General features: G+C 42.7%; 1 protein-coding gene across 3 annotated transcripts; it reads left to right on the top strand.

Moving 5' to 3' along the window:
- The first annotated feature begins 13,234 nt into the window (after positions 1 to 13,234).
- Positions 13,235 to 50,457, top strand: TIMD4 (T-cell immunoglobulin and mucin domain containing 4). Of its 3 annotated transcripts, none has more exons than XM_014543152.1 (8): positions 13,235 to 13,308; positions 17,853 to 18,194; positions 20,794 to 21,081; positions 22,666 to 22,728; positions 45,523 to 45,569; positions 46,763 to 46,856; positions 48,292 to 48,331; positions 49,528 to 50,457. In XM_014543152.1, the coding sequence occupies exons 1-8, from the start codon at positions 13,251 to 13,253 to the stop codon at positions 49,610 to 49,612; spliced, it is 1,017 nt and encodes a 338-aa protein (XP_014398638.1). In that variant the 5' UTR covers positions 13,235 to 13,250; the 3' UTR covers positions 49,613 to 50,457. The 3 variants fall into 3 exon arrangements, with proteins under 3 accessions (XP_014398638.1, XP_014398637.1, XP_014398639.1); XM_014543151.1 differs by having other exon boundaries at positions 45,487 to 45,569; XM_014543153.1 differs by lacking the exon at positions 45,523 to 45,569 and adding an exon at positions 43,695 to 43,741.
- The last annotated feature ends 21,632 nt before the right edge of the window (positions 50,458 to 72,089 follow it).

The following is a 72,089-nucleotide window of genomic DNA, read 5'->3' as shown; positions in this document are numbered from 1 at the left end:
TGAGGGGCTTCAGGGCTCTCGTGTTAGGAGCCCAGAAACAGGAGAGGGGGCGGGGGAGGGTAAGAGGGATGGGAAGACAAGACAAATTAGAAACAACATGTAATGCCCTATAGTTTAACAAGTAGGGTTAGCTGCTCCTTTCTTTCTTTCTTTTTTTTTTTACTGTTTTACTTATCGGTTTATTATCAATCCGCCCCCACCCCCAATGTCCATTTTCCCCACTAGACTTCAAGCTTCCCGAAAGCAGCACTTTGTTTTGCTCACTGTTCAGTGTGTGCCTGGCACAAAGTGAGCACTCACACATCTGTGAAGGAATGAATGAAATGCCAGCTCCAATCTCCAAATTACAGTGGCCGCACTGGAGAAAATTTTCTTCAGGAGATGGAGTCTACCAGCATATCAATTAAGGACAGTGAATTCCAGGCCAGTGCAGTTTGACAGCCATCATTTTAATGAGAACTTCTTCACCTGTGCTGGACTCCCTCCCTCGGAAGATTCCCTTCCTGTGGAGAGTCAGTATTTTGTACACCCAAAACCACACCTAAACTCCAGCTCCTTTTCAACCCAGAGATCCAGGGAGCCCTTAGCACCAATGCTCTACCCTGAGACTGAGATACAGGGGGCAGTGACCCTAGGCACAGTCCAGACTGTCACGTGGGTACCCTCCCCCGCACCCATGGTAAGTGGCACTGGAGACCAGCCAGGCACAGCTGTGAAAGGAGAACCTGACTTCTGGCACCTTGCCTTTCCCCTTTGGGTTTCTTCTCCTTATGTGGGCACCCCACCTTTCCCACTTCTTATTTCCAAAGGACTTCCTCCTCCCAGAACCCTCACCATCATCCCCTCATTGGTGCGCACTGTATGTTTATTCGTTCTGCAGAGAAGTTCCCTCTGAGGCAAGGCGGGGTGGTGACCAGGTGGAAGTGTCTGGCTCAACCACTAACTGGTATGCATCCTCAAGCAAGTAATGAACACCTCTTAGACTCAGTTTCTCCAGAGGGTCAGAATGTGAACTTGAAGCTTTTCCAAATATTTAGCATCCAGTGTCTGTTTTGCTAGGTTTCCCATGGCAAGATCTGGGGCTGAAGCTGAGGAAGTTTTTTCTCCTGTCTACTTTCCAACTAAGTATTTAGCAGAGAACAGTATTAAAATAATTTAGAGGATATATATTTTCTCCTGAACTGTTATGTAAACTTTAACGCAGCTAAAAGAAATGAAAGAAACAGATAACAATTACACCTCCTTCTCTTTGCAATTTTCTCTTGCATTTAGCAAAGGGAAATTGCCATTAGTTGCATGTACACCAAGGTTGCTTCTTTGTGCTTTGTTTAGTGTTCAATGAAGTGCACTTAAGGAAAAATCCTTACATTCTATAGAGCTTTACATTTTACAATATGTTTTGTATACTTGGTTAGATGTGTTTTTTTAATTAAGTTCTGCTGTGTGCCTTTAAAAACAGTTCTATTGAGTTATAATGTACACAAAATAAAATTCACCCATTTCAAGTGTTTCTCATATTGGCAAACACGTATAATTATGTAACCAACATCATGTTTGATCAAAGATAGACATGTCCATCACTCCAGCTCACTCCTTTTTGCAGGTAATCCTCTCCCCCTCACTTCCAGCCTCAACCACTGGTCTTCTCTCTGTCAGTGTGGTTTTGCTTCTTTTTAGAATTTCATATACATGGAATACTATAGTGCATGACCTTTCGTGTCTAGATTTTTTACCTAGTGTAACATTTTAGAGATTTCATTGATGTTGTTGCATGTGTTGGTAGTTTATTCTTTTTTTTATTGCTGACTAGCATATTGTTGTGTGAACATTCCAGTTTTTGGCTCCTGCCCATAAGGCTGTGGACATTTATGTACAAGCCTGTGTGTGGACATGCTTTCATTTCTCTTGGGTAAAATACATTTGAGTGGAATTGCTGGGCCTCATGACAAGTGTATGTTTAACTTAATTGCTAATTGTTTATGGGAAGATGTTTTGACTGAACACAAAAACTCCATGGAAGCCTTAGTTGGTTTTGGTGCAGTGGATAAAGCATCAGCCCATGGACTGAAGTGTCCTGTTTCAGTTCCAGTCAAGGGCATGTACCTTGGTTGCAGGCTCCATCCCAGGCGTATGGGACGCAACCAATAGATTTGTCTCCCTCACATCAATGTGATGTTTCTCTCTGTGTGCCTCTTCCCCTCCCTTCTAATCTTTCTCAAAAATAATCAATGGAAAAATATCCTTGGGTGAGGATTGACAACAACAAACTGCATGGCAGAAAAAGGCAGCTCTTCCTGCTGTAGAGATAAAGAAGCTGAGGCAGGAGGGAAGTTTGGTGACTTTTTGGACTATTCTACCATTAGATTTGGACATGCTAGCTGAGGACATACATCTCTAGTGCTCACTTGCTTTTTGGTATATGGTTTCTTTCTGTTTAAACGTTTGCTTCATCTCAAGAATGTAAGTTCATTTGTACACAAAATTAAAGATTATAGATCTATAAAGGACCCTAAAATCACCTGTTTCCTCTGCTCAGAGGAGACCATGGCTAACATTTTTAATATTGCAGGCTTGCCTGCTCATGTGTGTGTTTCTTCTTACAAAACAGATTGCGATTGTGCATAATCTCTTGTGTCCTGATTGTCACACTCAATCATGAAACTCGTTTTCCTCACTTCTGTCCTGAGGATCCTTTCACATCGATAAATATACAACTACAACATCCTTTTAAATGGTTGCTGAATCTTTATGTGAATGACTCTGTATGAATCTTCATTAGTATCAATAGCTTGTATCTATTTTTAAGAATTTATTTATATCCCCACCTATTTCTTAACCATATTTTTGAATTTTTAAAAAAATATATTTTATTGATTTTTTACAAAGAGGAAGGGAGAGAGATAGAGAGTATAGAGAGTCAGAAACATCGATGAGAGAGAAACATCAATCAGCTGCCTGCACATCTCCCACTGGGGATGTGCCCGCAACCCAGGTACATGCCCTGGACCAGAATCGAACCTGGGACCCTTCAGTCCGCAGGCCGACGCTCCATCCACTGAGCCAAACCGGTTTCGGCTATTTTTGAATTTTGAGGTGATCATTTAATTTGAAGATATGAGGTTTTTCAAAAGCATTAGTTTGATTTCTTTTCAAGTCACCCTAGAGATGTTGGTGAGAGGATTGCACCTGCTGTGTAAATGGAGGAATGGAACTCATCAAGTGAAGAAATATGTCTGTTGTACAAGACACTCAGGTGGTGGGCTTTGTACTTTGTCTCAAAATATTTTTTTATTTGAATATGGTAGGAAAAAAAACACCCCTCCCACCTCATAAAAGAGGAAGTTTGAGTAAAAATCTGGCAGCAAAAGGTCTGAAAGAACAAGTTTCCTTTAACAATGCAAGTCCAGGAGTTTCACTTCTCTGTCTTCCTCTTCTCTTCCCAAACTAGAAAACTCTAAAACCTATGGACCCTGTTGAAAAGAGCTTCCATTAGAGTGGGTGCGGGTAGAGCTGATAGCAGGGAAAGCGCCATTCACTGACCAGCCAAAATGACAGTGATAAAAATAATCCAGTTCTCCAAAATGTCCATTCTCAAATTGTGCAGTTATACGGGCTAAACTCATTCCCCTTGAGTTCCCATAAAACACACACACACACACACACACACACACACACACACACACACACACACGAAAAAACAACTGATCTCAAAGTCCCTAAGAGAAAACAATAGAATAGGAAAGTCAATAGTGAAGATTCATTCACACTTAAAATCCTTTTTCCCACACCCACTCTTGGAAAAAGAATATGTTCAGAGACTCCAGGCAGAAGGCAGTTTAGATATCATTTAGTACAGTTTCCTCATTTTGTAGGTGGAGAATATCATGTTCAGGTTTCATTCTTATCTTCATTTTCTTTTTGCTTTAAGAGTTTAGTTTTGCAATTCTTGGCTTTTGTAACTCTTCTTTAAAAGGGTTATCTCTTTAGTAACTCCTTTATATACATGACAAACCTGGGTTTCTTAACAGAAAAGTATTTTCTTTCTTCAAGGGATAAAGTTTAATGCTCAGGACTCTTTCAATCTTAGAAATAAACTGTTCAACTTCCCCTACTTAATCAACTACACTTTTCTCTATCTTTAACCTGTTTCTCTTCTTCCTGCTAAAGAGTAAGATATAGCCTTGTTCTGCAAAGGCAAACTTTCTGTGTTTCTATTTTCCTTCTTCTGTTTTGTAAAAAAAAATTGAAAAGTAATTTATATTAATTGAATACAAAATAGAGAGTAGCTAAGATGTCAATAGCAATCTCTATCTCAGCAACAATTGTCTAGAAAATATAAAATAAGGTATAAATCAAATTAGCAATAAAAAGCATAAAGTATGTAGCAATTAACCTAATAAAGGATGTACAAAACCTTTATACAAATTTTTTAAACTCTGTTAAAGAACACAAGAAAACCTTATGTACCAAGTTTATGGATGGAATGACTTAATATATGTAAAGATATCAACTCTTGCCCTGACTGTTGTGGCTCAGTTAGTTGGAGAATCATCTTGTATACCAAAAGTTTGCTGGTGTGATTCTCTGTCAGGGTACATACCCAGGTTTTGGGTTCGATCCCCGGTGGGGGCCCGTGCAGGAGGCAATCTCTCTCTCTCTCCCTCTCTCTCTCCCTCTCTCCTCCCTCCCTCCCTCCCTCCCTGTGTCTCTTTCTCTTCCCATCTCTAAAACCAGTAAAAACATATCACAATAAACAGCACAGAATACACACATTCACATGTCTTTATTATATCTGTCCAATATTATATATATAGCATATGATAGAGATGGCATTGCCAATCAATGAAGAAAGGATGGATTTTATTTTAGCAGAAAGTAGTGAGAAAACTAGCTTACTATATAGGAAAAAATTAAGTAGGATGTCTATCTCATATCATATAAAATAGCAAGTTCCAGAGAGATTAAAGACCAAAACTAAAACCAAAAAGTTAATATATATGTAATGATATATACTAGTGGCCTGGTGCACAAAATTCATGCACAGGGGGAGGGCGGGTTGTCCTTCAGCCCAGCCTGTACCCTCTCCAATCTGGGACCTCTGCCAGTTTGTCCGACTGTCCACAGGGATCGGGCCTAAACCAGCAGTCAGACATCTCTCTCACAATCTGGGACTGCTGGCTCCTAACTGCTCACCTGCCTGCCTGCCTGATTACCCCTAACCACTCAGCATGCTGGCCTGCTCACCCCCAACTGTCCCTCTCCTCCCCACCGCCTGCCTGCCTGCCCACCAGGCCTGGGCTCTGTGATCAATGGCAGAGCAGAGGCAGGCATTTGCTGGCCTGCTCACCCCCAACAGCTCTCCCTGCCGGCCTGATCACCCACAACTGCCCTCCCCTCTTGGCCCCTAACTGCCTCTACCTCTGCTCTGCCACCATGGCTTTGTCCAGAAGAACATCTGGAAGGTCTCCTGGAAGGTGTCCCAGTCTAATTAGCATATTACCCTTTTATTAGTATAGATAGAGGCCTGGTGCATGGGTGGGGGCCGACTGGTTTGCCCTGAAGGATGTTGTGGATCAGGGTGGGGGTCCCCTTGGGGAGCGGGGCGGCCTGGGTGAGGGGCCTGTGGTGGTTTGCAAGCTGGCCACACCCCAATTGGGGTGGGGGTTTACACTGGGGACGGTGCCAGCCTGGGCGAGGGGCTGGGGCAGTTTGCAGGCCAGCCACACTCCCATGGGATGAGAGTCCCTGCTGGGGGGGCATGGCCAGCCTGGGTGAGGGGCCGATGGCTGTTTGCAGGCTGGCCACACCCCCTCAGCGGGGACCCTCACCCCATGGGGGCATGGCCAGACTGGGTAAGGGACTGAGGGCCATTTTCAGGCTGGCCATGCCCCCCAACTGGGACCCTCATTCCGACGGTGGCATGGCCAGCCTGGGTGAGGGGCTGAGGGCCATTTGCAAGCCCCTCCCTCAGTGGCTGGCCTGGGTGACCCAAGCCTCCCTTCCACTCATGCCAGCTCCGTGGCTGCCTCCCACAGGCCCCTCCTTTGGTGGCCAGCCCAGGCAGGCGGCCTGCTCTGGCTGGCTCCGTGGCCTCTGCCATCTTTTTCCCACTAATTTGCATATTCCCTCCTGATCGGCTGTGGGGCATCATGGAGGTATGGTCAATTTACATATTTGTCTATTATTAGTATAGATATAAAAGCCTAAGCGACCAGCTGACCGGCTGACCAGCCGGTAGCTATAATGTGCAATGACCACTGGGGGCAGATGATCAATGCAGGAGCTGTCAAGCTGTGGTGACTTGGCAGCTGCAGTTCTCGGGTGATGCACCTGGAACCAGAGAGGAGGGAGCCTGATTCCAGGGTGCGTCACCAGAGAACTGCCCTCTCGCAATCTGGGACCCCTCGGGGGATGTCATAGAGCTGGTTTTGGCCCTGTCCCTGGAGGCCAGGCCGAGGGACCCCATTGGTGCATGTATGCGTGCACCGGGCCTCTAGAACTATGCTAGGTGCTGGTGCTACAAGAAGATTTTAGTGTAGTCCCTGTATTCCAGGAGATACTCTGGTTAGAAAGTAGATACAAAAATAGATAATCTTAATTTGATGTTCTAATTATAGAGATCAGGTGTGTGCTACTGGAACTCAAGTGGGAACTTTGGATTCAGGCTGAGTGTTGAAGGCTGAACCAGTTAAAAAACGTTAAGGACCTTGGGCGGGGTGCACAGCAGGTTAGAAGAGGTCAATGGGGGGAAAAGTGAACATATATAATACTTTCAACAATAAAGATTAAAAAGTAAATAAGAGTTAAGGAATTCTAGACCAGTGGATCCCAAACCTACCTGCACATTTGAGCCTAAAATACTAATGCCTTGGCCCCACCCATGACCAATAAAATCACAATGTCACGGGTAGAACCTGGCCATGTTTTTTAGAAATTTCTCTTCTGATTAAGGTGCTAACAGATCTGAGAACCACAGATCTAGACTGACAGAGAAAGAAGAGCAAGGCTACAGGGATGTAGAATGGTGGGCCAGGTGGCTAGTAAGTGTCAGAGCTTCCAATCCTCACTTCAGAGAATGTTCTTAACCACTTCTCATTGCTGTTTCCACTTGACTGACGTGGTATGAGGATACATTCCATTATGATGCAGTTAAACAATTTAGTGGTTTAAAACCATAAAATTTTCTTTTTGCTTGTTTCCATTGAGGGTCAATAAGGAAGGGGTTCCTGCTTGATGTCATTCTCACTCAGGGACCAGGGCTTATGGAGGTTTCACTATTTGGAGCCAGTTGCTCTGTCAGGAGAAGGGAAAATAAGGAATTGCACTCCAATTCTTTTATTTATTTATTATATTTATTGAGGTAACATTGGTCAACATGAACATATAGGTTTCGGTGTGGGTTTCTATGTTATAAGATCTATATATTACACCATGTACACCAATTCTTATAGACTTCCACTTGCTAATGCCAATGATATTTCTGCCCACATGTTATGGCCAAATCAGGTAATGTGGCCATATCTAACATCATGGGTGTGGAACATGCTACTCCAGCATATCTCTGGAAGATAACTGGAATATTTGTAAAAATAACTGTCATTAGATGTATTAAATCAAATTAAATTCAGTGGCCAAAGGCAGCCAGTTATATTTATCTGAGTTTCCATAATATAATGTGACCTGGAAATAGTAATTTCACTATATTTGGGCCAAATACAATATCCCTTAGGGTTGCTGAATGCTGTACTTTTTCCTTCTTACATCTAATTTACTCACTTTCAATTTCTTAATCCAAATCCTGACCTTCCCAGAAGAATGAGTGGCATTTTCAAGATTTCAGCACTTTCCATTCTTCAAATAGAAACTCATCTTTAGAGGGTAAACTCAACGTAACAATGACTTCTTGAGCCAATCAGAACATGTATCCACCCCGGCTTCATTTCTCCTTTTCTATTTGGGGAGGCCCCCTTGTAAGGATGATTTCAAAGTCCAATTGACTCATGCCAGCTTCCCCCTATCTTTGTTGCTATCGCTTATAAACCAAAACATCATTTTCCCAATTCTTAATGATTTCAAAGAACTTACCCGTAAGTAGTCTCATTCAACCCCCAAATCAACTTCATGGTGCAGGGATTATTCAATCTTATTTAACAGATGAGGAAAATGAGGTTCAGAGAGGTCAGACAAGATCTCACAGAAATTACTGAAATACTTGCATCTCCTACAGCCACTTTAGTCTTCTTTCTACTTTGTATCAGTTTCTCCCTTTAAGGAGTCAAGATATTCATTCATTCATTCATTCATTCATTCCACAAGAACTTGTTATCTATTGGAAGTTTGGCATTGGGCCAGCCACAGGAGGTGTAAGCACAGTTCTGGAGGAATGCCCTGATAAAGAAGATGCTGTCCATTGTTCCACCAACAGCCTTTCCATCTCCTAATAGAACTCTAACATTTTTCCAGGGAACCATCATATTTCATCCCTTGCTCTCAGAAACACTAGGCCTCTTACCCTACGCTCAAGGAATGGTTCTGATTTGTCTAAACCAAGTCATAGACATCTCATAGGATGGATCTGAGAGTTGGTTAGTGAACTCATTCTGGATAATAAGTTATAAGGTTAAGGCGGCTTAACAGCAGTTCTCAACCTGTGGGTCGCGACCCCTTTGGCGGCCAAACGACCCTTTCACAGGGGTCGCCTAAGACCATCCTGCATATCAGGTATTTACATTATGATTCATAACAGTAGCAACATTACAGTTATGAAGTAGCAACGAAAATAATTTTATGGTTGGGTCACAACATGAGGAACTGTATTTAAAGGGCCAGAAGGTTGAGAACCACTGGCTTAGAAGGCCTTTCTTTCCCAAATAAAAGTCAAGGAATAATGATGTAAAAGCCCCCATGACTTTCCGTTCCTCTGCCCAAAGATGAATTTGATGTCCAGAAGCACTTTAGCCCTCCTGTGACCATGTTGTGACAAATCAACATGAAGGAACAGCAAGAGAAGAGTCTGGGTCCTTAGTGATATTTTGGAATCACTGGGTTGCCTATACCGAGACTTCTTGTTATGAGAGAAAAAACAAACCCCTTATATGTTTAGGCTTCTGTGAATTGGATTTTCTGTTACTCACAGTTGAATGGATTCCTAAGTGATTCAACTGACTATTTTAGTGACAGACTCATAAACAAATTAAAGTTAGATTTTGAGTTAAGTTTTGTTTAACATCTTCCAAGCCCTCTTTCCTTGTACGTATAGGCAAAGGTAATATTTCCTTTACAGGTTTGTTATTGGGATTATATGTAAAAATCACTTACCATAGTGCTTAGCAAATAGCCACAGTGTAGTGTATGTTAATTCCTTTCCATTTTCCTAACAACTAGGGCTGTATGGAGGTGGAATGGATTACTTGGAAGAAAGCATGAAAGCAGAAGCTTGGCCACATATATAAAGCTTTGGATGGATGGATAAATTAGTCATCCTTTACTCACCTTTCTTTTTCAAGTTTCATGACTCTTCATGTCTGATTGAACCAGCTTTTCCAAGTAAATCAGTCTATTTCTTTGCCTTTTATAAATTCCCACAAGAGAATAGATTTATTTTTTAATATATTTTTATTGATTTCAAAGAGGAAGGAAGAGGGAGAGAGGGAGGGGAGAGGAGAGGAGAGGAAGAGAGAGAGAGAGAGAGAGAGAGGGAGAGAGAGAGAAACACCAATGATGAGAGAGAAGAATTGATTGGCTGCCTCCTGCACACCCCACACTGGGGATGGAGCCCGCAACCCGGGCATGTGGTCTGACCGGGAATTGAACTGTGACCTCCTGGTTCATAGGTTGACATTCAACCACTGAGCCACACCAGCCAAGCAAGAGAATAGATTTAAATGAACGATTATACTTAAAGCATATGCCCACCTTACTCAAATGCCGACTGAATCCACATAGATTGAGGAAGGGTTGGTTCCAGAAAGGATGGAATGTTGACAGACATGAAATATATCAACTAAAACAGGTCATTCTGTCTTTTCTGCTACTCTATCTAACACTACCTAAATAACAACTACTTGAATAATAACTAACATTCGTTGGGTATTACTATTTGTCTGGTACTCGGCTAAATGCTTTCTATGGGCCCCCTCATTTAGTACTCACAGCAATTCAAGATATAGTTACTATCATCTTAATTTTATAGAGGGGTAATTGAACACAGATAGGGGAAGTAAATTGCTCATAGCCACACAGCTGGTATGTGGTCAAGATGGAACCCAGGCATCTCATTTTCCATCCCATCTATAATAATAAAAGCATAATATGCTAATTAGACTAGACAGCTGAATGACCTTTAGGACAACCTTCCGGATTAAGCCAGGGCTTCGAGGTCCGAGCCCTTTGCACGAATTTTGTGCATAGGGCCTCTAGTAGGAAATTAAAAAAAAAAATGAGGAGGCTTATGCATGGATCATAGAATGAGAGGGAGCTTGCTGAATAGATGCCCATGGCTAACAAAAGCTGGAGAGACTGCCCTTCTACCCCCACAACAAAAACATAAAAACTCATAAAATAGTTCCCTTCCTTGATTAAAGCCATTTTCTGACCTCAAAAGAATACACAGTCAAAGCTTGCCCAACTGGAGGAGATTTAGAGGTTTTAGATTTAGTTAGTTCTGGACACCATTTGAATGAAAACAGTCCCAGATGTGAATTTTTTTCTTTTATAGATTTACTCTTAGGCTCAATAATAATCCACAAAAGTTGGGTTCCTATTTGCCCTTGGACAGTGCTCATATGCCTTATCAGGACCTTCATGATCTGACCCCAGCCTGTGTTCCTGTCCCCTCACTTGGCATTTCCACTTCTTCCCTCCTGATTTGAGGTCCAGCCACAGTGAAATTCGTGCAGTCATAATTCTTGGATCTCTGCAAGGTCTCCTTGTTGATCTACACATAGCCCTGTTTTATTTTATTTGACACATAGCCCTGTTTTATTTTATTTACGTTTTCGTTTACCTTTTTTGGGCAAGAAAACACTTTAAATTTTAAATTTACTTTTAAATACTATAACAAACACCTATAAAGGTGAAATTCTTCCTTCAGTTTACAATGCCTCACTGTTATCACTGTTATCAGAACTTCTATGTGCTCTGTCTGAAATTCTTCCCAGCCCATCCCCACCTTCTCCAATGTCCTTTAGGTCTATATTTAAAAAGTGTCCCTGACTGTTCTTCTATCTTCAAGACTAGGAAGGGATCTTTCCCCAGCACTCCCATAGTGTCCTTTCCCTGTCACATCTAATCAAGTGCTGTATTGTCTGTTAACTCACTTTTCTCCCACCAGGAGGCACTAGCCTGGGAGCTTATTTTAGGACAAGAATGGCTGATCTTATATTGCAGTCTCAGTGCTTAGAGCGGTGTCACATAGCGTGAACTCAATATATAGTTCAGGGGTTAGCGAACTTTTTCTATTAAAACCATACAGTATCTTTTGCATTTACACAACTCTGCCATTGTAGTGTGAAAGCAGCCATAGACAATATGTAAATACCTACCATGGCTGTGTTGCAATAAAACTGTATTTACAAAGATAGATTTGATCCATGGGCCATAGTTGTGCTATAATTGATGAAGAAACGAACAAATAAAAATGAATAAGCAGGATTACATTTAACCCCATTTACCAGAAAGGAAGTACTGGTTACTGCAAAGAACTCTTTATCAGAAAACCTGAATTCAATTTTCTTCCTATTATGTAATATCTTTTATCTCTGGCCTTCTATGGCCTTATCTTTAAAATGGAGCCTGATAATACCTCCTCTGCTTAAAGATTTAAAACTGTCAGGTTCTTAAGGTTAGGATGCCTATTTGTCTTTATTTCTAGAGTCTAGCAGAAATCCCATAGGCCTAGAGCAGAGATTTTTAATCATTTCCATCTCATGGCACACATTAACTAATTACTAAAATTCTGAGGCACACCAAAAAATATATTTATTGCTGATCTGACAAAAAATAGATATAATTTTGATTCACTCACACCAGATGGCTGTTGTTGTGTTGGCTGTTGTCATTTTTCCATTTGGCAATCTAAGGGAAAAGGGGTCCATGCCCCTGACTAAACAGTCAGGTATTGCATTTTAAAAAATTCTTGTGACATACTGTGTGCCGAGGCACACCCGTTGAAAATCATTGCCATAGAGCATAATAGGTAGACAAATAATTGAAAGCTCAGGGTGAAGCTGGTGTTTAATGAAACAGGTAGTTGGAGCAGTCAATAGTTGTAAACTCTTAGAAAGGGGAAAATTTTAGTCATCAGCTAAATTGCTGCTATGTAGAAGTCCTTCTAGGTTTAAGAAATTGGGGTATTTTAATTCCAAATGACAGAAAACCCAACACAAATTGGCTTAAGCCCCATAGAGAATTTATTGGTACATTGGTGTGCCTTGTTTCAGGGGCTCAAACCAGGTCAAAGACCCCCAGGCTTCTCTATTTCTCCACTTGTCTTCCGGCTTCACCTACTGGTGGTGGGATGGCTAACATTGGATTCACCCTCATTTCTTCACAGCTCAAAGATCATTGGAAAATAGGGAGGGTCCCTGTCTCTCAAAAGTCCTAATAACAAGCCAAGATTATGTACCCTTGGCTTTGGGTCACTTGTCCATCTTTGAGCCAAATACCATGGCCATGAATGAAATGACATAACTTGAGATGTACTGACTGAGAGCGAGGGAGGCCTGGCTGTACAATGGCAAACCTCCCCTATGCAAAAGAAGAAGGTGGCAAAGACATGAAATACCTAGAACTGTCGTGATCCCTCTCTCAAGAACGCTATGATTTAATGCAGTCATGCAAATTGAGGATGTTTGTGAAGTCCATGCAGCCTGTCCACGGACCCTACCTTAGGAAGAGAAGAAAACCGAGCCTAGTGTCTTTCTCCAGTGTGTGACCCTTCTAGATACAAACATTGTTATTGATAGTTGCATTTCTAAGATAAAAGAATATGTACTACACGTTTGCCCACGCCCTTTTTTTGCACACCACCCCCCCCACCCCCCAGTGTCCAGGAGAAAAGTATTCAGTGCATGTCTTCAGGCATCCCAGATCCAGGAAGGCCATTCAGGATGATGGAAAGGGAAGGTTTTGAGCCCAAAAAAGAGAAATGAAAACAAAAAGGTTCCGCCCTGTCAGCATTAACTGGAGTATAAGAAATGAAGTTTGGGCTGACAGACAGACAGGCTCCTGGGGTCGGCCCGACAGTCAAAATGTCCAGAGGGCCTGTCATCCTCTGGCTGCTGAGGGAGCTGTGGTGGCTTTATCTGAGTAAGTGTCTGACCTGCCATGCAGGAGGGGGGCTCCGCACCCTGAAATGGGGCTCCTTGGCTGGTGGGCTTCAGGGAGCCGAAGCCTACCTCATTCCCTCCCCCACCCAGGGTTTCTTGTTTGGGTGGTCTCTCCTCTTGCTGTCATACAAAGTTGTATCCTGAGACTGCTTTGGGGGTTTCAGGGTGGGGTCATTTGTGTTCATATCAGAAATGGCAATTTAAGAAGAAACACCGAAATAAGGGGTCAGATGAAATGGGGAAAAGAAATGTCCTCTGCAGATGTTATCAGTGCCGTCAGATGGAGGGCAATTTGCTCTGGAAAGGGCTCTTCTTGTAATTCTTCTTTTTCTCTTTATTGTCAGTTTTAGTTTGCCTTTTGGATTACTTTGCCGGGGAGGAGGTTTCAAGGAGCGGTTTCTTCTTGCACATTGTTCCCAGGTTTTGGACGATACAGAGGTCCGCCCTGGGCTGAGACCTGTGCATCCTGGTGGCAGAGGGCAGATGCTCGTGCTGAGCCCGAGTCCTGTCCGCTCGCTGACAGTTGGCACTGGGAACACATTTAACAAGCCCTGGCTCTCCCCTGTGTGAAATGAGGGACCTGGATCAGACCAGTGTTCACCATCTGTGATTCTAGAACTAGGCAGTATCTAATGTCTCTTGCAGTTTTAAAAGTTTGGTAGTTGTTTGCGAATGAATCTTTCAAGGACAGCAAAGGTGTTTCCTTTACCTGTCCAGCCTGTGCCATGCAGTTCTCTCTGCCTCTCTTCTGCAAGCCCATGGGTCCTCAGGTCTCCTCCAAAGGTGGGCTTTTCCTGAGCGCTCAGGACTGATTCAGGAATTTCTTTTTTTTTTTTTTAATATATTTTATTGATTTTTTTACAGAGAGGAAGGGAGAGGGATAGAGAGTTAGAAACATCAATGAGAGAGAAACACCGATCAGCTGCCTCCTGCACACCTCTTACTGGGGATGTGCCCGCAACCAAGGTACAAGCCCTTGACCGGAATCGAACCTGGGACCTTTCAGTCCACAGGCCAATGCTTTATCCACTGAGCCAAACCGGTCAGGGCTGATTCAGGGATTTCTGCTATGAGTTCCTGTCCTCCCTGGAGTTCCGCTGCCTCTCGCCCCCCTCCCCCTCCCCACTCCCATCCCACATCAGAGAACAGGTCACTGAGCTGCTTATCTCCCCAGATACACTGTGGCAGTTAATGGAATAAAAGCAGCCCCTGTCTGCCTTTTTTTTTTTTTTTTTAATCAATGTTTTCAATGGTCTTTATCTTGTTCTGGGAACTTGAGGTGTTCTGGGAACTTGATTTTGTTATGCTGAAAGTTGCTGGGGTCTAAGTCCACATAGCCAGCTGAGCTGTTGGTTGAGCTAGGGTGGGTTTCTTTAACCCTGTTTAAAGGAGACAGTAGCTGGTAAACTTTCTCTTTTTTTCATTTGGGTCTTTTCTAAAATGACCAAATTAGAAGAGAATGACTGTTCAGAATCACCGAGAATCCATCAAAGCTGCACATGCCCTTCAAAGATGGGGAATCAGAAACTCCAGGCTGCAGATGGTGAAACTGAGACCCGGGTGGGGGAAGGGCCTTCTTGAGGTCACCAGCTGGAGGAGACACCACTGGCACCAGAACCCAGGTTGTCCCCACACCATCCTGGGTAGCTCCTGAAAAACGGAATTGATTTGACACCAACAATTCCTCTGCTCCAGGATACTTTTGTAACTGGAAAAAAAAACACCAGGGTTTTTGGGTCCTATTTCTAAATTCTCCTGTGTTTGGTTACTTCATTAATTCCATGTGGCATTGATATTTCGTCTCATGAGAACCTTAGAAACGCTTTCTGAGGGGAGTCATTATCCCCTTTATTTTACGATGACAATGAGGTTAGGCTTACTGTGGCTTTCCTCCAAGAACACAAAGGCCCATGAGGTTTACAATGTACGCCTAATGGGTGTTTTTCTGCCACAGCAAAATGCCTAATTGCCTGCTTCCTTTTTTTCAAAACCATCAATTTTGAATCAGATGAGTAATACAGAAACACCCTTGGTGAAAAAAATAAAGCTATAAATCCCTTTTGAGGACCACCCCCAGGCCCCATCCCTTTCCAATCGTCATGGAGAGGACCAACACAATGAGTTGGGGGTATATCCCACCAGAAACTTTTCTATGCATTTAGCTTCATATATCTATACCCCCACCCCCACATGCACATACACAGTGTGAACTGTTTTATTTATTTATTTTATTAATGGTTTTTACATTGTATGTGTTATATTAAAATTTTCCCTTTTCATACTTTCGTAAGACCCAGTTTTCATGCCAATTGGTATAAGTCTATCTAATTCTAATAATCTTCTATGCATGATTCCATGGAATGAATGTGCCAGTTTTGCCAGGCACATAGACACGTTCATTCCATTCACATGTAGGTGAAGGCGGCAATAAACATTTGCTATTAGGTTTTCTTGTGCATGTGTGTTTTTCTAGGGTAAATAAAACACAAAATTGGTTTAGAATGCACATGCGCATGTTGAGTATTAATAGAAACTGCCAAATTGGCCCACACTATGGCTATACCAATTCTTACCCTATTTCTGTGTAGTTGACTCCGGTAAGCTATCTTTTCCTAGATCCCTGTTGGCCCAAAATTGCTTTTATCAGCACTCTAAATTTTGGCCAAATAGGTGAACTTTACTAGCCGCTCATATCGCCTCATCTATGAATTGCCTGTTATGTCCTTTTTTAGTTTTTCTGTTGGGTCTTAAGAAGTAGGATGCTTCCTGTGACGCTGTAATACTTGGGAAAGTAAACTGATGACTCGCCAGTAGAGATAATTCTTGCATCTATTTTAAAATTAATTCTCCCAATATAAATAGGAACAAGCCTATGTTTCAGAAGTTATTTGTTTTAGGCGCACGTGTTCTGTGTTGCTATGTGTTATGACACAGGGTGATGACAATGAATTGCTTATCTTTTTTCCTGGGTTGATGGTGGGCAGAGTGAACTTCTACAGCATTTATGGTCTGTGAAACATTTTCACTGCAGCAAAGCGAAGAGGCTGTGAGTGCAGGGAAGGCTCTGGCTGCTCTGTATTTGGAATGACCTTCATCATGGGAGTCCACTGTGGAAAGCCCAGGCAGCACGCCCTTTGGCTTCCTCTCTGGGCGCCTTTTAGGGTTGATGCTCACCTCCCCCTAGAGATGGATATCTAGACGTTCCTGACACCAGGTCAGGGCCCGTGGGCCATGTCTTATACAACTTAGCCAAATGGGTCAACACAGCTAGTGAATGGGGTCTCATGGGCCAAGGGGGTTCCTGGAGGAAAACAGGAAGCAGGAACCTGGTGCCTGGGATGTAGTCTGATGGTCTGGAGCTTCAGCCTGCCTCGCTCTCACTTCAGTAGGTTTTCTGTTGTTTAGAACAAGTACTGATGCTCAATTAAATCAGTGGGCTGGCAGCAGTGAGAATGTTTCCCAGATTCTCAGAAATGGATGTGATCTTCAAAGAGCTTGTCCTGTGGTCCTCACACACTGGGGGAGTGGCCAATGACATCAGGAGAGTTTGATGATGTCCATTTCCAGGGGCTTTGGCCTCAGAGATTCTGACTCAGGGTTGGTCAATAAAATATCTGTTTTTAACAATCTCCCCGGGTCATGCTGATGAGCAGCCAAAGTTGGGAAAAGTGGACACTTCATCTTAGAACTAGAGTGGGGTACAAGTAGGTTTACAATTGTTCACATGGAAAATAATACAATAATTAATAAATAATAATACAAGAATAAATTCTGTGTTTCACATACTCACAACTGTAAACCTACTTATACACCACACAGTAGTGATACCTCCCATATTACCCCCTGGCATTTTTGTACGCCACAGCTCCCATTCTAATTCCTGTGGTCTGCTTCACTCAGTTCTAACATTTAAAAAACCCTCAAACTCCACCTAACTTCATATTGTCTAACAACAAATAAATGGTCCAGAGCAATTCCTTTTCATTTCCTGTGCTGAAAGGAGAGAGCAATGGTATATAGTCTGGCAGCCCATCTTCCTGCCATAGCCCTCTCAGTGTTGGAGGACAGAGGGAGACCCATTTGAGATATTCAAGTCAATAGAACATAATCACTGTTCATTGGGATACAGTGGGCAAAGTGCTATGTTTAGACCTGTTTGTCTGAGTTCGGGGAATTGAGTTAAAGGGTCAGGATTTTTCAGTGGAGAGTCTATTGGTTTATCTTACAGTACTCAAGGTCAGAGTGGAAGGGAGGGGGGAGGAGAGAGAGAGAGAAACATCAGCAAAAGGTCTTGCTGTGGAAATTAGTTTAGACACTCAGGTGGGTCAGCTGTCTCCACTTGGGGGATGGAAGGATGTGGAGTTAGGAGCTCAGCTCTGGTGAAGCACACATCAGAATTTAGACTAAAGAAACACATACACTACCACCCTGTGCATCTTCCTGGAAGCATCTGTTTGCACAACCATGATCATGTCTGAGATATGTCAGTACCACACGACCTGGTTTTCTCATCCCTCCTCACAGCACCAGCTGCAGCGCAGACTATCGTGACAGGATACGTGGGCCAGTCGGTGACTTTGCCCTGCATGTATGCATCGTGGTCTCAGGGCAGCCACAGCATGTGCTGGGGCAAAGGCTCGTGTCCCAAATCCAAATGCAACGATGAACTTCTCCACACTGATGGGACAAGGGTGCTCTCCCGGAAGTCGGCAAAATACCAGCTTCTGGGGAGTGTCTGGAGAGGCGACGTCTCCTTGACCATCTTCAACACCAACGAAGGTGACAGCGCTGTGTACTGCTGCCGCATAGAGGTGCCTGGCTGGTTCAATGATGTCAAGAAGAACATTGTCCTGAGGCTAACGAGAGGTGAGCACAGGAAGGGGCTGGTGCCTGTGGAAGGAGAGATTTGGTGGCTAATGGGTGATGGGTTCAGTGGGGGCAGGGAGAGAAGCCTTAGCTCCTTAAGCCACGAGTGGACGGATTACATCTCAGAAGTGTTCCTCTGACTAAGAGGAGCCACGATGTGCGGCAAATGCCCAGGGTTGGGGTTGGGTGGCCAAGAAGGCCACAGAAATGATTGGAGGGTGGTGGGTTGGGAAGGAAACTTCAGGGTCAATCTGAAGAAGACAGCTGCTTTTTACCTTTGGGATTGTTGCCCACTGTTTACAGATCTCTCAGTTTTTATGTGAGATATACTGATTTTTGCATGTTGGCAAAGATTTCAACATTTAGAAAAATACATACTGTGTGAGCTAAATAAAGTGTGTCTGTGGTCAGCTTCAGCCCATCAGCCAGTAGGTTGCAGCTTCTGGCAGCAAAAAAGGGCATGTGATGCGGGGACTCTCAGGGCCATTTTCAGGCATGTTTTTCCTTCTGTTACTATCTTGCTTTTGGTGAAATTTGGAATAAGGTGGAACTCCTAAAGCTTTGAGCTGCAAGGGAGGCAAACAATTGATGTGGTTCTCTCACATTGAGGTTTCTCTCTCTCTCCTCCTTGCCCCTCCCTTCCACTCTCTAAAAATCAATGGAAAAAATATCCTCCAGTGAGGATTAATAAAAACAAACAAACAAACAAACAAACAAAAGATTTGAGCTGCATGGAGGGCAGCCTATGGCTAAATGATGCTAACAATAACGACCTTTTCTGCTTGTTTGGAATGGAGCCTTGTAAAGTAAGCCCTGTGTTCAGCTTTCATCAATGATGGAGGAATCTGGGGCTCCATTCCTAACTGGAAGGGCATCTTCGAAGGCAGGGTCTGGATATTAATATGCTTAACAAGCTCCTTCGGTGACTCTAATGTACTTTATTTTATTGCTTTTTAATATTTATTTAATTTATTAGGGTGACATTGGTTAATAAATTATATAGGATTCAAGTATACAATTGTATAATGCATCATCTGTATATTGTATTGTGTGTCCACTATCCCAAGTCAAGTCTCCTTCCATCACCATTTATCCCTTCTGCACTCTCTTCCACCTCCCCCACCCCCTTTCCCTCCGGTAATCCCCATACTGGTGTCTGTCTCTCAGTTTTTTTGTTTTGTTTGTTTGCTTAACCCTGTCACCTTTTTCACTCAGTCCTCCAACCCCCTGACAGCTGTCAGCTTGTTCTCTGTATCTATGAGTCTGTTTCTATTTTGTTTGTTAGTTTATTCTAATACACTTTAAAATTTGAGAACAACTGATGTGGATGCTTCTAATTGGAGAATTTTCGTATACATTAGCATATTTTTTCTCTCAAAATAACTATTCTGATCTATTGAATTAAATGATGCCAATCCGAGTCTACTCTTTTCAATGTTGGTATAACCAGCTATTATTTTATAAAATACTTGTTTGACTTCCAAACTCTGTGGGGTCATTTCTATGTTCTCTTGAAACTAATGATGTCTTTCAGTCCATTAGAGTTCATGGAAATTTGGCATATTTGGTAAGGTGGTATCTGGAGAATAATTGTGGCTAATGAACCCAAATTCAAACGTTTAGCGGGTGAGTGGTGCTGGCACAAACCAATCTTTAATATCCAAAAGAGACTGCACCTCACCATACTTTGGACTCAGTGTTTTTAGATTTTAATTTTATTTTATTGTGAAAAGAACACCTAATGTGAGTTAACTATAGGCACAATGTTGTGCAGATCTCCAGAGTTTATTCATTTTGCTTGACTGAAATTTTATATTTAGCTCACTTTTAATCAGTCATTCATTTACTCATGGATATTTGTGGAACACCTACTATGTGCTTGACACCATAATAGGTATTAGATTTGTACCAGAGAACCAGATTTTCCCTCATGGAGCTTACCAGCTAGTTGGAGAAGAAGACATTAAATAATAATCATCAAATAATATACAATTATGAAATGTAATAAATGCTATGAAGGTAAAGTATGAGAGTGCAAAAAAATTGTTGTTACATAACACAGATGACCTCTCTGCAGAAGTGTCAATCTAGCTGAGAAAGAAGGCTAAGGAGTCAGCCTCATAAAGAGAGAGACTAGGAAGCAGCAGGTATAAAGTTCTTCCAGCCAGAAGGTTACTAATATGTTCAAAGAACCGAAGAAAGGCCAATGGGCTGGGGAAAAATGGAGAGTGAAGTAGAGACATGAGATTGGAAGGAAAGACAGGGCCAGATCCGATGGAGCCTTGCGGCCAAGATTGTGAGCTAGGCTTTTTAGCTTACAGGCAAGGAGGACCCAGTAAAAAGTTTTAAGCAGGGGACTGACATAATTAGATTTATCATTTTAAAAGATTACTCGAACCAATGTGTGAAAAACAAATTGGAAAGGCCGAGACTAGTGGCAAGAAACCCAATTTTTATGGACAATTACAATGGTCCAAGACAGTGGACTAGGTGAAGGCAGTAGAAACAGAGGGAAATGGAAGGGTCCCAGATATATTTGTATTGTTTCCTTTTTCCTCCATCTCCACTTGGTATCAAAGATATCTTCTGTTGGTTACAGCCCCAACAACCACCCGGCGCCCAACCACCCGGCGCCCTACCACCCGGCGCCCCACCACCACCACCACCACCACCACCACTGCTATGCCAACAACCACAACTGTGCTTCCAACAACAGTCATGACTACACCTGACCTCACAACGAGAACACCACTTCAGACAAGAACCACCACTGCCCTCACAACAATGACAACCACGTGCCCATGGACAACACCAAGCTCCCTTCCTGAGGCAACCACCATTCTTCTGACCACTGTGCCTTCCACCGAAGGGTCCACCCTCACTGCAGGTACCTGGCACAATTGACCATTCTTTCCCTTCTGCTAATCAGATGTATATGAGTCCCTTGGAATGGGGTTCCTCTACTGAATGAGCAGTGTGTGTGTGTGTGTGTGTGTGTGTGTGTGTGTGTGTGTGTGTGTGTATGTGTGTAGGGAGTGGTGGTATGTGTTAGTTTTCCAGGACTATCATAACAAATACCTCAGACTGATGGCTTAAACAATAGAAGTTTATTTTTTTATATTCTGGAGGCTAGACGTCTGAGATCAAGGTGTCAGCAGGGTTGATTTTTTCTGAGGCCTCTCTCCTTGGCTTATTGATGGTCATCTTCTCACTATGTCATCCCATGGTCTTTCCTTTGTGTGTGTCTATGTCCTAATACCTTCTTTTTAAAAATATGTGTGTGTTTTTTTATTTATTTCAGAGAAAGGAAGGGAGAGGGAAAGAGATAGAAACATCAATGATGAGAGAGAATCATTGGTTGGCTGCCTCCTGCACGCCCCACACTGGGGATGGAGCCCACAACCTGGGCATGTGACCCGACTGGGAATCAAACCATGACTTCCTGGTTCTTGGGTCAATGCTCAACCACTGACCCACACTGGCCGGGCCCAATCTCCTCTTTTTATAAGGATACTAGTCATATTGGATTATGGCCCATCCTAATGACCTCATTTTACTTTAATCACCTATTTAAAGGCTCTATCTCCAAATATAGTCATATTGTGAACTATGGGGGTAGGGCTTCCACATATAAATTTGGGGGGGTGGAACACAATTCAGCCCATAACAGTGTGTGTGTGTGTGTGTGTGTGTGTGTATGTGTGTGTGTGTGTGTGTGTGTATTCACTAAACTATTCCTTTTCTTTGTTTTATGGTTTCCTCCCCCATCCCCTCTTTTTTCCTTTGTTTGTGAAAAGTCAACTTTTTTTGGTTCTTCAGTTGACCTCCAGGAATCTTGGAGATGTTTATTGAAGAACCAGGAATGTAACCTCAGGTCAGGCTCCAGTTCCATTTGCCAGGGGTTAAGTCTCTGCCTGGGCATTAGAGATTGGTTTAAGAAAGACTTCAAAATAATTTTTGATAGTGAACTGGTTATCTTTTGTCTTTTTTTTGTTTGTTTCTCTTGAATCCTTCTTGACCCTGCATCTTGGACCTTTCATTGGGTTACTAGTAGGGCCTTATCAAAGTTCCCACCACATTTCCTCCTCTGATTCTGAAAATACAATTATTAAAAAACAATCATGAGATAGCTTGAAGGCTTTCTTAGGCATTTTAGCCGCCAAAATAAGGTCTGGATCATCTAAATAGCTTAACAATATTCAATTGGCTAATTTTATTATACTCTGAATAGTCACCTAAAGTCCACGAACTCTAAACCAATGAATTTTTGTAGGTATTTTTATTCCACTTACCTTTAAAAGAATCATCTTAAAATACATTTGTAATTTTTTTCTCCTAGATTCTTGCAATCCTTGAAGAAAATTTGATGTAGAAAAGCACAAAGACTACCATAAAAAAGAGCCCCAGATCTCACACTCAGCACACTTATTTATTTTTTTGCTGCCTTTCATAAAACTTTTTTCTATTCCAGAATCAGAAACCTCCCTTCTCCCTGAGGTAACTTCTGAAGACAGTTCTTTATTAACACCCAAAGGTATGTGGACCCTTGCTCATGTTTCTTTCCTTACCTCTTAGATTGAGGGGAAGGAAACAGTGAATAGAGCATCAGTGAACAGATGGAAAGGCTGCATTTATGCTCATTCATTCCAGTGGACAAGGGATAAAAGAGAGCGGAAGAGGAAAGGGGGGTAGAGGGAGGAAAGGAAAGAGTGAAGGAGATGTATTGATTAACAGATTGATTTTCATTCATTCGTGAGTTCTTTGAGGCAGCACATCTTTAGAAATTAGCCTTTCTAGTTTAGATTAGGGGGTGCTCAGCGGTCTCACTCTGATTCCAAGCACACCAGTCTTCTTTGTTGAAACTCCCAAGGGGTGGACTCACTTGACTGGTTGTTTTTTTTTTATGGTGGAGGTAAACTCTTTCTCTTTTTTTAAATCATTAAAAAATTTTCAATTACAGTAGATATAAATTATTATAGTAGTTTTAGGTATACACCCAGTGATTAGTTAGACATTACTAGCTTACTAAGTGATCATCCTGATAAATCTTGTACCCATCTGACATGATACATAGTTATTAGAGTATTATTGACTATATTTCCTATGCTGTACTTTACATCCCCATAACTATTCTGTAACAACTAATTTGTACTTCTTAATCCCTTTACCTTTTTCAACTATCACCCCAACCCCCCTCCCATTTGGCAACTGTCAAAATGTTCTCAGTATCTATGAGTCTGTTCTGCTTGTTCATTTATTTTGTGTTTTAGATTCAATTGTTGATAGATATGTATTTATTGCCATTTTATTATTTATAATTGTGTCTTCTTCTTCTTCTTCTTCTTCTTCTTCTTCTTCTTCTTCTCCTTCTCCTCCTTCTCCTTCTCCTTCTCCTTCTCCTTCTTTTTCTCCTCCTCCTCCTCCTCCTCCTCTTCCTCCTCCTCCTCCAAGACAGCCCTTTAACATTTCATACAATACTGGTTTGGTGGTGATGAACTCTTAGCTTTTTCTTATCTGGGGAACTCTTATCTGTCCTCTGATTCTAAATGATAGCTTTGTTGGGTAGAGTAATTTTGGTTGTAGGGCCTTGCTTTTCATCATTTTGAATATTTCTTGCCAATCTCTTCTGGCCTGCAAACCTGCTGTTGAGAAATCAGCTGACAATCTTATGGAAACTTCCTTGTAGGCAACTAACTAATTTTTCTCTTGCTATTTTTAAAATTCTCTCTTTGTCTTTAACTCTTTGCATTTTAATTATGATATGTCTTGGTGTTCTTTTGGGTTCATCTGTGCTTCCTGGACTTGTATGTCTATTTCTTCACCAAGTTAGGAAAGTTTTCTGTCATTATTTTTTCAATTTCTTGCTCTCTCTCCTCCTTCTGGCACCTCCCTGATGCGAATGTTGGTATGTTTAAAATTGTCTCAGAGGCTCCTTACATTATTCTCTCTCTCTCTCTCTCTCTCTCTCTCTCTCTCTCTAGTAGATTCTTTTTGCTGTTCTGATTGTTTTTTGTTTCCTTATCTTCCAAATCTCTGATTTGATCCTTGGCTTCATCTACTGTACTATTAATTCCTTGTAATGTATTCTTCATTTCTGTTTATGTATCCTTCATTTCTGACCTGTTCTTTTTTATGTTTCCTATCTCTTTGTTGAAGTTCTCACTAAGTTCATCTACTCTTCCCCTAAGTTCATTGAGCATCCTTATGACCAGTGTTTTGAATTCTGCATGTAGTAGATTATCTCCATTTTGTTTAGTTCTTTTTCTGGAGTTTTCTTCTGTTCTATCATTTTGGACACATTTCTTTGTCTCCTCATTTTTGCAGCCTTCCTGTTTGTTTTTATGTATTAAGTAGAGCTGCTACATCTCCCAGGCTTGGTAGATTGGCCTAATATCTAGGTGTTCTGTAGGTTCTAGTGACACAGCCTCCCATCACCCAAGCTGAGCACTCAAGGTATGCCTTCACCCTCATGTGGGCTGTGTAAACCCCCCTCTTGTAGTTGAGCCTTGATTGCTGTTGACATGTCAGTTGGAAGAATTTACCGCGCCCCCCTCCACCCCCCAGCCTATTAGTTGTAGGGATTGGCTGCGACCACCAACTGCTGTGGAGGATCAGCTGTGCCAGGACCCACCCCACACAGCAGGCCTTACTTCAGCAGGACTCTGGTGTCCATTGACTCTGCTCCTTGAGTGTGACACTTGTAGAGGAGGTTGGGTGGTGGTGCTTCATGGTCTGAAGCCGTCTACTGGGTATGCTATCTCTGGAGCTTCCTGGGAGGTTCAGGCCAAGGTCAACTGCTGCCTCTGTTCTGCCTGGGACTACAAAGCAATCTACAAATGGCTGGCATTTGTGCTGACTTAGAGGTACCCAGGTGAGGCCAAGCTGTGAACCAAGGCTGGCTGCTGCTAGTGCTGGGTCTGGGGCTCACTGAGACCAAATGCTGCTGTTTGAGAGATTTTAGGAAAATCTGAAGCATGAGCCAAGATAAGCCATGGAAACAGCTTGAGTGGTATGGGATTTCAAGTTGGGTAGGGTGGGATCTCAGGGAATCACTAGGGTCAGGCAAACAGTGTGAGCCAGGTTGATGGAGTCGCAGATATGATACCCATCTGCAAGGTCTGTGAGGGGAGGGCTCATCAAAAGAACAATGGTTTCTGCCAGCACTTCTGCACTTCTGTCTGAAAGAAAGTTGCCTCCCACCCCCAGCTCTCATCCTGATGCTGAACAATTTGGTTCTTTCCCATATGTCTTTGGTGCCTTCCAAGCTCCTGCCGCAGTACTGAGGCTCAGAGTGAGTGAATCTGAGTAAGTCCATGGGTGGGCCCTTCAAAGGAACGTCTTGGGGCTCCAACAGCCCTCCGTCTCCCCTAGCCTCCATCCTTGCTGGTTTTTACAGCCAAAAGTTATGGGGACTTCTCTTCCCAGCACTGGAACCTGAGGTGGGGAAGGTGGGAGTGGTGTGGCGCTGGGACCCCTTGCTCCTCAGGGGGGATCTCCACAGCTGAGATAGCCCTCCTGATTTTTATCCGCCAGCTTGTTCCACATCTCCACCCCTCTGGCCAGTCTCAATGTGGCTTCTTCTTTAATTTCCTAGTTGTAGGACTTCCATTTTCCAACCAGACTTCAGGTGGTTCCAAATGATGGTTGTTCTGTAGTTTAGTTGTAATTTTGATGTGGTTTTGGGAGGAGGCAAGTACTGCATTTTCCTACGCTGCCTTCTAGACTAGAAGTAAGAATTCTTTTATGCACTTGTACTTTCATCCATCAAGCCTTCTCTAGGTATTTTCTAGAGTACAGGGGCAGAGAATACCTTACAAATAAGATATGATTCACATCCTTGAGGGTGCTAGAAAGGATTGCCTAGGTTTGACTCCAGTTCTACAACTTTTTGGTGAGGGTCTCTGGGCTCGGTTTATTCCCAGGTGTGTTGTGGAGCTGTGTAACTTCATGCATTTAAAGGACTTAGATTAGTGCCTAGCACTTTAGTAAAGCATTCAAATCATAGCTGTTACCTTAACAGGACTTACACTCAAGCAGAGGAAAACAGACATGTGTGGGGTAAATAAACCAATGCTTGTGATAGTACAATATGGGAGGCAGGAAGGTAGAGCGGTTCCTGCACACACTCTGGTGTTACCCCGCCTGGGCTCCAAACCTGCCTCTGACCTGCTGTGTGACTTTGGGAAAATTATTGAATCTCTTTGGGTCTTGGTTTCCTTGTTGGTAAAATGGGAATAATAATAATAACACCTTTCCTACATCCATATGTCTTTTTTCTGAGAATTAAATGAGAACTTTATGCAGATCACTTAGAACAGTGTCTGACATGTTCTATATGCTCAGTAAGCCTTAGCTCATTTTTTTTTTAATGACAGAGGTCAGTTTAGGGGACAGAGGGACACCCCAAATAGAAAGACAAGCATTTCCCGAAGTTCATTTTCTCTTTTAAAATCTTGGGTTCTCTAGTCAACACCCCAGGCAACACTCGTTTCACTAGGACAGTGATGGCGAACCTTTTGAGCTCGGCATGTCAGCATTTTGAAAAACCCTAACTTAACTCTGGTGCCGTGTCACATATAGAAATGTTTTGATATTTGCAACCATAGTAAAACAAAGACTTATATTTTTGATATTTATGTTATATATTTAAATGCCATTTAACAAAGAAAAATCAACCAAAAAAATGAGTTCGCGTGTCACCTCTGACATGCGTGTCATAGGTTCGCCATCACTGCCCTAGGAAATGAGTGACTCAGTGATTTTTTTCTCAGCCAAGGGGTAAGGGACTGTGCTCCTATGAGTGGTTTTGTCTTTGGCCGTGGGAACAATCTGTCGTCTGCCTGCTTGTCTTGGGATTGAGCTATTTTGGTTCCACTGTGGTCACATCCTACATCCTCCTGCAAGCCAGGATGAAAATGAAACCTGCTACAAAGCATCAGTGCTGGCTTCTTCCCTGTTCTGCCTCATTTCTGAACCCCTTCCTCAGCCACCTCTGACGTGAAGCTAGGAATGCTCGTAGGAGAATCACCCATTTATTCAAAATGCTACTAACTTATTTTAAATTATGCAAATATTACAACAATGTGTTTTGTGAGGGATACAAAAAAAAGGGTAGAAATAAACCTCTCTTTGTCTCCCTCTCTTTAATCCCAGCCCCTCCTGAAGATGATTATTCTAGATCTTTCTCTATTATGTCATGTATATGTAGAGATTTTAATTAGAGTTTGTTTTTTGTGTGTATTTTTAAAAATGCTATTATACTGTGTGCAGCCTTCTGCATTTTATTTTGTTCACCTCACATTATATAGATTAGATCGCTTTCGTCCCCTGTCCATGTAGATCTGCATCATTATGCTAAATTGCTGTGTAGTATTTCATACTATGGAAACTTCCAGTATCCATTGCCCTGTGAGGGCATTTTAGTTGTTCCAATGTTTCATCATTGTGAACAGTCTGCAGTGAACAACCTTGGGTGTGTGTCCCCTTAAGCATTTATGCAAGTGGTTCTCTATCTAGGGCAGTGACCAAGAAGGAGAAATGACAGACTGCAAGAAATGTGCACTTGTAAATTTAATACTCTTACAAAATTGTCCTCTGGAGAGGCTGTGCCGATTTGTTTTCTTGCCCATGGAATATCTGCTTTCCCATATCATCCCTACCTCCTGAGAAGAAAATGTCATCTCGTTCTTCTGTTGTTCTGATTAACAGAGCATTTGAGTGTCTTTCTATATGTGTATTAGCCAGAGAACAGTCATCCCTTTAACTCTGTGAAGGAGGCAGTGTGGCGTCACTCATGAAGGCTCAGAAGATAGGCTTGGAGGGGACAGATAAGAGTGAGTGAAGGGGCACAGGTTTTGAAGGGAGACTATAAATCAGGATGAAATGCAAGGGCAATCTCCTGTGGGAAAGCTCTGACTTGCACTAACTCATGCAGTGGGAAGACAGAAAATCTGGGCTCGATGTTGATCACTCGAGGGAAATTAGGTCCCAGAGAGTCAAACCTTCTTTGTCCATGGGACCGGGTTAGGGTGGGGGCTGTTTTCTATCAGAAGAGAAGGTGGCAACCAGACAAGTGATGAAGGGTGGGCAAGGAGTTGGAGTTTTCAAAATGTCGTCATTTATTTCATTTAGATCTTGGACTATTTTACACTGAATTGGGAACAAGAGGTCATCTGGTGTTTTACCTTTCCTGTAACATTCCTTAGATTTTTTCTTTCCCCAGCTAAATAGCCCCAATTCCCTCTTCATTTCTTCATGTACTTATTTTGATGGTAAGGCTTCTTTTATGATTGAGGGCTGGTGTAAAGCCTTAAAGAGGATCTTGGCAAAATTAACATTACCCACAAAGGCAATTTCTCACCTCCATTCTATGGCCTAGAACGGAATTCAGAGATGTGGGGTAGTTTGTCCAAGAGCACACAGCTAGAAACACAAGCAGCAATAACACCAACCATAAAAGCCCTCATAGGCTCTTCCTGCAGCTAAAGGGAGTCTGTTAGGGGGATATAAACTCTTACTCCTCCAGGTATATAGGAATTTAAGTCATTCCTTCTAGCCTGAGGAGTAATTCATATTTGCTTGGCAGCAGGAATACATAAAAGGGTTCCAAGTTGCTCCCTAAAGACCCAGTCTCTATGCAGTAGGGACTCTGAAACCAGGGTGAGTAGAGACACATGACTAGGTCACTTCCTAAGTAAAACCAGGTGCCCTGTGATTAAGTCCTCTGTTGATTATGTCTCAGGCTCACTTTTACTGCCTCAGTAACATCCCAAATCCTTTCTTTCTAGTCCTTTCCTCTCACAAACTCCTGGGCAGCATTGGGTGGGGGTCAAAAGAGCTCTATTGGGGAGTGGGAAAGATCCCAGCTCTGCCGTTTCCTGCTGGTCCTCCCCGCCCTTATAGAATTTCAGGCGAGTGACTTGTTCTATCCTTTTCTAAATCTCAGTGTCCTCAAAATATAAAATTAAAATAATAGTAGTACTTATTTCGCAGGGCTATTAAGTGAGGAAATAGATGAGAAAAAAATGCCGAATCCATAATTACTGGCTAGTAAATGACAGTCACCGTGATGGATTCCTATTTCCTCTCTGGTACATTTCTGCTGCTATTCCTACTCACACACCCTCATTTTTAGGCCTGTCCAGTAAGATAACAAGAGGCCACTTCCAAAAGCTCCCAGCTGACTCGCTGTTTCTTATAAGTACAAAGTTTTATGTGTTTTTTTTTAAACTGCTGATCACACTAGGGAAATAGCTAATGAGTGACAGAATTACAAATTTGGGGAAGTTACAAAAGCTTTAAAATTGTATGGTAATACTTCTCTACTCAGTATTAGAATAATATGAGATTCTGATAGCTTTTCACTGACTCCTTTTTAGATGGCTCTACAGAGCTCTCAATTTTGGTTTTATTCCTGTGGGTGGATATCCTTAATCATCTGCTGCCTCTCACTTGTTTTGTCCTTCTCACATTGCTCAACCTAGGGAGGCTTAGAAATCAAGTTATGGCTGAAAAAGAGCTGTGGTCAAGCTGGCCATGCAAAGATACTTGCAAGTATATATCTTCTACTTTGGTGCCCTTCTCCACGTTTAAGGTGTTTGGTCCGCAGACATCATCTGAAGGAGCTCCACCCAAGGGGACAAATCTTCCTTCTCTATAGCTGCCTCCAATGGAGCTCAGAGAGGTGGAGTGACTTCTCTAAGATCACACTGTTGTAATGTACCCCTCGAATCACAGAAGGACGCCTCAAGAAGTCGAATTAAAGAGTCACATTTATTGCAATCCGGGACTATGAGGGGCCATTTTGCTTTCCCAAATCTCATAGTAACCAGATGGTCGCAGCTCCAAGGTTATATAGGCAAAAAATCACAAAGGTATTGATTACATCCCAGGGTTTGGAATGAGGAACCTGGTTTGCAAAAAAGCAGTTTACAGAAGCAGAATTAAGCATGTTAATTATAGTTTTGGGTCTCGGGGTTAAACACATTATCTAGAGCCCTCAGGTCTGGAATGAGGAACCTAGTTTGCAAAAAGCAGTTTACAGAAGCAGAAACAACATGTTATCTAAATTACAGTTTTGGGTCTAGAGCCCTTGGGTAACCTGGGTTAAACTTAGGCATGTTATCTAAATTACAGTTTTGGGTCTCCGGAACACTGAGTCAACAGGGACACGTTAACTGGAGCCCTCTGACCTTGGGGTAACTGTGCTGTCCTTCCCAGGTAAAGGAAAATGTGCTTTCTAAGACCAGTATGACCACTACAAATGGGATTTCACATTACAATCAATAGGGTATTCAATCGAATGGGATGATTTATATAATTCAGAAAATCAAAATAACCCGTCTATTGTTAAACAAAGCAAATAGGTACATAAGCCAAACAGCAGGGTTCAAGGTAAACTATAGTTTCTACCTGAGATGATTGCTACCATACTTCAACACAGCTATAAAGAGGGAGAGTGGGGACTCACACCTACCTTTCATGGGTTTTAAACTGTGTCCATAAACTCATGGGAACTGAAGGGTTGTTGTCTATGGAAAACTGGGAAACCGAGGACCAAAAAAAGGCCAGCAAGTAGAGAGAGGCCTTGCGGTGAGTTAGGACGAGAGCTGAGACCAGAGTCCAGTTCTCATCTCATGTACAGTTGGCCTTTGTTCTAGGCCTGGTAGCCACTGTCTCTCAACAGAGCTTTCCTGAGGGCAGATTTTCATATGTGACCCTAAAGCATCAGGATTCACTCATTCTCAGCCCCCAATGGGTCATTATACCCACCACCAGCATGAAGTGAAAACTGGAGAACAATTTCAAATTTAATGCACACAAATACGCGTGAGGACTGCGCTGTCAAGCCCGTAAAATTGGAAGAATGAACACTGCTCTGGTAAGAATAACTTTTTTCTTTCCTTGAGATTTTTACAGTACCTTTTTTTTTTTAGTCCCAGGGTTAGGATGGTGAAGCAGTCGGGGAGGGATGCTTTAAGGAACATTTGTCCTATTACTGTATCTTTTTATTTTACAAAGCCAGCCTATGTATCAAGGTCCAGAGCAAGCTGGCCTTTTCATAGAGTCAGGATTCTCACAGGAAAAGGTGGTTGCAAATGGGATTTCATATCTTTATCTTGGCATTTAGTTTGCATTTGTGGATATTTGGTAAAGGCCTTTCAAATCTGTCATTCATTAAATGTGGCTTATCTAGTCATTTCTCTCTTCTTCAAAGGGCAGTACTTTAGCGGTATAGATAGGCTTGTAAGTAACAATTAGTCATCCAGTGTGCTTGGTTTTGCATAGAAGTATGAAAAGGTGACCTTGGGCCCCAAGGAGAAAGAGATAGAGTCTATCTTAGAAAGGAGGATCAGTATGATCTCACTGAATGACATTTGAATTGGTTCTTCAAGGACGAGGACGTTGCGTTGAAGAAGGAAGGGTGAGGTAGAACAACATGAACAAAGACAGGGGAACTTGATAAGAGTGTGAAATCTTTGGAGATTGTTTAATAGTCAAGTTAAATCTCATGGAGACAGGAAGCTAGGAATGGTCTAAGTTCTTAAAGGACTTGATTGATGAGCTGAAGAATTTTTTTTATTTATTTTTAAAATATATTTTTATTTATTTCAAGGAGGAAGGAAGGGGGAGAGAAAGATAGACACATCAATGATGAGAGAGAATTACTGATTGGCTGCTTCCTGCATGCCCCACACTAGGGTTCAAGCCTGGAACCCAGGCATATACCCTAACCAGGAACCGAACTGTGACCTCCTGGTTCATAGGTCGATGCTCAACCACTGAGCCATGCCGCTGGACTTGGCTAAAGAATTTAGATTTGATTCCAGGGTCATAAAGAACCATTCATGTTTTGTTTTGTTTTTGAGTAGGGAATGACATTTTCAGTTCTGTTGTAGGAAAAATTGCTCTGGCAAAAGTGTAGAAGATGTATCAGAGAGGGGCAAGCCTGGAGGCAGAGTGGTTGCCCAGGAAACTCCTGCAATAACTCAAGCTGGAGATGAGCATCTAGACTAGAATGATGGCAGCAGTAACAACAGAGAGGTGACAGTATCAAAGCCATTTAGGAGTTAGCATTGAAAGGACATGGTAACTGAAGTAAGAGTGAAAGATGACTAATTCTCTGTTCTTGGGAAACCAGATCGATGTGACGGGTTAACTGGGGAAGGAACCCCAGGAGGAAGGATGACATTTGTTTGGGAGATCTTGAATTTGAAGTGCCTCTGGAATATCTAACAGGCAGCTGGAAAGATGGGGCCTGGGCTCACTTAGGGATGCCTGGGTGGGATGGGTATCTTTGATCAAATAGTAATTACTATGATGATTCACACTATAAGTGCTAAATAGGGACTGGCCACTGTGCCAATACATTCAAACATATTATCTCATAAGGGACAGTTCAGGGCTATAGATATAATTTTGGGAGTCATTGATGATAAATGACACTAATGGAGTGATCCTTATATGCCAGGGCTGGGCTCAATGCTTTTAAAGCATTGTCTCATTATGAGGCATTGTCTGGATCTGAGGAAAACTCTATTATTACATCTATTACACAATAGAAGAGACTGAGTTTTGGAGAAGTGAAGACATTTGCCAGAGTTTGAACCCCAGGTCTCTGGGCTCTTGAAACTGAGCTCTTAAGCACTTTATTATATTGTCTTCTAAGTGAGCTAAGCTCTCGTTGAAGTTCCTGTGGGATCCCCTGAAGGTATTATATGAGATGAAGGGAGCAATAAAAAAGTGCAGAGAGACACCCCTTCACCCCTAAACCCCCAGCCCTCAAGGAACAATTGCACTGGGAGAGGGTGTGGTGGAAGCAGAAAAACTGGCTAGGGAGGCAGAGAGGGGGAAACACCAGAAGTAGGAAGGGATCCAGGATTACACAGGGGCAAAGGGAGCTGGGCTGAGAAAAGGTACGGAAGTTGTATTAAATATTAGGAAATTCTGCATGCTGGTCAGGTAGGATGGATGAGGCATTTAGGAAGATGGCCATGGGGAACCCTGAATTCCAATGATGAACAATTGTTAGAGAATGAACATTAGGCATTCTTTCAAGAAGTTCAAGGGTGACTATTTACAGGGTAGGCAAGGTAGAGAGAAAGGGATGGTGAATGGAGCAAGGTTTGTCCTGGTATAGGAGAAGAGGATGCAGTTAAGAATGGGGGAGGTGGGATTTGGTCTAGAAATGGAGATAAGAGAGAAGGGAGTGAGGATAGAATAAATGAAGGGGTGAGAGCAACCAGATCTTATGTTAGTCTCCTAGAGAAGTAGGAGAAGACTGGGAAACCAAGACCTTGAACTTAAGAGATCATCCAGTCGGTGGACACCAGACTTGTTCATAGGCTGGAATCATAGGGAGCTAGATAAAAGCAGCGATTAACCTACTTTACTCAAGGCTCACAGAATTAGAAACCTTGTTGGGGAGGGGGGAGCCCAAGAAGTTGTATGTTTAACAAACTCCCTCAGGAGATTCTTTTGAAGCCAGCCTACCCCTAGCTCCAAGAAGGCATTAGGAATTGCTGGTGTAGTACACACTCCTTATTCTACACAGAAGGAAACTGAGGCTCCAAGGTATCATAAACATTCTAAGAGAAGTGGGAACTAGGCCCTAGGTAGGTCCCCCTTCTGGCTCCCAAATCACAGCTCTTTCCCCTACACTGCACTATTTTATTAAAGACAAAATCGAGCCCTGGAACAACCTGACACTTTGGGGCCCTCAATTGATCAAGGACATAGGGGAATTGTAGGGGGAATTGTAGGAGGAATTGCCATTCTCAGGACAAGTTCAGCAGAAAGAACAGAGGAAGGCAGGAGAATGAAGCAAAGCTCATTTTCACTCACAAATGCTGTGGTTAGAAGGAAAGAAATTGGATGCAGTTGATTTCAGAGTCAACATCTTTCGTGAGGCATTAGCCAATCTGTTTTCTCTCTCATGCCCAGTGCTTTTCAGAGGCTCAAATTAGCTGAGAGGCTGGCAGGATGGGGATAAAAGGGAAGGACAAAACGTGGATTCTCACCATTCTCCTCACAGTAGTATGGTATTCCACCAACTGTACCACTGATTTTTTTTTTCATTACTAAAATTGAAACTGAATTCGTGTAATTCTCACATCTCACAGCTCACCTCAGAAAGGTCAACCAAATAAGATCAAAGAGAGTTTCCATGTCTGTGGTGAGGCAGAGTGTGAAAAGAAGAAGCCAGCCACATTGAAACAGAACACAGAGCCGGCCCTAAGTGAGCTGGCAACTCAGTCCATGGACCAAACCGTCCCTCTGGGCCCAGCCGGGCACTGCAGAGATCTCTGGTTTCACAGGGATGTAGGATAAAAGGGTAAACCTCAGCGAGTTCTGTAACCAGGTCTCTGTTCTCCCCACTGTGAACAAGTCAGTGAGTAAAGGTGCCAACACCCTCTGGTTCTACCTGCACTAACGTACTGTGAGACCCTGTGATGCTCAGCAGCCTGGCCAAGGGGGCCAGGCATGGAATTTGGACTCAGATGTCATTGCTCCACCATTTACTATCATAACGAGGTAGGCAGCGTTGGGCAAGATAGGGCACCTCTCTGAGTTTCAGTTTCTTTTTCCATAATTCTGCCCACATTGACTTAATTCAGCCCAAATTTACTTGCCTCCTCACATTTGTTCTGAAGTTCAAATGTGATAATAAACGCCAGAGCCTTGTGTACTTTTAGCTGCTGACATTGTACTCATTGTTATGCCCAGATTTCAGGATCCCCAAGAACCCAACATCAGGGAGCCAGTCCTATGCAATAGCATAAGAGTCTTTATTCGAGCTAGCTCGGCTCCCCCACCTTGCCGACACAGTGACAGGAAGCAGAGAGAGAGAGAACTCTGTGTGCAGAGGGGTTTTATAGGGGGTTGGAGTAAGGGGAGGAGAAAGGGCTGTGGCCTTGCCGATTGGCCGGGCACAAGTCAGTGTCTTGTTCCTGGGTGTGGCTAGCAGAGGCTTAGACTTCAGGGAAGAAGCACATGGCCAAGGTAAGATGGAGCCCTTACCCTGGGGCAAGATGGAGGGTGTAGCCCTCGCCCTTTCACTCATCATTGTCATCATCAACAACAATGATGAGTAGGCTCTTTTCCAGAAACAGCACCCACCTAGGCAGCGGAGGGTTAGGGGTCCATTCTTCCAGAGCAGGTGTATATGAGCTCTTAACACATTTTCCAAAGGCCACGCAGCCCAGAGGACAAGAGCCTGGGCTCTCAGGTAGATAATCCTGGCTCCGAGGTTTGCTCACTCCCCTCCCAGTTGTGTGACTCTCTGCAACAGGGTTCCCACTGTGAAAGGAGGAGAGTAATGGTGCAGACTATAGAGCATTTTCTGAGATCAAACACGGGAAGTACTTGGCGCTTTGCTGGGCACGCAGGAAGTGCTTGGTATAGGCAGTGGTTGGCAAACTGCGGCTCGCGAGCCACATGCGGCTCTTTGGCCCCTTGAGTGTGGCTCTTCCACAAATTACCGACTTCTGCGCATGGGCCACGAAGTTTCAATCGCACTGTACATGCGCGTGGTATTTTGTGGAAGAGCCACACTCAAGGGGCCAAAGAGCCGCATGTGGCTCGCGAGCTGCAGTTTGCCAACCACTGGTATAGGGTATCCATTTATTATTGCTGTTGTCATTATCAATGATTTTGAAGCTTCTCGGTAAATTGTACACCTTGCCACCTCCCTCCATCAGGATTTATTGATCAGTCGGTGTGGGCAGGGTAGTGTTGGACATTGCCCTTTAAAGCGGAGTCCAGTCGGGAAGGATTAGGGTGAGGTCTTGTCTGTGCTTCACTAGGACCCTCAGATATCAGCAGGTAGATCTGTAGCCTGGGGCGGTGACTTTGGGCTCTCATAAGGATGATGACATTTTTGTTGCCGGGGCACCTCGGAGGAAGTGGAGGGTGGAGGCCTAGTTCAGAACTGGAGTGACTCAGATAATGGTGTTCTCGAGTCTCTGGTTTTCCTCTGTTACCGCATCTTCGCAGACTGTGAAGTCATCTCATCGAACCTTCCTCTTTATGAACCACATTGGTGCCAATACAATTTGTTCTCTGGTCCCTTTCAACATTTACAAATGAACCCCACCCTATTTTGCCCTTGGAGCTAAGAACATCTGACTCACGTATATAATGCTGTTGATTCATTAAGTGTAGAGTGCTCTTCATCATGCTACATGTTAAAAACACATGGGGGGTCCCCAAAATTAAAAGGAAGTATGTGCATTCAATACATGTGTTTTTCTACTTTCTTCTTTTTTAACAAAAAAAATATATTTTTATTGATTTCAGAGAGGAAGGGAGAGGAAGAGAGAGATAGAAACAATGATAAAAGAGAATCAGTGATTGGCTGCATCCAGAACGGGGATTAAGTCCACAATCCGGGCTGGGAATTGAACCGTGACCTCCTGGTTCATAGATAGACACACAACCACTGAGCCACACTGGCATTTTGAAATTCCAGATCTACCTTAATGCTGCTAGGCAAGGTCAGAAAATATGGGTTCTAGTCACTCCCTTTGTAATTCACCACTGTGGAACCTGGCACGAGTGAAACTCTCTACATGTTTGTTTTTCTACTGGTTAAAGAAAGGAATTAGAGAAAGTAATTTCAAATTCCTCTCAATTCCCAAACTATTCAGCTTGTGATTTTTGGATCCTTTCGCTATACTTTGGATTTTAAAGACCATACCACCAGAAGGGGGCAGCATAAGCCAGTGTACCTGCCAAGGAAAAGAACCTTCTCTGAAAGCTGGAAGTTGTCACTTGTCAAACTCTAGGATTATGTTAAGATTGTATCATTGAATGGACTTATTTTAGAACTAAATTTGTTTTAAAAGCAGAGACAGATGAGTCCCAGTGTCTATGAATTTAATCATGAGTCAAAATGGGTAATATGAGTTAGAATGTTTCTAACTGAGGAGACAGAGAGCTTTTATTTCCAATTGATTTCTGGCATGAAGCCCACTGGTTATAGAGCTTGTGTTTTCAAATAGGATTTTAATATGCTCTTTTTCTTTTCTCTCAGAGTGGTTACAATTATGATTTTTTCTGAGTCAGTCAGAGTTGGGTTCCTTTAATGCAGTGGTTCTCAACCTTCTGGCCCTTTAAATACAGTTTCTCATGTTGTGACCCAACCATAAAATTATTTTCGTTGCTACTTCATAACTGTAATGTTGCTACTGTTATGAATAATAATGTAAATATCTGATATGCAGGATGGTCTTAGGCGACACCTGTGAAAGGGTCATTTGACCGCCAAAGGAGTCGCGACCCACAGGTTAAGAACCGCTGCTTTAATGGTTTGTGTTACTTTGGGCAAATGAGTTAAACTTTTTCAGCCTCAGTTTATACATCTGTAAATGGCTTGGTAAGCATTCAATGAGGTAATTTACATGAGGTGGTTATCCCTATCCTAGGTATGCAGTAGTGCCCAAATTGATTATTAGAGGGAGTTTCTAGTGATTTTGAAGCAAATTTTTGCTAATGGGATGGGAACAAGGTTGATGTTCAAAATGGATTCTTAAAAGAATTTGTAAAAATGCAATGCCTTTCCAGAACTGCACATAACACATAGTTTTTTTAAATACTATACACATATTTCAATAGCACTGTTGATTTAAAAAAAAGTGTTTTTATTGATTTGAGAGAAAGAAAGAAATGGAGGGAAGGAGGGAGGGAGGGAGGGAGAGAGAGAGAGAGAGAGAGAGAGGGAGAGAGAGAGAGAGAGAAGAATGTGAGAAAGAAATGTTGATCGGCTGCCTCCTATATATCCCCCACTGGGGATTGAGCCTGAAACCCAGCATGTGCTCTGACCAGGAATCAAACCTGTGACTTTTTGGTCATGAGATGACACTCAGGAACCATACCAGCCAGGGCATAGCACATAGTTTTATTTGAGTGAGTGAGAGAGTGAATTCTCATCTACAACCATAGGCATAACCATCTTGAAGGGTAAGTCTCTCATCACCCTGGGGTTTGAAAGTCTGAAAGTTTTAAGAATAAAAGTGTGCTCAGATGTAACACATTTGATTCCCTAACTCCACAAGTGTTGTTTTTGCAATAGTAGACTAATTATACCGGGAGTCAGAAAACTTATTTTTTGTGAAGGGCCAAATAGCACATATTTTAGGCCTTGCAAACTATACTGTCTCTGTTGCAACTCCTCAATTCTGCCTTTTTAGTGCAAAAGCAGCCAGGCACACACATAAACAAATGGGTGTCACAGTGCTTCAATAAAACTTTATTGTTAGACACTGAAATTTTAATTGTCTGTGATTTTCATGTGTTCCCCGTCATTATTCTTTTGATTCTTTCTCAATAATTTAAACGTTATAAAAATGATTCTTAGCTCTTAGGATTTGGCCCTCTGACATAGTGTGCCAACTCTTGAGCTATACTACCCAGATACAGGACAGATTCCTTAGGAAGGACATAGGTGAGTCAGTTCCAATAGGGCTCTTCCAGAACATTCACTGATTGATCATTGCCTACCTACTACATTGTAAGTCCTTTGAAGATAAAATGGTGCTTTTATGCTATAGTTTTACATTTAAACTTTTTTTTCATGCTATAAAATCAACACATGCTCACATAAAAAAAATTAAAACACTATAAAGTGAAAGTTTCTTGTATTACAAACATTGCCCACCCTCCCATTCCACCCCTACCCTGCCCCAAGTGACCAAGATAAAGAGATTTATTCCTGTAGCATTTTGAGATATATTTGCTCAGATCATTCTTCCTACTAACATAGTAACATTTATCATTATTCATTACAACATTTTCAAATGTTTTATGAAATTACTTTTTATATTGTTTTAAATTCGCTTTAAAATTCATTCAACAATTTTTTACCACAAAGGCCCCTATGGATCATGTATATATTAGATTGAGCCATAGGAAATGGCTGAAATTTAAATCATTTAAAAAAACTTTTTATTTTGAAACAATTTTAAACTCACACAAACTTGCAAAAATAGTAGAGAGGTCTGTACATTCCTCTGACTTGCCCCAATGGTACCATCTCATATTACTACAGTACACTGTCAAAACCAAGAAATTGACACAACTAGCTAGTCTACAATCCCTACTTGAATTTCACCCATTTTTATAGTTACTCATTCTTTAAAAAAACAAACAAACCATTTTGACTTTACAGAAACAACGTAGCTATTATATAGAGACTAGATGCCTGGTGCATGGATTGGTGCACATGTGGGGTCCCTCAGCCTGGCCTGCGGGGATCGGGCCAAAACCAGCTCTCCGACAACCCCCGAGGGGTCCTGGATTGGGAGAGGGTGGTTCTTGGGTGATGCACCCCAGAATTGGGCTCCCTTATCTCTGGTTCCGGGTGCGACACTTGAGAATTGCAGCTGCCAAGTCATGGCAGCTCGGCAGCCCCTGCGTTGTGTGTCTGCCCCCTGGTGGTCAGTGCACATCATAGCTACCAGTCAGACAGTCAAACGATAGGCCAGTTAGCTGGTCGCTTAGGCTTTTCTATATACAGATAGATGTAAATATACATCCTGTACATCTTTGCATGTCAGTACTCTCAGACTAGGGAGGTGGTTTTGCTAACAGGACCACCCAAACCGTCTTTGACTGTGGGTTAATGGGTTCCTAACACCTATCTTCAAAGTTTCGCTTAGAAGGTCACTGTGGTACTGCTTCAGAGAAATGACACCCACCCTAAGGGTTAGCTCGTGACTCAGGCATCTTAGACAGTTTCCAGTGATTAACACATGATACATGGGATATTTTACAGTTAAGATTTTTACATTTGAAAAGATTTCAAAATTATGCAAAAGTAGTATTAAGAAAATATATAATTGCCTATAACACTTCCACTTAAAGTCAGATGCATTTAGCCTGTTAGTATTTCTTTTTAGTTTTGAGTTTAATGCTCCTTGGCTTGAGGCCCCTTCTTCCATCTTCAAAGCCAGCAATGTAGCATCTGCAAATCTCTCTCTCTCTGACCTCTTCTTCCATCATCATGTATCTAACTTTGACATTTTTTCCTACCTCTTAGAAGGGTCTTGGTGATTACATTGGGCTCAGTAGCTGGTCCAGGATAAATCTTTCCATCTCAGGATCTGTGGCTTAATCACATTGAAAAGTCTCTTTTGCCATGTAAGGAAGCATATTCACAAATTCTGATGATTAGGTCGTGGACACCTTTAGGTGTCATTATTCTGCCTACCATGGTCTCCCAACGGTTCAAGAGACAAGTGACTCATTCTTCTCTAGACCAGATTAGTAATGTATTCTGATTAGCAAAAACATTTATTGATAATTTGTTTACACACACCTCCATATTCATGTATATGTTTTGAAATATACTCCTTCCAAATAAATGTTGAAAGGATGGAATTTAAATACATGTAAATAGACACTCTCATTTTCCCCATACCCAGTGGATGGCCTTGCACCGTCATGGTAAGCACCAAGCCCTCTTTGGAGACCACTGTTCTGGATCATTCTTTTTCTAGATTCCATGCACATCATTGTACTGGAATTCCTGCTTGCATCCTTGCTGCATACCATGCTTTGTACTTGGTACAACTGTGCTTCAGCTCCTGTATAATGAGGTCCTCAAGAGCATAGGTGTTAATGTCAATCATGCAGGCTCAAGTCCCAGCTCCCCCACCTGCAACCTGTGTGACCTTGATCAAGTTGCTCAACCCTCTGAGCCTCAGTGTTTGCACGGGCAGTATGAGATAGTGTCTACCCATAGGGTTGCTCCTGAGGATTATATGCCCATTGGACTGTTAGTAATAATATGACATTAGATGGCATTCTTTTGAGTTTAATGCTAGGCCCTTCAATAGAGTTTAGTCTTCTTACCTGTGCTTGGCACCTACTTCCTGACTCTTTCTTAGGCTGGTTACCCCCAGTTGAAGGTCCCTCTCATCTTTTGTATGTCAATTCCCTTTCATTCCTATATGAGTTTCCCAGGGCTGCAGTAACAAAGTACCACAAACCAGGTGGCTTAAAACAAAAGGAACTTATTGTCTCACAGTTCTGGAGGCTAGAAGCCTGAAATCCAGGTGTAAGAAAAACAATCCTGTGAGAGGGGAATTGTAGTGGTTTGAATATTGTTCTCCCTGCCCCAGATCATGTCCTGCTCTTTCTGAAAGCTCAAGAGGCCGATCTTTCCCTGCCTCTCCCAGCTTCTGCTGCCCCCTGGAACTCTTTGGTTTATGGCAGCATCACTCCAACCCCTGCCTCCATCCTCACAGGGCCTTTTCTGTGTATCTCTCTGCCTCTTCTTCTCTTCTTATAAGGACACCAGCCATTGGATTCAGGGCCTATCCTAAATCTAGGAAGACTTCATCCAAAGATCCTCAACTAATTACAGCTGCAAAGACCCTATTTCTAAATAAGGTCACAACTCGAGAGATCCTAGAGACATGATCTGAGGCGGGGAGAACAATATTCAAACCACTACAATTCCCCTCTCACAGGATTGTTTTTCTTACAAGTTTGGGGAGGCTCCAGCCTTTTCCTGACGGTGTTTGTGTCAGAGTTCAGGGCCTTGAGAATGTGGGGCCAGGAGAGCACAGACGAAAACCAATGGTCTTGTCTAACCCACATCCCTGAGCCCTTCGCGTCACTATTCTTCACAAGGAAGAAAAATCACTGATTTGAGTTTCTTGTTGCTAGTTTGTGTACAACACTGCGGCCCTTGTACTGCTTCCCACTGGGGCTTCTGGCATTTTTTGAAGGAAAAAAGAAAAGGAAAGAAATAGTGCTGTTTGGTTATCATTCCGCAGTGTGTGTGTTTGCAAGATGCCTCCCTCATTAGATGACTCCAATTTAAAATACAGATTTGCTCTGACAAAACTGACCCAGGCTGGCTTTTCTCTGTAATGGTTTCAATTTCAGGCTTATCCATCACAAATGATTGTAGTCTAACAGGATTCTGACAGAAAAGGGGTAGGAGTTTTGAATTCTTACCTGCAATTTCCAGCTCCAGGGGATAATAGCAGAGAGTAAAACAACAATAACTGAGTTGTAGAATATAAAACATGCCGACTTCTCCCTCAGAGTTCTGTGCTTCTAGATGTTCAGCAAGTCACTCTCCCTGTCCATAAGCTCTCCTGTAGCAAATTATGAGCCTTATGAAACCGATCACATTTCTCCTTTTGCCTTGCGTGCGAGGAAGCTTGGGGGAAGTGATGCTCAGTTTGAGTAATTATTAGCCTAGGCATTTATTCCATTTAGGTCTGTCTTGTGTGGCATTACATTCTGTTCCTATCAGAAGATTATACTGCACGATGATTTTGCATCTTTTCTGGACATTTTCTCCTGCCCTGCCTTCTATGACACTGCTTTTTTGCCTATTTCTTCTGCCTCCTCCTTCACTTCCTCTGCCCACCTGTTAAAGCACTGGGTTTCCCAGGACACCTCTTCTTCTCTCTCTGGACATGCAGCCCTTGGATTTCTTATGCACTCTGAGGATTTCAATGGCTCCCCAGATACTGATGACTCTCAGATCAGTATCTCCTGCTCAACCTTGATTCAGATTCAAATCCACTTATTGAGCACCAAGTGTGTGTCAGGAAGTGTTGGGGTTCCCTTGTTGAGCAGGCAGAGGGGGACCCTGTCCAAATGGAGCTTAATTCTAATAGCTCTCACTGAACTACGATGTTGGCCTTTGTGCCTCTCCCTCTGCCCACCCCCTCCAGCCACCTGTCCATACTCCATCATTCTTACTCTTGGACTGTTAGCTTAAATAACCTTCTCTAATGGACTGTAAGTTTTGTGAGAGTAGGGCCATGCCATACTCATCTCAGCGTTCTTAGTGCCTGGAACAGTTCTTAGTGCTTAGCACTTAGTAGGATTCTCAGTATTTTTTCCTTGTTGAACTCAAAGATCAGTTATACATAAATGACTCCACATCTCAGCTAAAACTTCACATTCTCAAGGACACGTTTCTCGACCCTCCAAACAGGTCAGCCATCCTCATGGTATGGACCTATGATATCTTATACTAATTCTTCCCAGAATTTTGCATAATTATAACTGTTTTTCAATTGTTCACATTATTTGTTTAAATTTGGTCTTCTGCACTAAGTTGTAAATTCATTGACAAGGTCAATGGTACAGCTACCATAAGTATTTGGCCTATAATAAATAGTCAATAAATATATGTTAACTGATAGAGTGACAAATTTTCTTCTGGATAAAAATCTTCCCATTGTCGGGGCCTACAGAAAACTTACTAGTAGACCTGATAGCCTGCTGGTCTAATGTCTCACTCTACCTATCTATAAAATGGGGATGTTCCTGTGGGGTAATGTTGGGTAGCAGATGAGCTTTAGATAAAACCATATCAAATGTTCATAAATAAATTGTATCAAAAAAGATGATATTAAAAGATTAAACACATCAACTGAAATTCCAGCTTAGCTTTAAAATGCCTATTTCAAAATGTGATATTTCGTTCTCCCACAGAAAAAATAGACAGTTCCTCTCCTTTTTCCTTCCCAGCTCCTGAGACAACAAGTCTTGTGGAAAATGAAGTTGAACCAGAACAGGTAAGCATTTTTGTGAAATATTTGAAGTATGTGACTTAGATTTTTAAAATCTACATCAGGGGTTTGCAGGAATGGATTAGGGAGAGAAACTACACCAAAGCTGCAAAATGCATCATGAATATTCTGAAATAGCTAAGGAATTTGTAGACTTGTACTCTCAGCAGAAATAACATAAATATTATGACTTCTATATGCACAGATGCTTTGAAAAGCCAAAAATAAAAAATAAAAATACATGGGAAATCATTGTGTGTCCCTTCCAATTGGCCCGGGATTAGTGACACCCTGCCGAATTGTCACCTGCCACCATTTTTCCCAAGTGAAAAAATGTAAGTGAGGAAAGTGGCAATGCTTTACATTCACAAATCTCAGTATGTGGCTCAACAGAAGACAGAGAGATTCTCATATCTGCTTAGATTCGCATTTCTCCATACCATCAGACCCCTGGCAGCCTCTGGGAATCTCCACTGTACAGCTCAGGAGAGAAGGATAGTCAAAATGGCCAGTAATGTCCTCCGCACCTTAGTATTTTACTTCAGCACTGCGCCTCCTCTGATTCTCGGTTCCTCCTAGTTGTAGAATCTCTCCTCAGCCAGCCTTCCTGTGGTTCTGGGTGATGTCCGTTCCGTCTTTTAGTTGTATTTTTTAAGTGGTTGTTCGAGGCAGCAAACTCCGGCGTTAACCTATGCCGCCATCTTGGTTTCCTCCCAATAGTTTTTCGCCCTTGGATTTTTTATGCACTCTGAGGATTTCAATGGCTCCCCAGATACTGATGACTCTCAGATCAGTATCTCCTGCTCAACCTTGATTCAGATTCAAATCCACTTATTGAGCACCAAGTGTGTGTCAGGAAGTGTTGGGGTTCCCTTGTTGAGCAGGCAGAGGGGGACCCTGTCCAAATGGAGCTTAATTCTAATAGCTCTCACTGAACTACGATGTTGGCCTTTGTGCCTCTCCCTCTGCCCACCCCCTCCAGCCACCTGTCCATACTCCATCATTCTTACTCTTGGACTGTTAGTTTAAATAACCTTCTCTAATGTCCTGTAAGTTTTGTGAGAGTAGGGCCATGCCATACTCATCTCAGCGTTCTTAGTGCCTGGAACAGTTCTTAGTGCTTAGCACTTAGTAGGATTCTCAGTATATTTTCCTTGTTGAACTCAAAGATCAGTTATACATAAATGACTCCACATCTCAGCTAAAACTTCACATTCTCAAGGACACGTTTCTCGACCCTCCAAACAGGTCAGCCATCCTCATGGTATGGACCTATGATATCTTATACTAATTCTTCCCAGAATTTTGCATAATTATAACTGTTTTTCAATTGTTCACATTATTTGTTTAAATTTGGTCTTCTGCACTAAGTTGTAAATTCATTGACAAGGTCAATGGTACAGCGACCATAAGTATTTGGCCTATAATAAATAGTCAATAAATATATGTTAACTGATAGAGTGACAAATTTTCTTCTGGATAAAAATCTTCCCATTGTCGGGGCCTACAGAAAACTTACTAGTAGACCTGATAGCCTGCTGGTCTAATGTCTCACTCTACCTATCTATAAAATGGGGATGTTCCTGTGGGGTAATGTTGGGTAGCAGATGAGCTTTAGATAAAACCATATCAAATGTTCATAAATAAATTGTATCAAAAAAGATGATATTAAAAGATTAAACACATCAACTGAAATTCCAGCTTAGCTTTAAAATGCCTATTTCAAAATGTGATATTTCGTTCTCCCTCAGGAAAAATAGACAGTTCCTCTCCTTTTTCCTTCCCAGCCCCTGAGACAACAAGTCTTGTGGAAAATGAAGTTGAACCAGAACAGGTAAGCATTTTTGTGAAATATTTGAAGTATGTGACTTAGATTTTTAAAATCTACATCAGGGGTTTGCAGGAATGGATTAGGGAGAGAAACTACACCAAAGCTGCAAAATGCATCACGAATATTCTGAAATAGCTAAGGAATTTGTAGACTTGTACTCTCAGCAGAAATAACATAAATATTATGACTTCTATATGCACAGATGCTTTGAAAAGCCAAAAATAAAAAATAAAAATACATGGGAAATCATTGTGTGTCCCTTCCAATTGGCCCGGGATTAGTGACACCCTGCCGAATTGTCACCTGCCACCATTTTTCCCAAGTGAAAAAATGTAAGTGAGGAAAGTGGCAATGCTTTACATTCACAAATCTCAGTATGTGGCTCAACAGAAGACAGAGAGATTCTCATATCTGCTTAGATTCGCATTTCTCCATACCATCAGACCCCTGGCAGCCTCTGGGAATCTCCACTGTACAGCTCAGGAGAGAAGGATAGTCAAAATGGCCAGTAATGTCTCATGAACATCATTTTCATCTCATGGATTCCCTGGCTACACTTTGAAAACCACTGCGGTAGGAAATGTGGCATTGTGTTCCATTTTCCTCTTTGATCTTGTTGCCTCTAGAAGTCTGAGTCAGCCATGAGAAGGGCTGTGCAGGGCTAGGGAGAGCTCGAAGGACTCAGGCAGTGCCCAGCCTAGTGATTTGACAGTGAACACAGCACACAGCACCATTATTTTTTTTTTACCTTCAGACCCCTAAGCCCCACAGCCTGTATCTGGTCAATGTTTTGGGTTTTCAGAAAGTAAAGAAAAAATTTTAAAATGTTTTTATTGATTTCAGAGAGAGGAAGGGAAAGGGAGAGATAGAAATATATATTGGCTGCCTCCTGGATGTCCCCTACTGGGGATCAAACCCACAACCACATCCCAGACATGTTCCTTGACCATGTATCAAACTGGTGACCTCCTGATGCATGGGTCAATGTCCAACCACTGAGCATACCAGCCGGGCTAAAAAATAGTTTTCTTTTATTTGTAAGGTTGGCTTTGTTTTGATCATGAGACACATGGGGCAAAAGGTGGTGAGATGCAGTGAAGCTCTGGCCATTGGAGGGTGTGGTTGGGACGGGAAACTCATGTGAGTGCGAACCTTCAGAAACAAGTGGCCCAATCATCTTCCCTGTGTCTCACCAGTTGAACGAGGTGGACAGCTCCTTCCTTGCGAAGATCATTGCTCCCTCCCTGGGATTTGTGCTGGTTGCATTGATTGTAGCGCTTCTACTTCGAGGTAAGGATGGATGAAGCCCTTTAGAGCTATGGAGACTCCAGGGGGACCTGGGAGCAAATCGATGCTGCTTCCTGCTCCTTTTCTCCATTTCCCAGAGTTCCTTTCTGACATTGTCTCCATCCTGGTCAAGGAGGTGACAGGTAAAACCATTCTCCCAAGGATGCTAAAGCTTTGTGTATCATCTTCCTGATAGAGTTCTGTTTTGGGGGAAAAAAGAGAGCACCTTCACTTATTGGACACTTACTCTGTGTCAGTCCTGACTTGACTCTTTTTCTTTGTTTTGTTTTTGTTTTTGTTTTTGTTAATCCTCACCTGAGGATATTTTTCCATTGATTTTTAGGGAGAGTGGAAGAGAGAGGGAAAGACAGAGAGAAACATCGATGTGAGAGCAACACATCAATTGGTTGCCTCTGCACAAGCCCAACCAGGGCCCGGGCCTGGGAGGAGTCTGCAGCCCTAGACTCTTGACAGACTCTTGACGTGCCTAACGCATCCCGCGCTCATGAGTGCCTTAAGTGGAAACTGCTCTTATTATCAGTGTCTTGGGTGGAGGAAGCCCTAGCCTAGCCTCCCCCTCTGGCTAGGATTGTCCCAGGAAGAAAGCCACGAATTATCCCTGGTCTTCTTATTTGTTCATTTTAAGCAAGCTTTCTTAACCCGGGGTCCACAGATAGAACTTAGGGGCGAGTGAGTCCCTTGAAATCATGTACAAAAGTGCTTGGACATTCTTATTTGCATTTTTCAAGGGGCAGCATCCATAGCTGTTATTTAAATTCTCCATCTGGTCCATGACCTTGCCCCCACCTCCCACTTCAAAAAGAAGTTTTAAGACACTACAGAAAGGAGTCATGAAACGGGGTTTATAGTTTTCATCCAAAGGATAGGCATGTGGCCCCTTGTCCTGCTATAAAATGGGGGCGGGGGGTGGAAGGAATTGTTCTCTAGTCATTAACAGGAACTGTTTCAAGGTAGCAAGTGAGGAGATAAGACTAGTATTCATCTCAGCCTGTTTGAGCAACACAAGGGAAACATGTGTATTTTGAAACCTGCCCCTTAGTGAACACTGGCAAAGGAAATTTACAAAGGCATGTGGCGGTTTTGGATATCCTGGGTAAGTCTCATAAGGAAGAGTTGTAGGTTTTGTGTGTGTAAGTAAACGCCTTTTTAAAACCCAAATGAGTACTTGATTGCGGGTGGGCAAATGACTCAGGTATGAAGCAGCTTTAACACCATTGCCCACAACTTTGTAGTTGATAGGCACTGCCTAGGGGCCTAAAGAAGCAGTCATTTGACCCAGGAAAAGAATTGGCTTTCCAGTCCTCAAATTGTCACCTTTAGACTACATCTGCTTCTCCTAAGAAAGTAGTGGGCTTCCCCCAGCATTTCAAAGGTCCTAGCACAGCACTCTGCTTATACTGTGGCCTTGTCTTTCCAGGGAAAGTCATGAAAACCAATTGCTTCCAGAAACACACAAGGTAATTCATCTTGCATGACTGATCATTGTAATGATAGAACAAGGTGTTACAAATGATTAGATCCTACTCAGTGGTTTAATGACTTGTGCTTGTGTTCTGATTAAATACAGAGTTGGAGAGATGTGACATTAGAGGTGAAAAGGAGGTGGGAATTTAGCTCACATTTACCTCTGCCTTGGTTAACACTGTTACATTGTCCAACATGCACTGCAAAGGCAGGTTGCATTAATAGAAGTATGCCATGCAAAAGAAAGAAGGTGATATATCACTCTACTCTGTGCTAGAAGTTCTTTGTTCAACTCTGGCAACTCACTTTTAAAAAAGGACATTGTTAAACTGGAGTTCATGGAGAGGAGAGTGGCAGCATGAAAAATGAAAAAAACACATCGAATATCATTCCCGGGATATGGCTTCTTCTGCCCAATTACACCATGGGACCCATGGGAGCAAGTTTGTGTGTGTGTGTGTGTGTGTGTGTTTAATAGTTTGAAGAATCTCTAAAAAGGTATTTTGGATATTTATCCTGTTCTATAACTTTCTGGAAAAGGAATTAAAAGATTTGGTGTTAACTGTGATGAAAACCTTGTCTTCACTTAATAATTGCCTTAATACCACAATATCTGTTAACAAATAAATACTAAGAAGTAGGGAAACTGAGGCTTAGCAAGGTGACTTTCTAAGGTCACAGTTGTAGATTTTGTGTGTGTAAGTAAATGCCTTTAGGTTGTGATTTATATTTTCTAATATAGAAACTTCTAACTTCCCTTTTAAAATAGGTCGACAAAAACCCTTTATCCCATAGGGCAGTGATGGCGAACCTATGACACGCGTGTCAGAGGTGACACGCGAACTCATTTTTTTGGTTGATTTTTCTTTGTTAAATGGCATTTAAATATATAAAATAAGTATCAAAAATATAAGTCTTTGTTTTACTATGGTTGCAAATATCAAAACATTTCTATATGTGACACGGCACCAGAGTTAAGTTAGGGTTTTTCAAAATGCTGACACGCCGAGCTCAAAAGGTTCGCCGTCACTGCCATAGGGCCTCAGTTTGGCCATCTGTGACATGAAAGAGTTGGACTGGATGGGCTCTGAGCCCTTTTAACTCTGAGAGCCTTGGCTAGTTGTGTGTAATTTATCCATTTATTCCTGGTCGTGGTGGTTCGCATTAACAGCCTCTTTCCTCTCTGTAGGCTACACAACGTTGGAGAAAGTAAAAATGTCCTGGATGACCCACAGCATGGAAGAGAAGATGAAGATGGCCTTTTCACACTATAACGTGCCACTTTTTTTTAGAATGGAGGACAGGGGCAGGATGTGGGAATTGTCACAATAAGTTTTAGAATGTTTGTTTGTTTGCTTTTAAAGCCCCGTCTATTCCGTTGGTGTCATTGAGCCAGTCTTGCTTTAGTTTCACAAGTGGAAGGTCCTTGAGAGACCACACCTTCTCTGCCCAGCGCTTTATCTCCTTCCCAGCATCACTGCCAAGTGATCTTGCACACTATGCTTGAACATTTTCAGTGATGATGAGCTCACTGCCACACCCAGGGGAGCCCATGCAATCGCAGGGCAGTTCTGAGACTTAGAAATAAGTAAAGCGAAGTCTCTCTCTAGACAGCATCCGCCTGTCAGTCCTCATGGAACTCATGGTGCTCACACAGAACATGTCTAATCTCTCCTTTACCTGGTAGTGCTCCAGGTACACCAGACCCTATGTCCCTGGAAATTACCTTGTTTCTGGGACATGATTTCTGGCCCCTCCCCTTCCCGTAGTTGCCTTCGCTGTGGATGCATTTGTATCTCTCCTTCTGTGCCCAACTGTCAGAGTTGCGTGCCCCACTCCAGGGATGGTGTGAGCAGCCCTGGGTCTATGCTTCATCAATAATGCAGGAACTGACGTCATCTCCAAAACTCCTTGGTTTTCTATTATTTTCTGTTTACATTTGAGTGTCGTTAGGGGTGACCATGGTGTCACATCTTAATTCTTGCTTGGGGAATTTAATTTGGGGAACAATCAAGAGTCCATCAGAGCAAAATGCAGTGAGTGACGTGGCCATTCAACGAGGGCCAACGGGTGATCTGACTGTAAGGCAACCCAGATTAAACACAGTTTGTGGAAATGTGCTCCTCAGTAGGAACAGATTTATTTTAAAACTTCCATAACTGCGGCACGAAGGACCCAGGGAGAGAGATGAAAGCAAACGGCTGTTGAATGAATGAATGAATGGAAAGAATGTGTATCTGAATGAGGGAGGCCTCTGGTGGGGCAGAAATATGGGAAGTCACCAGACCTGGAAGGAATTTCCCTGACATACTTCCTGGTATGTTTAGGGCAATCGCAGCAATAATGCAATAAGCACACAGTCTTCCAAGGAAGCCACCTTTCCTATGTCTACTCTTTTGACATTACTTTTAAGAGAGGAAAAAAAATCAGTCTCAAATTCTTCACTGGTACAGCCTGTACATTCCTCGCACGGGTCCAGCAGCCCCCTTGGGCCAGGCATATCGTTCTTGCTTTCAGAGCTGAGAAAACAGAAGCAGAGATAGATGAAGGCACTTGCCTGAGGTCACCTAAGTCCAGCCCCCAGGGACAGAACTGAGCCTTTGCAGGCAGGAAGGACCCCACACACTGAGGGCTCGGGCTCGAAGGAAAGACTTAATGCCTGCAGAGGGTGGCATTGATCTGCTTGGTCCCAAATTGATGTTCCTTTACTCAGATCCTGGGCAGCCTGAGCGTTTTGACGGTTCTCCAATTCCCTACCCCTTTATAGTTCAATCTTCCCTGGCCAGCAAATTATTTACTCAGAATCTTATTTGCATTTGCAGAGGAAGCAGCAAGTGGAGAACCTGGCAGGAGCCTTAATGAAGCCAGGTGGGACACATTGAAACAGGAACGTGTTGAACTAACTCACCGAGAGCTGAGGCCAGCTGTCAGCGGGCTTAATGAAAGGTTAACAGGAACATGGCAATGAGTGGCTAGGGAGGCTCTCTGTCTCTCTAAAGAAAACAAAAAGTTGAGAAGTGGGCTCCCCAGGTGGAGGCAAGAGCAGAAGGAGGAAGCCGCTGAATCTGAAATAGAGTTTCATTTAGATTTGTGAACAAGTTACAGTCGAAAGAAAGAAAGAAAGAAAGAAAGAAAGAAAGAAAGAAAGAAAGAAAGAAAGAAAGAAAGAAAGAAAGAGAGAAAGAAAGAAAGAAAGAAAATGAACGAGCACTGTGGGTTCTCAGCTCTCTGAGATTCAAAGGACCAGGAGGGGACCTGTTCTGGAATGAGATGAATGCTAATGCTGTTAGGAAGGTGCTTGGGGAGACTGGAGCCGGCTGCTCACACAACAAGGTGGTTTCACTTTCTGTGCTGAAAAGGTGGTGTTTTGCCATCCTGGGCTTTATCCGTGTTGCATATGGAGTCGGGGGGACCGGGGAGCAGGAAAGACATCTTTCATTTTGTTTAGCTGGTGAAACTGAGGGCCAAACAAGGGGAATGAGTTACCCTCAGTGACAAGGAAACAGTGCCAGAGCAGAGGGCTTGTCCAGGTACCCTAGGGCAGCCGTGGGCAAACTACGGCCCGCGGGCCGGATCCGGCCCGTTTGAAATGAATAAAACTAAAAAAAAAAAAGACCGTACCCTTTTATGTAATGATGTTTACTTTGAATTTATATTAGTTCACACAAACACTCCATCCATGCTTTTGTTCCGGCCCTCCGGTCCAGTTTAAGAACCCATTGTGGCCCTCGAGTCAAAAAGTTTGCCCACCCCTGCTAGGGCCTAGGCTTAGCTCTGCAGCCGGGTGATAGGCTTGTTCTTGGATTTTCCTATGTCCACCTGGCTATGCCCGATTATTTGCCCTTCCAAGGTCATATCCAGTAGGTTCCTGTTGGTACATGCAACTCAGCATTTCTTTTCCTTGAACCATCTTTGCCAGCACATACTTGACCCCATGGTGGACTGCCACTCCCAGAAAGAGGAATTAGAATGAGGAAGTTCAAAGCTTGGCTCTTCTGTTGCTTTTTAAAAAACACCACCCTAATTAGGGTGACCACTTGTCCTAGTTTGAAACCTCCAAGTTCCTCTTACATGCTGGGAACTCCCTCAGTCCTGGGTCAGCTGGGATGGTTGGTCAATGTAAGTCCACGACTAAACTAGATCAAAAGCAGCAACCTTCAGGTTCTTTGATTCACAGCCCCTGCTCTGAACTCTATCGCAATGATCATTGTGTACATGTGCGTGGCTTTGAGTTGGACTCAAGTAGAGTTTAATTCATACAGATCCACCATTAGAATAGATTGCTACATCTAGATTCTAGATCTTGGCTATTCAAAATGTGGGCTCAGACCAGCAGTATTATCATCAAGAAGGAACTTGTTAGAAAATCACATCAGTCCCTACCCTAGACCTTCAGAATCTGCATTTCAACAAGGTCTCTCTGTGATTCACATGCACATTACAGATTGGGAAGTAAAGCACTGATTTTCAAACTTGGCTGCACATTGGAGTCATGTGGGCAACTTGAAAACTACTCATGCTTAATTCCCCTCTGAGGTCCTGATTTAGTTGGCATGGGGGAGAACTGGGTATCAGGCATTTCTTTTTCTTTTTTTAATATATTTTATTGATTTTTTACAGAGAGGAAGGGAGAGGGATAGAGAGTTAGAAACATCGATGAGAGAGAAACATCGATCAGCTGCCTCCTGCACACCCCCAACTGGGGATGTGCCCGCAACCAAGGTACATGCCCTTGACTGGAATCGAACCTGGGACCTTTCAGTCCGCAGGCCGACGCTCTATCCATTGAGCCAAACCAGTTAGGGCACAGGCATTTCTTTATAGCACCTCAGGTAGTTCTAATATGCTGCAATGTTTGTAAACCACTTCTTAAGGGAGGGTAGCTTTGCGCCAGAAAGTAATGTTACTATTAATCAGGATAACTCTTGACCTAAGATACAAGTTTATGTGTGGGTCTAGTACCCCTGCATGATTTTGCTCAAAGAAATGATCAATAAAATTGCTCAAGAAGATCTGAGGACACTAGATAATGACCTAAATGTCCCCATTCCTATGGATGAGGCCCATTAAAGCAATTAAGACCAAGATATAATGCAGGCATACCTTGTTTTATTGCCCTTCACTTTATTGCACCTCACTGATGTGTTTTTTACAAGTTGAAGGCAAGACCCTCCACCAGCAAAAAGATTGGGACTCAATTTATTTCGACACTCACTTTAGAGCAGTGGTCAGGAACCGAACCAGCAATATCTCCAAGGTATGCCTGCATTTGGTCTGTAGAAAGTGATAATGAGAAAACAGAACAGATAAACAGATAAGGAACGTCTGGGGGTCAAGGTGGCACTCTTCGTCTGTTCAGAAACCTCAAAGGGGTAATGAGATGACACTGAGATTTTAAGAGAAGCACGGAGGGTTTCCATGTTAAAGTAGAAATATGATAAGTGATATTTAAAGTGGAAATATGAAAATGATAAAGTGGACAGCTTTTTTGCAGAACAAGGAACTCGGTAATAAGGCAACTACCTGCTCTCTTGTACCCAAATATAATGAAAGACCCTCCTCTGGGCACAATCGTTCATTGTCTCAGTAAGATTGTATTCAGCTGCAAGTTAAAAGAACGCTAAAAAGTAGGGGTTAATTAGAGAATTATTTCTCATAATTAGACACCTGGACTTAGGCAGTTTCAGAGTTGGCCAACAGCTTCACTAAGGTAGATATGACAGTCTCTGACTTTCTTGGGCCTTCCTCATGGTTGCAAGATGGCTGCCACAGCTCTACTATGCCCTCTGCACAAGCATCCCACATAGGAAGGAAGTGGGCTTAGGTCAGCAGTATTTTCCCCTTTTATGACTCTAATACCATATCAAAATGGAAGATCATTCATGGAAGTTACTAGAAGAGTTACCTATATATTTCATTGGCCATAGATTTCACTGGGTCACATGCCCACCCTTGGGCAAAGGTAAATGAGATTTCTAGGACTAATTTCTAGGACCGATTGTTACTCAGCACCCAGGCTGTGTACATTGCCATTCAGCCAAAATTTAGCATCCGTCAGCCTGGGAGGAACTGGGAGTGGATGTTGGGTAGACAACATTGATTTCTGCCACATTCACTCGTCCCACAAAAGCTTATTGTCTGCCACATTCCTGAGAGCCCTGCTGGGTGCTGAGGTATAGCCACAAACAAGACAGATCCGGTCCTGGTTCCCAGGCAGCTCACAGACTACAAAGCCATTTCCCTCTTTATTATGCCTTTCATGATTCCAAATATTTGTACCTGAGAAGCAAAAAGAATGAAGGGATGAAAAGGATAAATGTTTAGAAATTCTGCACACACACCTCCTTGAAGCTGGGAAACCATCCCTTTGATGCGTGTTGGGAGTCAATGGAAGAATGAGACAGAAACATTTGGCCCTGGGAGGCGAAGGCAAATGATAACAAACACTGTCAGCTGCCATGAAGCTTTCAAAGGGTGGCAAAGGCGGTCAGCTTGGTGAAAGTTCAATGTTAGAGGAATGGGAGCAGCCACTTCTACATTTCTATGCCGTTTCATACTTTTCTAAGCAGTTTCAAACACGTAGTACTCTGTGTCTGAGGAAAGGCCCATCTCCATTTTATAGAGGAGAAAAGTGGAAACAAAGAGATTCTATAATTCCATAAGGTAAAGTGACTCTGGGTTCCCAGCATAGTGAGTGAGGCAGATTGCAATTAAGAGTCCTGATTCCTCCCATGGATCAATGTCATTTTTATGGGGTGCCGGCCATGTGTGCCTAGCTTTGCACTTGGACCTAGTAACAGGGCTAGTAGTCATTACTAATACAATTTGAGTACTTCCTGTGTGCCAAGTACTACCCTCAGCACTTTACCTGTATTATTTCACTTAATCATAACAGTCTCTCTATGAGGGAGTTGCCAGTATGATCCGTATTTGACAGACGAGGAAGTGCAAGCGTTGATAGTAGCTAGTCCGCAGTGGAGCTGGTATTCCAACTCCTGAGCAGCTTCCAACCCTCGGGCCTTATCCCTGAGCTGTGGCCCCTCCGGGTGTTTAAGTACCTGTGTGATCTCTTAATGATCATACTCCTGTGTAGGTGGAAAGGACTACTCAATTGGGAGTTTTCAGTTTCCCCCTAATTGCCTTGCCGGTCTGAATATGACAAAGCTGAAAATGGGCAGGCCGGCGGGGCGGGTGTGTGTGTGTGTGTGTGTGTGTGTGAAGGACATGAAGCCAGAAGAGACTTGGGGCCCGGGTTTCACATTCTTTTTTTTTTTAAAATATATTTTTATTGATTTCAGAAAGGAAGGGAGAGGAAGAGAGAGATAGAAACATCCATGATGAGAGAGAATCATTGATAGGCTGCCTTCTGCACACCCCCTTCTGGGGGTTGAGCCTGTAATCTTGGCATGTGCCCTTGACCAGAATTGAACCCGGGACCTTTAGTCTGCAGGCCAACGCTCTATCCACTGAGCCAAACCAGCTAGGGCAGGGTTTGACATTCTTGAATGACCAGCATTGACTATTCAAAATATACCACAAATTTGGCTTCCTCCCCTCTTTTAAAATATGCCTTGATAGACTTCAAAAAAGCAAAAGAGAAAAGAAGTGGCCTGGGCCCCACACTCCTGCAGAGAACCCTGTCCCGCGCCTGTCCCTGGCTTTATCCTCATGCTGCCTCTTATCTCTGTTCCAGTCCCCTTTTATCTCTGTTCCCTACATTGTTTCTTTCCTTCCCCTCTCTGCTCCCTCCCAGAGGCCCTGGGTGTCTTATCTCCTTTCAGCAGCGCCATCAACTAAGTCCTGTCATTGTTTTCTCCTGATTTGGAATGCCTCTGCATCACTTTAATCTGTTCCTCTGAGCTTTGGATTTCAATCTCTTCCCAAATAATCTCAGACTCTTCTTCACTGAAATGGAAAAAAAAAAAAAAGGAAAAGAAAAAAGGCCTGAATGAGGTGATACTACCTGACAATCCCCTCTGGCTCGGTATCAAGATGATTAGAAGAGACAGCAGTCTTGCTTCACCTTAATACCCTGCACATGCAGTGGTGGGGAAAAGCCTTGTAATTAATCAAAGACTCACCATCAACTAATGCTACAGCCTCCCCATACTCCTGCATTTTTTTAAAAAAAACCATTTTTTAGAAATTTTGCAATACAGCACATGGAAAAGAGCACAGGTCTTGGAGTCCAACCGGCCCAGAACCTTGAAGCTGCCTCTTGTTGGGCTGGGTGGCCCAGGACCAGTTGCTTGGCTTCTCTAAGTCTCTGCTTCATCATCTAGAAACTGGGAGTAATCGGACCCTTCTCATTAATAAGCATTAAGTATAGCAATGCCAGTAAAGCAATTGGCACAGTGGTTGGCACAGGTAGGTGCTCTGTGACTGGTAGGCACTGTTGTTAATTCACTCTCCCGCCTGGGCATGCGTAGTGTGATGTGTTTGTTTATTGACACATGTGGGCAGGACCGGTGTATCTCCAGTGAGGATACCTCCAGGGTGCTTGGAGGACTGGAACCTTGAACCTGCAGGCTATCTCAGAAGCTGTGTATATAGCCCCTCATCTGTGGTTCTCCTCTTTGGAGAGCTTAAGAGTCATCTTGGAATGTGGTGAAATGCATATAGCTGAGTCCAACCCCAGAGATGCTGACTCAGGGAGTCTGGACTTAGGTCCTCCTACTTGCATTTTTAAAAATATCCTCATCCAGTGGAATTCTGTAGGTCCGAGAGTGGCTCACAGGCTCATATTCAAACAGTGCTTGTATTAGCCTTCCAGATCCCAGACACTCTGTCTTGCCCTCCTTTCTTAACTCTGTCTGCTTTACCTTTGCTTGTCTTTGGACTCTGTGTTCAGTGCTGGTTTTGGTCTTCCTTGGTCCACCATGTTCAACCCCAGGGCACTGCCCAGTTCATCTCTGGTTCTTACAGCTATTGCTCCTGGTCCGCAGCTAATTTTCTTGAACACACCTTGACTGAGATTTGGCTTGGCCTTCATTATGCATTCCATCTTAAATTCTTCCAAGGTGACCCTGGCACTCCTGTGGTCTCTGTACACCTGTTACAGCTGTCATTTGCCATCCTTCCCTGCCTCTCATTGATGCTGTTGATCACAGCTACCCCTTTGGACCCCCAGTATGATGGAAGATCTTGGAAGACGGCAAGAGCACCATTTTGAACTTGAATCATGATTGAAAAACACCAGGAGTGTAGTGTGTAGACAATGCACAGAATGGTTATTGCCCCTAAAACATATGCTGAGTTATTTTTTATTTATATTTTAAATCTATCTCATTATATCTTGGTTCATTGTTTTTCCACCCCTGCTCAATGATGAAGAATATAAGAAAAATGCTTTGGTCTCTATCTGGATTCTGGTTATTTAAGGTTTTATAGTACCTTGAATGGGACATCATGCAATTATTTAAACACATCTTCATGCAGACATAAGCCAAAAGTAGCAGCCAGGTCAGGCTGAAATGTACAAACTCAAATGGGTCAGGGACGTAACTCTCATGTTCTCTCTCTGTTCCCATCCCCGTCACTGTCTGCCTCACACTCTCAAATATTCTTTAAATGAATGAAGGTGGGTCTATTTCTCTTCTCTTGCTTTGGTCCATTTTACTATAGGCACCCTTCACTATAGGCATCTGGTTTTCTTGAATTCTTCCAGCAATGGGAAGCTCACTATCTCCTGTTTCATTTCATGTGGTTCTAACTGGTAGAATGTGTATATTTCTGAGTGACAAAAGTCTGCCTCTCTGTGGCTTCCAGTTCCTGTTCCCCTTTTCCTTGTGGAATAAAAAAATAGTTCAGTATTCTCTACCACGTGGCATCCTTCAGATGTTTGAAGGGAACGGTCAGGTTTCTCTCTGCCTTCAAGTCTTCTCCCTGCTTGTTCCTGGAACACTGTTTTCCTTTCTTCTTCATCTGTGTCTGAATGTGCTCTGTTTTGCCACTGCTCCTTCTTAAAGTGGGTTACTAAGGTGTTAAGTAATCCAATTAAAAATGGGCAAAGAATTTATTTATTTATTTATTCATTCATTCATGTTGATCCTCACCCAAGGATATTTTTTCCCAATGCTTTTTAGAGAGAGTGGAAGGAAGGGATGAAGAGAAAGGGAAAGTAAGAGAGAGAAACATCGATGTGAGAGAGAGACATCGATTGTTTGCCTGGAATCAAACTTGTGACACTTTGGTGCATGGACTGATGCTCTAAGCACTTGGCAACACTGGCCAGGGCAAAAATGGGCAAAGAATTTAAATAGAAATTTCTCCAAGAAGATATATGAATGGCCAATATGGACACGAGATGCTTACTATCATTAGTCCTTAGGGAAATGCACATCAAAACCATGCTGAGATGCCACTCCACCCCCACAGGGATGGCTGCAATAAAAGACAGACAAGGTGCTCGAGAAATGGACACCTCGTACATTGCTGGTGAGAATGCAAAAATGGTGCAGCTGCTTTGGAAACAGGTAGTTTTACACAATGTTAAATATAGTTACCACATGACCCAGAGATTCTTTTTGTAGGTAGATACTGCCTCCCTAAAATAACATATGAAAACTTGTACCAAATGCTCATAGCAGCACTATTGATAATAGCCCCCCAAATGGAAACACCTCAAATGTCCATTAGCTGATAAATGGGTAAACAAAATGTGACATATCCACATGATGGAATCTATTTGGCAACGAAAAGATAAGAAGTACTGATTTATGGTATAACATGTCTGAACCTCAAAAACACTATACTAAATGAAAGAAGTTAGACACGAAAGACCAGAATTTGTATGATTTCACTTATATGAAATGTCTAGAGTAGGCTAATCTACAGAGACAAGGATTAGTGGTTACTTTAAGATTGAAGGTATAGGTTACTTACAGTTGAGGAGTGACTACTCATGAGCACAAGGTTTCTTTTTGGGATGATGAAAATGTTCTAAAATTAGATGGTAGTTATGGTTGTACAACTCTGCAAATATATTAAAAAATATTGACATGTACGCCTAAAATAAGTGAATTTATGGCATGTAATTCACATCTCAGTAAAGCTGTTAAAAATAGGGTTGCTTGAAATGAATGCAGAGGTCTGACCACCATAGAACAGAAAGAGGCCATCACATTTTTCTTCAATGCAACCCAAGACCACATTCATTTTATAAAGAGCAATATCTCACCCTGTTACTTCATACTGAACTTGTGGTAATTAAAGTTCCCCTGGCCTGTATTGCTGGCTGGCCTATTGTTATAAGTGTGAATACTACATGAGAGGATTCTGATGTTGCCTGGAGAAGGAAGACATTTGTGGATGATGTGTGTGTGTGTGTGTGTGTGTGTGTGTGTGTGTGTGTGTGTGTGTTAGGCAGAGAGGGAAAATGAGAAGGCAAAGGTAATACTCCAGCCAAACAGAAAGCTTTCAATTGCAAAACTTACTATGCTCAAAGAAAAAATTTAAATGATTTTTGCATTAGTTATTTTATTATATAAAAATCACCCTGGCCGGTGGCTCAGTGGTTAGAGAGTCAACCCATGCGCTGCTGAAGGGTTGAGGGTTTGATTCCCGGTCAAGGGCATGTACCTGGGTTGCAGGTTTGATCCCTGACCCTGGTCTGGGCACATGCAGGAAGCAATCAATTGATCTCTCTTCTCTCTCTCTCTTTGTCACTCTCACTCTGCCTCTCTCCCTCCCACTCTTTCCAAAAATCAATGGAAAAGATATCCTTGGAGGATTAACAACAACAAAAAATTTATACATACAATTTAAATATTTTATCTCTTTCAATTTCTTCCTGCCAGGCCCAGTCCCCTTCCCTAGAGAAAATCACCATTCCTTGTTTTGTGTATTTTTCCCAAATGTTTTATTGACAAACAATCATGGTGTATATATTCATATACATTCTATTATACAAAAAAGATTATAGTGTACAATTGTTTGGTACCTTCTTTTCTACTACATAATATGTTGTGGATATCTTTTCCTATTAGCATGGAAAAATCTACTTAATTTATTTTTAATTGTTGAAAAATATACTAAAGATTATTATGAATGTATTGTATTTATTTAACCAGGTTCCTGTTGGTGAATAGTTAGATTGCAACCAGCCCTCTGCTATTATAGACTACACTAGAGGCCCGGTGCATGAAAATTCATGCACTGGATGGGGGTCTGTCAGCCTGGCCTGCCCCCTCTCACAGTCCAGGATCCCTCAGGGGCAGGAGACGACCCGACCTGGCAATCAGGGGAAGGCGACACCCCATCAAACTTCTGCTGCTGCCACTGCTGGCAGTGCAAGCCTCAGCCAGCCCTGGTTACCTGAGTCTCAGGCGGCCCTGGGCGACTGGGCAGCTGCTATCCAAGGATTGCCTGCACCTTGGGCCGGCCCTGGGCAGCTGGGGGGCTGAGAGGACTGGGCACTGCCATCTTTTGGCTGTGGGCACCACCATCTTTGAGGGCGTGGCAGTCAATTAGCATATTCCAGCCTTATTAGCTGTGGGCGCCGCCATCTTTGTGACAGTGTGAGGGTCAATTAGCATATTCCCTCTTGATTAGATAGGATGCACTGAGCAGTCTTAAGTGTATATCTTTGTGCATGAATAGGAACACAACTGATAGTAAATTCCTTTAAGTAGAATTTCTCATTTAAAGGCTATGTTTAATTAAAATCTTGATATTTAGTTATTGCCAAAGCCCCCTCCAAACCATTTTCCCAACTTATACTTCCATTAATTTTGCTATGAAAATGCCAGTTTTCCTTGTAAATAACATTTAATTAGATTTGTTTTCCAGCCCAACAATCTTTTACTTATAACTAGAGCAATTTATTTATATTTAAAGTGAGTTACTGATATGATTTTTTTTTAAGTACATTTGAATTTTATTAAAATTCAACTTACAAACTCTTCACATATACTGATTTGTTGGGGCTTAAGGGTAAGGATATCAATGTTTTTATACACCCTTTGGACCAAAATAGGACTTCAGTTGTTCTGGAGTGGATTTGAAGGAACCTCTAGGGCAGTGATGGCGAACCTATGACACGCTTGTCAGAGGTGACACGCGAACTCATTTTTTTGGTTGATTTTTCTTTGTTAAATGGCATTTAAATATATAAAATAAATATCAAAAATATAAGTCTTTGTTTTACTATGGTTGCAAATATCAAAAAATTTCTATATGTGACACGGCACCAGAGTTAAGTTAGGGTTTTTCAAAATGCTGACACGCCAAGCTCAAAAGGTTTGCCATCACTGCTCTAGGGAGATGTGGAATTCCACTGCTGATATGATTTTGGTTTAAATCTAGTCTTACTTCGAGCTTTCTATTTGTTCTGCATACTCTATGCTTCTTTTTATCTTCTTTATTTCTTTTGGACTGATTTATTTTCAACTAACTTTTTTCTCTATTGAAAATTATGCAGTGATTTCAATATTTTTAGTGTTTTCTATAGAAGTGATTACGTGCATCTTTATCTTTTCAACATCTGTCAATATTATTACTTTTCTCCTAGACTATCCAAGACCTAAAACACTTTATTTCCATATAATCTTCTTTGGATATATGCTATTTTCATGCATTTTAATTATATGTAAATTTATTAATTCAACATGATATTGTTTTACAAATTCAACACTTACTCAGTTTTACCACTTGTGTTGCTCTTTATTCCTTCCTGAATTTCTGAATTTCCATCTGGTTTTATTTTTCTTTTGCCTAAAATACAGCCTTTAGCATTTTCTTAGTGAAGGTCTATTTGCAGTGATCTCTGATAGTTTTTATGTTTCTTAAAATGTCTTTATTTGGCTTTCATTCTATGGAGAATTTTCCCTGGGTTTAGACTTGAGGTTGGCAGTTATCTCAGCATATTGACAATAACTTAGTACTCTCTTCTGGTTTCTATTCCTGCTGGAGAGAAGTCAACTTTTACTCCAACAATTGCTATTTTAAAGTTAATATTTTTATCTCACACTGAAGATATTTCTTTCTGTCTTTGGTTTTCTGCAGTTTTATTATTATGTGTCTAGGTCTGGGTTTCTTTGTATTTATCCAGTTCAGGATATCTTTGACATCTTGAATCTATACATTCCTGTATTTAATCAAGTCTGGAGAATTCTTAGCTATTATTTCTTCATTTTTTTTCCTCAGCCCATTCTCACTCTTCTTCCTGTACTTGAACTAAAAACCCTCATCTTCTCAGCATATCATTCATATTTCATAGCCTCTCTTCTGAATTTTCGATCTTTTGTCCCTCTGAGCAGCATTGTAAATCATTTCTTTTATCATATATATATCTGTTTTTATTGATTTTTAGAGAGACAGGAAGGGGGGAGAGAGAGAGAAACATCAATGAGAGAGAAACATTGATCAGCTGCCTCCTGCACGGCCCCTACTGGGGATCTAGCCCACAACCCAGGCATGTGCCTTGACCAGGAATTGAACCACTGAGACACACTGACCAGGCATCTTCTATCCTTTTTAAAGTTCAAATTCTCTTTTAAGCTGAGTCTAATATGATATTTAACTAATTTGCTGGGTTCCTAGATTCAGTTTTTTTAAATCAGTTCTCGAATTTGTATTTGGCTCTTTTTCAAATTTTCTATGCCAATTTTTATAGTCCCCAGCCAAAATGGTCAAACTTTAGCTTTTTTAATTTAAAAAAATTATATATAACATAAATATACTAGAGGCCCAGTGCCCAGACTGTCTGATACATAGATAAGATGTCAACAGGTATTCAGGTGCAAGTGGACAGGTGTAGCCCTTAGATTTATCATCCTCTTTCTTCCCTTACTGTGGAATAAGTAAAAAAAGAAAAAAAAAAAAAAACACACCAAAAAACAGAAGGATGGTTTAATAGCTCCATTGGAAGCTATAAGACAATAAAGCCAAACTTTAAACAATCTAAGGAAAAATTTGTCTTCATATATTGCTGGGGTCTTATCCGCAGCTGCAAGGGTTCAGGAATCTGGAAAAGGGCTGCAATGTAAATTAAATAAACTAGACATGAAATATAAATTTAGGAGGCATGGGGGAGTCAGGGGAGGCTCCACTTTCTAGTGAAGTGGACTCTCTGACTGTCCAGACCCATGGCTTTTTATTTGCTGGGAAACACATTGGCCCTTTAAGAATGCAAACAGGTAAGGTTTGATAAATAGGAAAAGATTTTCATTAGTCAACAGAGCCAAATATCAACAGTACAATGATTGAAATTTCTTTTGAGAGCCAAGTTTTTTAAACTTAAACTATATAGGTAGGTACATTGTTATTAACTTAATTAGGGTACTCCTAAGGCTTAGGAAGAGCCACACTCAAGGGGCCAAAGAGCCGCATGTGGCTTGCGAGCCAGAGTTTGCCGACCATGGGTCTAGGTCTAGGAGATCCGCCTGCCACCAGAACTATGATTCCCAGCATTCCTGTTGCTCCCTGCACTCTGGGCTTGCGCTTCTGGTCCTGGGGCTGCCACCAAAACTACTATTCCCAGAATTCCTGGTGCTCCCCACGCTCTGGGTTTTCCCTGACCGAGGGAACCATGTCCCCCCAAGCCTCCGGCTCTCCTGCTCTGCTCTCTATCTGGTGACCGAGGGAACCATGTCCCTGCAAGGGAGTGACTGAGGGAGCCACGTCCCCCCAAGCTGCCGGCTCTCCCACTCTGCTCTTTGTATGCAGATTACCCACTATCTTTGTTGGGTTAATTTGCATACTCACTCCTCATTGGCTGGTGGGCGTGGCTTGTGGGTGTGGCTTGTGAGCATAGCGGGGGGGTGGGTAATTTGCATGTTTCTCTTTTATTATATAGGATATCTATATGTATGTCTATTATAAAAATGATCAAATCATTATAGGTAGGTATAGACATCATATATGTCATAATATCTACCATTTTAACAGCTTTAAATTGGTATTAATTACATTGTTGATGTGAAAGAAAAATGGAACAGTCACTCTGGAAAATGGGTTGGTAAGTTTCTTAATATTATAAGCAAGCAATTATCACACCGTCTATCTTGGATAAAATGTCATTCTGGGCATTTTATCCAAGATAAATGATGACTTTTGTTCATAGAAAAATCTCTGCATTTTATTTAATACTAGAGGCCCAGTGCACGAAATTCATGCACTCGGGGGGGGGAGGGTTGCCCTCTCGCAGTCCGGGAGCCCTCACTCCTTACCGCCTGCCTGCTTGCTGCTCCTTAGCATTGCAGGGGAGGCAGGAGAGGCTCCCGCCACCGCTGCTGCACTTGCCAGTTGTGAGCCCAGCTTCTGGCTGAGTGGTGCTCCCCCGTGGGATCGCACTGACCACCAGGGGGCAGCTCCTGCATTGAGTGTCTGCCCCCTTGGTGGTTAGTGCACATCATAGTGACTGGTTTTTCTGGTCATTCCACCATACCAGTCACTCAGGCTTTTATTATATAGATAGCCCCAAACTGGCAACAACCTTCTTGCCCTTCTACAGGTGAATGATTAAACAAATGATAATGTAATACATTGGAATACTCAAGCAAAATAAAGCAACAAACTATTGGTACACACAATTTGCATTGATCAAGGGCATTATGCCTAGTTTTTTTTTAAAAAAAGACCAATCTCAAAAGATGACATGCTGTATGATTTTGTTCATGAAATGATTTTTTTGTTGTTGTTAGTCTTCATGTGAGGATATTTTTGAGATATATATATATATATAGAGAGAGAGAGAGAGAGAGAGAGAACATTGATGTCAGATACACATGGATTGATTGCCTCCCACAACCAATGCGATGGGGGTTGGGGATCAAACCTGCAACCCAGGTATGTGCCCTTGACTGGGAATCGAACCCATGACCCTTCAATGCACAGGTCTATGCTCTAACCACCAAGCATACTGGCCAGGGCTGTAATGTTCTTTAAATGACAAAATTATGATATGGAGAATATATGAGCAGATTCCTAGAATTTAGCAGGGGTTGTGTCTGTTTTCTGCCAATACCATGCTGTTTTGATTATGGTAGCTTTGTAGTATAATTTGAAGTCAGGTAGTGGAGACCTCTGGCTCTCTGCCCCCTCAGGATTTACTTGCCTATTTGGGGATCTTTTGTGGTTCCACACATAGTTGATGATTTTTAAAAAATACTTTTTGCTCATTTCTAAAGACATCTTGGCCATCTCATGATTTTATGCAGCCCACCATTGAAACTTCAGAATCTTTTTTTTTTTTTTTAAAGAACAAAAGACTCATTGGGGCCTTAAGCCCCCTTTGTGAGCTCAGCTGGCTCTGCCTGGTCACCATGGAGACGGACTCGGCCAGGGAGGTGCCTACATTCCATCTTGCACATTGCAAGCTGTGAAAGCAGAACAGGCCCCAAGGGCTCCAACCAGGTGGAGAGGGGAGGGCGAGGGGATGCCGGATGTCGGAGCCTCTTCCGGTGCTCAACTGACTCGGGAGTCCGCCCTGGAGCCCACTCCAGACAGGGGCGGGGATCTGGCCTTGCTAGGAGCAGGGCTGCCAGCGACCAGAGGAGAGCGAGCTCAGCGTAAGGCTTAGGGACCTGGGGACACTGGCCCCTATTCCTGGAACAGCCTGGCTGCTTGAGAGCCTTGGGGCAGGGCTCCTGCAGCAGAGAGCTGGCCATGGAACTCAATTTCCACCCCCAGGGAGAGGAAACCCAAATCCCCGCCGGGGAGCAGAGTGCCTCTGCTGGGCGGCCCAGGACCCCAGTGCGGTTGAGGCCGGGAGCCCCAACCAGGACCGCGGTGCTGCTAAGTCCTAGAACCACATCTAGGACCCGGTTGTCGCAGAGTGAAGCGCCCTCCAAGGCCCCGGTGCTGCCCAAAGATGAGCCCTCCAGGACCCGGGTCCCCCTGAGTGAATCGTCCTCCAAGTCCCCGGTGTCCCCGAGTGAAGTGCCATCCAGGACACCGAGCGCTGCATCCTTCCGGACCCGGGGGACCCTGGAATCACTGAGCGCAGCATCCTCCCGGACCCCAGTGCCCCTGAGTGAAGAAGCATCCTCCGTGACCCTGGTGTCACTGAGTGAAACATCCTCCCAGACCGCAGGGCCCCCGAGTGAAGCGCCCTCCTGGATCCAGATGCCTCCGAAGAAGACCTCGTCCAGTCCCCATGTGAGCTGGGACCAGCGAGGGTTCTCGGCAGTGGATGCTAGCGCTGAACACAGCCCCCAGGACTCAGGCCTCCCTGGCCCATCGGAGGACTCCAGCGTTCCCCCTGTATCGTATTTTGATTTGATACGTAATTATTTGAAGTCAGAGAGACCAATGAAGGCAGTGAAGGGGCTGATAGATATAACAATGGAAGTGATGAAGCTGGACCACCAAGTCAAAGAAACTGAAATCCAGCAAAAACTGGTCCGGAAGGAAACCGAGATGCTCCTCAACGAAAAGTTACCCATCCAGGCTGAGACCCAAGTCATGCTGGCGAACCTGTCCTACAAGACGAAGGAGTATCGAAGGGACATTGAAAACCAGTGGAACAACTATGCCCAAGAAAGTGGCGAGACCCAGCAGCCGGGACAAGAATTAGCCTCCCAACATTCGGAATCAACTCCAGAACTTCACACAGCGCAGCGCGCGGAGCAGGGAAAGCTAGAACACCTTCTGAAGCAGCAGTGGCTGGCCTCGAAGGAGATGGCAATGATAAGGGAGAAACAGTACAAAGAACTGCAGACATTACAGGAGGAGCTGAAGCAAGCCCGAGCCCGGACAGCGGCCAAGGCCCAGGCCCGGTACCTCGGGGAAAAAGCCTTACTGGAGAAGCAGCTGAATGACTCAACCGTGTTGGAAAAGAAGAAAGAAAAGGAGCTGAAAACGAAGGCGCAGGCCTTGGAGGCGGCCGCTGAGAGGTGTGCTGCTGAGTTGCACCGCCTCCTGGCGGAGGGCCTGTCATTACACAGCGAATTCTCGCAGCAGCACTCCCGGCCCCCAGAGGGAAAGGCCCCCCAAAGCTGGTTAACAATTCAGAAGCAGCAGCTGAAGTAGGAACCGTTCTCCACCAAGTGCTCAATTCCAGAGGCGAGGACCACCATAGGATGCTCCAAAGAACAGAAGAGCGTCTTCCCTCACCACGGAATCAATCCACAGTAATTTCTAAACCATCTCCCGTAGGATTGGAGCAATATTCTTAGGCGCTGCATACACCCGGTTAGGAAGGCATGGGGATCTCATGGCTACTGTAAAATACCCATTGTGACGGGTTAGTGAAGGATCAGGTGCTGTTTTCTCCAGCTGAATGCTAGATATTTGAGTGACCAGCTTCCCTTAATTGCTTTTTTTTTCTTTTATTAGCTCTTGGTCGTAAACACAATGTTTCTAAAACCTGCAGATAACCTAACGCCATTTGCCAAACACTCATACTTGAAACTAGGTCGAGAACACCACCTGAAGAAGTGAAAGGAAACTAGTTGTGCGATTTACTTCATCTGCCTGAGTCAGATTTCCTTACAGAAAAAGCACCTTGAAGGATAGTATCTCAGACTGACTTTATATAGTGCTTTCTGCTCAGTAATAGACCAATATCAGTTTATCCTCATTCCTTTTGGCCAACTCAGAACACAAAGGCGAAGTGTTTTTAAGGTGTTTTTAAGGTGTTTATCAGTTTATCCTCATTCCTTTTGGCCAACTCAGCACACAAAGGCGAAGTGTGTTTTTTTTAAGTTTGTGCCAACGACCAGGTAGCTCCTTCTCTAGTTTCCTCATGAGTGAGAAGGCACTCTAGTAATAAGACACAGAGCTAAAATGACATGACAAGGGATCACATTGCTCCGTGTTGGGGGACAATTTCTTTCATTACAAAGAGAAATTAAAGTATTAGCTTTAGATTAGATAGCACTTTCACTTGAGGCAAGAACTCTGTCTTTCAAGTCCCTTCACAATACTTTATACAGTTATACTGGAAATAAAATTTAAGCAATAAGTACAAATGCAAAAAAAATCAAAGTATTTCATTTTCTCTAAATCAGACTCTAAAGTTACAAGCTGATGGGCTGTAAGGAAAGTAACTGGTCAGCCATTTTTGGAGGCTCCCTGCCCCTTTGCAGAGGTCACACCCCACTTTTGGAGACATGCATTGTTGCCAGAAAGTGGGGAAAGATTTCTTCATTTTTCAATCCAACATGGCCTCCGATTCTTCGATAAATTGCTAGTTTATCCAAGTCCCTAACTTCGGTGAGTTCTAGACTTTGACACTTTTTCTCCACCGTTAGGAGGCATCCGAAATCATGGTTGTAATCATGATCAAATTTCATAACAAAATCATTTTCTTTGAAACTAAGGTGAATTTAACAGGAATTATAGTGACTTTGGTGGCTGTTTTAGAGCACGCATTGACTTATTTTTATGCAAAAAGTTTGCTTCCTTTTATGTTGCTACATTGAACCTGGAGGAGAGTAGATCAAGGGAGATTTGATGTCTGTCTACAGGGCTGAAGGACCACCACTGGAATCATAGAAGTCAAATTTGGGAGTGGAAATATGAAAATTCCAAAAATTAATTTCTGTGTAACTGAAGGGATGCTTTACTGGAATAACAGAATAATCATCAGTGTGAATATTTTGGAGAGTAAGATTTTGATCGCCTAGCATCCATTGGTTCTGCTTTTCCCTTTGGACTGATTTCATTGATACCTCTCTTTGGCCCTTGAAGCTGACTCATCCCCCATCCAGCGATGACATTAGACATATAAACTGAGCCTGAGAAATCAGCACTCTGCATAACCCAACCCACTCCCCCTGCTCCCCGTGAGTCAGGGATGGACATACAACCCAATTGAGGCCAATTAACAAAGACATAATTCCAAGACTTTTGAGTTATCTAGGATGCTGAGATTTTCCTGCTGACCCTGAAGAAGAGAATGGGAAGCTGTAGCTACCATTGTGCACCACAAAGGTTGTGTATTTGAGAGGAAGTGGACCTCCGGTATGGGAATAAAAAAACAAAGCCTAGCGACATAGGTTGACGCTTGATCATGCCAGGACAGAAATTATGATCTCAGATTTCACTCTCCATGATATGAGGAAATAAATTCCCATTTTGTTTAAGCTAGCTTGAGTTGGGTTTTCTGTCATTTGAAATGGAGTTTTCACTGAAATGGGTAGTAAACTTCCCACTCACAAGACCAGATATGAAGGGGATGCACAGATTACAATAGAGGTTGGCCTTAAGGACTTCCCACTCTAAATTCTTGGCTTCTCCAGAACTGTTCTTTACGTTTCTTTTGTTCTACCCAGTGGATTTGGTAGTTTCCAAGAGACTCGAAAAACTCAGGGCCAAACTATATAGAAGTTCATGCATGTCCAGGCCTGGGATGTATGTCTTAAAAAAATTATTTATTTGAGAGAGAGAGAGAGAGATTTGTTGTTCCACTTATTTATGCATTCATTGGTTCATCGGTTGACTCTTGTATGTGTCTGACCGGGGATCGGACTCCCAACCTTGCAGTATCGGGACAACACTCCAACCAACTAAGCTACCCAGCGAGGGCTGAGCTGCATATTTAAGAGAAATGCAGAATGTTTAATCCTGGAATGAGTGATCTATAAAAAGTTAGGTTATTCGCTTTGCATTAAATTAAGTTGTCTTGTTTAGCCAAAACAGGCTTCCTGAGAGGATTTTCGTCACAGCCTTGGCTGAGTAATGAGTTTCTTTGCCAGGATGAATTATTGGTTAGACCCGTGTATCATCTGCCTCACAGATAAAGGAAAACCATCTGATTTTAAAGATGTTCCTATTCAGACACATGTGCACAAAAGAAGTTTTGAGTACTGTGCTTAGACACTCCATCGTTTAATCATTCCATGAATATTTATGAAGGCTGGATCTGAGTTATATCACTGTCTTGGTTATTTTTAGGTCCAAATAAGTAACAGTCCCCATCTGTGGATGTACATGTTTTCTCTCCTTTGTTGTTATAATCATGTATGTCTTAGGTCCAGATGTTTATTTTTTTTAATGGGAAATTTTCTTTTCCAATCAACTGAAATAGCAAGTATTTAATAATGATGCCTTACATTTTTATGATGTGTTTAATTTTGTCATGTTTTCATCTTCATTTCCTCAATGTACCATATAGTTAATTAGCATTTAGCATGTAGCAAGCAATGTGCTAGGAACATTACATGGATTATGTTATTTATTTCTCACCAAACCCTACAAACTGGCTACTATTATTATCCCCATTTTTTAGATGAAAAAACTGAAGTTTTTGCGGTGGGGTGGGGGGATGACTAGTTTGCCCAGTCACACAAAGCCAGGGTTTAAACCCAGATGTTCCAACCCTGGACCCTGAGCTTTAACCCATGCCCTAAACAGTTTCTACAAATCCGATGGTTATTAGAAATTTAACATGGCCACCTACATGGGCATCTAGAATTCTACCAATAAACTTTGTTGAAGTCATGCATTATTATCCATTTATCAGATGAGGAAAGCAAGTCACAGATAAAATGACACGGCAAGGCGTCAATTGCTTTATATTGGGCTACAGTTTCTTCCATTACCAAGAGAAATCAAAGCATTATCTCTAGATTAGACAGCACTTTCATTTGAGGCAAGAAATCTGTCTTTTGAGTCCCTTCACAATACTCTATACAGTTATACCGGAAATAAAATTTAAGCAATCAGTACAAGTGCAAAAATAAAGCATTTCATATTCTCTAAATCAGACTCTAAAGTTCCAAGCTGGTGGGCTGTAAGGACAGTAACTTTCAGTCATTTCTGGAGGATCCCTCCCCTTTGTGGGGGTCCATCCCACTTTTGGAGATAGAACATGGGAAAGAATCCCTTCATTTTCAATCCATCAGGCCCTCCGCTGGAATCTGAGGTGGGGAGGGTGGGGTCTCCTGAAGACAAATATCATAGTTACTTCTGTGCCAAGCTTGGGTCCAGAGATATTTATTTACCCAGGTTTAATCCCCAATGACTGGAGTCCAGCCCCCTCATCCTCCAGGCAGCTGGTTCCCTTTCCAAGATCAGGCCACATCTCTTTTTTAAAAAATATATTTTATTGATTTTTTACAGAGAGGAAGGGAGAGGGATAGAGAGCTAGAAACATTGATGAGAGAGAAACATCAATTAGCTGCCTCCTGCACACCCCTACTGGGGATGTGCCCGCAACCAAGGTACATGCCCTTGACCGGAATCGAACCTGGGACCCTTCAGTCCGCAAGCCGACGCTCTATCCACTGAGCCAAACTGGTTAGGGCCAGGCCACATCTCTTAAGCACCACACGGCAAAGGTCTCCACTACTTCATAAATTGTCTTGATCTCCTTCTCCTTGGGGCATCTCTTTTTTTTCTCTCTTGCTTCCACAAACTCTCTGCTTCAAAGTCATCCCACTCTCTCTGCTCTTCCTGTTACCACCTCCCACCCCAAGTTTGCCAAGGCTTACAAGATTCTGGAAAACCAAAGTCAAGGGTGTTCTGAGGACAACTTCTGCTCTCGCACTTGCAGCACAAACCTCCCAGGAGTAAGGGGGCACAGAGGTCTCACGACCTGGTCTGGTGGCATGTGAGACACACGGGAAGGAGAAAACATAGCTGATACCTCGATGCCATCCTGCCACACAATGGTCTCCTTTCATGTCCTGTTCAAAGAAGAGAACCAGTAGAACATCCACGACTCAGTCCTGTCTTCCATGTCCAGCAGGTACTGATTTCCAGTCCAAGTGCTGCTCCTTAAAGGGATGAGAACATACGAAGGAAATTGAGCCAATCTCTGAGGAGGAACTGGGGATGCTTAGTTAGAGAATAGCTGTGTTATCC

This window comes from Myotis brandtii, unplaced genomic scaffold (genome assembly GCF_000412655.1).
Source record: "Myotis brandtii unplaced genomic scaffold, ASM41265v1 scaffold32, whole genome shotgun sequence".
Taxonomy (NCBI): Eukaryota; Metazoa; Chordata; class Mammalia; order Chiroptera; family Vespertilionidae; genus Myotis; species Myotis brandtii.
Note: the sequence above shows the minus strand (reverse complement) of the source record. Positions and strands in the feature narration are given on the sequence as shown.

What these genes read in the sequence shown, in the direction of transcription:
- TIMD4 (XM_014543151.1), top strand. Translation starts at nt 13,251, where the DNA reads ATGTCCAGAGGGCCTGTCATCCTCTGGCTGCTGAGGGAGCTGTGGTGG. An exon ending in AGGGTCCACCCTCACTGCAG is followed by an intron (nt 21,082 to 22,665) that starts GTACCTGGCACA and finishes TTTCTATTCCAG; the next exon opens with AATCAGAAACCTCCCTTCTC. An exon ending in TGCTTCCAGAAACACACAAG is followed by an intron (nt 48,332 to 49,527) that starts GTAATTCATCTT and finishes TCCTCTCTGTAG; the next exon opens with GCTACACAACGTTGGAGAAA.